The 62,484-nt window shown below is 39.6% G+C and overlaps 1 protein-coding gene across 1 annotated transcript; it reads left to right on the top strand.

Moving 5' to 3' along the window:
• Positions 1 to 15,109: 15,109 nt before the first annotated feature.
• LOC123821125 (glyceraldehyde-3-phosphate dehydrogenase-like) lies at positions 15,110 to 61,832 on the top strand. Its single transcript, XM_045842422.1, is given in 3 exon segments — positions 15,110 to 15,145; positions 61,163 to 61,675; positions 61,677 to 61,832. Coding segments are annotated over 3 exon segments (705 nt in total).
• The last annotated feature ends 652 nt before the right edge of the window (positions 61,833 to 62,484 follow it).

Genomic DNA, 62,484 nt, shown 5'->3' with positions numbered 1-62,484 from the left:
GATTATAAGGATACTAAATAGCATGAAATAAAAACACATAGAAACCATATAAAAGGATCAGTGAGAAATAAAGAATGTAATACCTGAGATAAATAATACACTGGTAGGAATAAATAGTAGGTTACATAAATCAGAGAATTGAAACAATGTTTTGGAGGGCAAGGCAGAAAAAAACAATCAGGTAGAGCAGCAAAAAGAAAAAAGAATTAAAAAAATATGAGGAGCTTAAGAAACATGTTGGACAACGTGAAGCATAACAATATCTGCATCATGGGAATACCAGAAGAAGAAAAGAGGGAGTAAAGGACTGAGAACTTATTTGAAGAAATAGTGTCTGAAAGCTTTCCTAATCTGCTGAAGGAAAAATTGCACAAGTCCTAAATGCTCAGAGAGTCCCAAACAAGTTGAATCCAAAGAGGCCTACACCAAGACACACCACAAATAAAATCACAAGGCTTAAAGACAAGGAAAACTTCCAAAAAGCCACAAGAGAAAAGCAGGTAGATACCTACAAGGAAGCACCAATTAGACTCTCATCTGGTTACTCAAGAAAATCAAGAAAAAAAGAGAAAGGAACTAAATAAATAAGTCAGAAATGAAAGAGGAAAAATAACAATGGGCACCACAGAAATACAAGGATTATAAGAAAACACTATGAGAAACTATATGCCAACAACCTGGATAACCTGGATGAAATGGATACATTCCAAGAAATGTACAATCTTCCAAAACTAAATCAGGAAGAATCAGAAAATCTGAATAGACAGATGACACATACTGAAATTGAAACAGTAATAACAAAACTCCCAACAAACAAAAGTCCTGGACCAGATGGCTTCACAGGTATAGTTTACCAAACATTTTGAGAAGAACTAATATCTCTTGTTCTCAAACTTTTTAATAAAATTCTAGAGGAGGGAAGGCTCCAAACTTATTTTATGAAGCCAGCATTATCCTAATTCCAAAACCAGATAAAGACACTACAAAGAAAGAAAATAGTCTAGTATCCCTGATGAAAATAGTTGCTAAAAACCTCAACAATAAATTAGCAAACCAAATTCATCAGTGCATCAAAACCATACACCATGTCTAAGTGGGATTTATTCTGGGAATTCAAGGTTGGTGTGATGTTGGCAAATCAATAAATGTGATTCACCACATAAACAGAATGAAGGATAATAACCACATGATCATATCAGTAGATGGAGAAAAAGCATTTGATAAAATCCAGCACCCATTTATGATACAGACTAAATTTGTCAGCAAATTGGGATTAGCAGGAACATACCTAACCATAATAAAGGCCATATGTGACAAACCCACTGCCAGCATCATATTCAACTAGCAAAACTACAAGTGTTCCCCTTAACACTGGGAACAAGACAAGGAATCCACTTTCACATCTCTTATTCAATGTAGCACTGGAAGCACTGAATAGCCACAGCATTCAGACAAGAAGAAGAAATAAAAGGCATCCAGATTGGAAAGGAAGAAGTAAACTTGACATTATTTGCAGATGATATGATACCATACATAGAAAACCCCAAAGATTCCACCACAAAACCACTAGAACTGATAAATGAATTCAGCAAAGTAGCAGGATACAAAATTAATATCCAGAAATCAATTGCACTTTTACATGCCAGTAACAAACTAGCAGAAAAGGAAATTAAGAAAACAATCCCATTCACACTTGCTATAAAAAAAATAAACCTAACCAAGGATGTAAAAGACCTGTACTAGAAAAATTATAAGACACTGAAGAAAGAAATTGAAGAAGACAGAAATAAGTGGGAACACATACCATATTCATGGATAGGAAGAATTAACATCAATAAAATGTCAATACTACCCAAAGCTATCTATATATTCAACCCAAATCCTATCATGATTCCAATGACATATTCACAGAACTATAACAAATATTTCAAAAATTTATATGGAACCAAAAAGGCCCCACATAGCAACAGCAATCCTGAGAAAGGAAAACAACAAAGTTGGAGGAAATTCTCTCCCTAATATGAAACTATACTCTAAGACCATAGAAATCAAAACAGTATGGTACAGGCATAACAACGGATGCACAGATCAATGGAACAGAGTAGAGAGTCCAGAAATAAACCCATATCTTTATAGTCAATTAATATACAACAGGGAAAGCAAGCATATACAATGTGCTAAAGATAGTTTATTCAACAAATGGTGTTGGGAAAATTGGACAGATACATGCAAAAAAATGAACTAGACTACCTTCTTACAACACATACAAGAATAAATTCAAAATGGATCAAACACTTAAATGTAATACCTGATATGGACAAGGACTATGGGGTAGAGAGAAGGGCTGTATGTGTGAGACAGGGGGTGGGCAGGACAGGGCAGAGCAAGGGGGGAGAAAATGGGGACAATTGTAATTGAACAACAACAAAAAATTTAGAAAAGTTACACCAGAAACCATAAAAATTGTAAAAGAAAACAGGCAGCAAAATCTCAGGCATTGCTCATAGAACTATTTTATTGAATATTTCTCCCAGGCAAGGGAAACAAAAGAAAAAATAAATGGGACTACGTCAGGCTAAATAAGTTTTTTCACAGTAAAGGAAATTATCAACAAAATAAAGACAGTTCATAGAATGGGAGTACATATTCAGCAGTACATCTGATAAGAGATTAATATCCAATTTTTAAAAGAACTTACAGAACTCAACACCAAAAACAAAAACAAAAACCACACCAAAACAAACAAAGAACAAATAGCCCAATTAAAAAAATGGCAAAGGGCCTGAATGGACACTTCTCCAAAGAGGACATACAGATGGCCAGTGGACATATGAAAAGATGCTCAGCATCAGTAATCATCAGATAAATGCTGATTAAAACCACAATGAGAGATATTTGTGTGAAGATGGTGGTGAGGTAGGTGGGAGCAGAATCCAATTCCCCCTGTGCAGAGGTGGAACACCTAGCCAATCTTCTGAGGAACAGAGTAAATTGCTAACGGAATCCTATCATATATAAAGGTTGGAGACCAAAACTGTAGAGGAAATTGAAAAATAGATGGTAAGGAGAGTGCTTTGGGACAGTAAGGTCCCTGGGACCAGTACAGGGACCAGGGCTGCTTCAGCTCCAGGCCTGGCACCTGCCAGGTCAGCAGCTCCCTCCCCTGCCAAACAGGGAGGATAGAGCAGCACCAGGATGGACCTGGATGCTTGAAGTCACTAAGGAGAATAAAGACAAAGTGGCAGACACACAGGGGCGGTGTTCACCCACTGAGACTGGATTCCGGCTGGGTCATTACTAGAGAAATTGGGGAGCTGGGGGATACCTGGAGAAAGGAGAAGAGTTGGGCCATGACAGACCTGGATCCAGACAGCCTCCAGTCTGATTGGAAAGTTGGGTTGTGTAAAAGGCTGGCACATGTTAGAAGTGGCAGGCTTGCACAAGAGGATTTTGTTTAAAGAAAAAAAAGTCTCTTGGTGGCTGTATAGGGAACTCTCCCTCACAGCTGCCTCAGCCACATCCCCGCAGCCCAAACCTCAGCCTCACCACCTCCACCCCAGAGGCAGAAACTGTGCCTCCACCACCCGGGTTGCCTCAACAGGGTACCCATCACTGCAGCCACGACAGCTGCCCCAGTTGCCTCCACTGTGCTCCCGCATCTGCCGCCATGACCCAGGCCTTGCCTTTGCTCCCACTCCCTCAGCGGCAGAGGCCATGCTATCATGTCTAAAGCCACCCATAGCTGTGCCCTGCCACCATAGTCATGGGGGGTGTCTCCAGCCCCAGCACAGCAGGACTGGCTGGCTAAGAGGAAGGAGGAAGCTCCCCTTACAGATGAAAGCAGCAGGGCTCAGGGAGTTAGCAGTCCCCAGAAAGACTTAACTCAGGGTGGCTGAACTACCCTGAAGAGACTCAGAGTACCTAGCACCTAGAGCAGCAAGGAGTGAGAAGGTGATCTGCGAGTTGACCCTATTTGGTGCACCCAAAGGACAGCACAACAGGTGGACTGAAGGTTCAGAAGAGCACTGGGAGCCTGGCAGCTAACTTAGGAACTGGGCTGGAATCTGGGAAACTGTGAAGAGTGTGGCCCAGACCTGCCCCCCATCCTCACAAAACCATAGGAAGGGAGAAAAGTGAAACCCAACCCCCCTCAGCCTGCTGCAGCCAGGAAGACCAGCAGAACTGGCTTGGCCAGCTGAAAGCCAGCAGGAAGCTTTTCTTTCATTATTTTTTTCTCTTTTCCCCCCAAGTGAGACACTAAGACCTGGAGCTGTGAAAGGACCAGAGTCAGACCCAAAGAGGCATCATAAGGCTAATCTCAACAACTAAAAAAATGAGACATATTTCACTTGGCTGTTCCAGAGAACTTGCATGTTATTGTTTATTTGTATTACTATTTTTCATTATTTTCACTTCTTTTATTTTATTGGTATTTTTTATTTCTTTTCTTTCTGTTTAGTTTTCTTTGTTTTCTTTAATTGCATTGTTTGACTGGTTTTCCTTGTTCTCCCTTTCATAGTATATTTTTAATTTTCCTTCTTTAACTTCACTTGTGTTCTAATAGCACACTATTCTAGGCCGTATACTTCCTCTTCTTGTTATTTAGATCATACACATTATGTCATATTATTGTTGTCCTGGTATTATTGTATACAACTGTTATTCCATACAACTATCAATACCACACAGCACCCTTCTCGGATCTTAGCTCACTACACTGTCTTCCAGAACTATATTACTGTTGTGGTTAATTCTATTCCCTCACACACTACACCTATGTTTTACCCTTTATTCTCATTATATATCATAATCTGACCTCTCACAGCTCACTGTTTTCTGGATCCAACTCACAATCCTTCCCCCCTCTAACAAGAGTCTTATCTTTTTTCTACACTTCCTAAAAAGTGGATAGTTGGGTGAAATATCACAGTTAACACTATATATATATCCAAAGGAATGCCTATCTCTTCTCTACGGGTTGGTACTTTAAGTCCCATAGAATACACTCCTGCTGTCTTAATCCATTTTGCCTTCCCCCTCCAACTGATCATATAAAAGAGAAGGTGGGAGCTGTGAACACCAGTATACAAGCTGGAAGAGAGAACCCACCAACAAAGGAACCATCAACAGATAATAAAGAAAGAAGGCAGAGGAGTGACGAGAAGCCACACTAACCTTAACCCAGGACCAATCTGGAATTACAACTAAATGGTGGAGAAATTACCCAGAACAAACAACTGAACAATAGCAAGAGAGAAGCCTCAAAACCTTGGACAGACAGAAGAACCAGCTTCAATAAAACCTGTGTGCACCTGCACAACAGCATACAAGACACGGTGGGCAGAGTGACCTTCAGTCAACCAGCTGCAGGGAAGTGCCCACCAAAGAAAGATCCAACAACAATCAAAAACCAAAGACATACCAAGAGCCAACATAAATGACAGCTCAAGAGCAGTAGGTTCAGGAGATCAAGGAGAATGTACCACTGAATCTCACAGGTCTTCTACCATAGAAATTAACACCATAAACTCAGGGAGTCAGGAAAGATCAATTTAAGAAGCAGAAGCTAAAAAGAAGAGTCTCACAAACAATGGGAAGACAAAGAAACAAACCCCAAATGAAAGGAAATGAGGAAGTCAAAGAAAGAATGCTAAATGAAATAGAGGCAAGTCAACTATCAGATATTGAGTCCAAAGCAATCATTTATAACTCAATGAGTCACAAAGAATTACCAAAACTACAGGGAAACTACAATGAACTCACTGCAAATTATATCAACTTGAAAAAGGAAATAGAAACTATCAACAAGGGCCAATAGGAAATGAAAAATACAATTTCTGAATTGAAGAACATGGTAGAAGGAATCAAAATCAGGCTGGATGAAGCAGAGGATTGAATCAGCAAGCTGGAGGACAAGGTAGAAAAAAAATGCAGAAAGACCAAGAAAAGGAAAAGAGACTCAGAAAGAATGAAGAGGTGGTAAGGGAACTTCAGGACAACATGAAAGGTAATAATAACTGCATAAGAGGGATACCAGAAGGAGAAGAAGAAGAGCAAGGGGTAGAAAACCTGTTTGTCTAGTAATGGTGGAAAAATTCTATAATTTGATGAGAGAAAAAGTCACATAAATCCAGGAAGCACAGAGGGTCCCAATGAAGAGGATCTCAAAGAGGTCCATTCCTAGATATATAATAATTAAAATGGCAAAATTCTAAGACAAAAAGAGAATCTTAAAGTCAGCAAGAGAGAAACAGGAAGTAACATACAAGGGAACCCCGATAAGGTTAGCAGCTGACTTCTCCATAGAAATGCTCCAAGCCAAAAAGGACTGGCAAGGAATATTCCAAGTAATGAAAAAGAAAATTCTGCAACCAAGACTACTCTATCCAGCAAGGCTCTCAATTAAAATGGAAGGCCATTTCTGGCTGGTATAGCTCAGTGGATTGAGCCTGGGCTGTGAATCAATGGGTCACCGGTTCGATTCGCAGCCAGGGCACATGCCTGTGTTGTGGGCCAGGTCCCCAGTGGAGGCCATCTGAGAGGCAACCACACATTGATGTTCCTCTTCCTCTTTTTCTCCCTCCCTTTCCCTCTCTCTAAAGATAAACACATAAAATCTTTTTAAAAAACTAAAAAATGGGAGGCCAAAGGAGTTTCCCAGACAAAAGAAGCCTCAAAGAATACACCTCCAAATCATCACTGAAAGAGATTCTAAAGAATCTGCTTTAAGAAAAGGAAAAAAAAAAAAAGACTGAGAGAGAGGAACACAGGTACGAGGGAAGTAAAATAGCAATGAATAAGTATCTATCAATAATAACCTTAAACATAAATGGATTAAATACTCCAATCAAAAGACATAGAATAGCTGAATGGATAAGAAATCATGACCCACACATATGCTGCCTACAAGAGACCCACATTAGAACAAATGATCTACACAGACTGAAAGTGAAGGGCTGGAAACAAATTTTCCAAGCAAATGGACAGGAAAAAAAAACCTGGTGGAGCAACACTCATATCAGGCAAAATAAATGTCAAAAAGAAGACCATAAAAAAAGACCCAGAAGGTCACTTCATAATATTCAAGTAGACATAAACATTGTAAATATATATGCACCCAACATAGGAGCACCCAAATACATAAGGAAAATGGAGGACTTTAAGAAAGATATTGACAGCAACACAATTATAGTAGGGGATTTCAATACCCCACTGTCAAAAATGGACAGATCTTCCAAACAAAGTATCAACAAAGATATTGTAGCTTTGAACAATACCCTAGATGAAATGGACTTAACTGATATATACAGAGAGAGCCTTTCATCCCAAAGAAGGGAAATACACATTCTTCTCAAATGCACATAGAACATTTTCAAAGATAGACCACATGATAGGACACAAAACAAGCCTCAACAAATTCAAGAAAATTGAAAGCATATCAAGCATTTTTTCTGATCACAGGGGACTGAAACTAGAAACCAGCCTCAAAGGAAAAACTCAAAAATACCCAAAGACATGGAGATTGAATATCATGCCATTAAAAAATGAATGGGCCAAGAATGAGATTAAGGAGGAAATAAAAAGTTTCTGGAAACAAATGAAAATGAATTCACAACAACCCCAAATTTATGGTACACAGCAAAGGAAGTCCTGAGAGGGAAGTTCATAGCAGTACAGGCCTACCTAAAAAAGATACAAACATTTCAAATAAACGACTTAACCTTACACCTACAAGAACTTGAGTAAGAACAACAAAGACAGCCCAGAGCAAGTAGACAGAAGGAAATAACAAACAGCAGAGCAGAATTAAATGACAGAGAGACTAAAGGCACAATTCTAAGGATCAATAAATTCAGGAGTTGTCTCTTTGAAAAGATAAAGAAAATTGACAAGGCTTTAAGGAGACTCATCAAGAAAAAAAGAGAGAAGACCCACATAAACACAACCAGAAATGCAAGAGTGGAGATTAAAACTAATACCACAGAAATACACAGGATTATGAGAAATTACTACAGAGAACTATATACAAGAAATTTGAAAACCTAGGGGAAATGGACAAGTATCTAGAAAAATATGATCTCCCAAAACTGAACAAAGAAGAAGGAGAAAGCCTGAATAGGAGAAAGCAGAAAGACTGTTGTACAGATAGAGTACTATGCAGCAGAAAGAAAGAAGGAGCTCCTCCCCTCTTTGACAGCATAGATGGAACTGGAGAGCATTATTCTAAGTGAAGTAAGGTAGTTGATGAAAGACAAATACCATATGTCACCTGTAAGTGGAAACTAATCAACAAAGAAAACATGCAAGCAAAATATAACCAGAGACATTGCTATTAAGAACAATCTGACAATAACCAGAGGGGAGGTGGGAAGGGCTAATGTGGGGAAAGAGAGGAATGCTTTTCTGGAACAACTATAAAGGACTCATGGACAAAACCAAGAATCAGGTGAGGGAGGTGTGGATGGCTGGGGTGGGGTGGGAGTGTTAGGGGTAAATGCAGACAACTGTACGTGAACAACAATAAAACAATTAAAAAGGGAAAGTATGGCACTGAAGAAAGAAATTGAAGAAGATACAAATAAGCGAAGGCACATACTATGTTCATGGATAGGAAGGATCAATATCATTAAAATGTCCATACTACCCAAAGCAATCTATAGATTCAATACAATTTCTATCAAGATTCCAATGACATATTTCACAGAACTAGAACAAATATTTTAAAAGTTCATATGAAATCACAAATGGCCCCACATAGCTATAGTAATCCTGAAAAAAGAACAACAAATTTGGAGAAATAACTCTACCTAATATCAAAACACATTACAAGGCCATAGTAATAAAAAACCTGATACTAGCTAAAAACACATACACAGATCAATGGAACAGAATACAGAGCCCAGAAATAAACCTACACCTTTACAGTCAACTAATATTTGACAGAGAAAGCAGGCACATACAATGGACTAAAGATGTTTATTCAATAAATAGGTTTGGAAAAATTGGACCAATACCTTGCAGAAAAATGAAACTGGACTACCTTCTTATACCACAAACAAGAATAAATTCAAAATGGATAAAAAAATAAATGGTAGACCCAAATACATAAAAATCCTAGAAGAAAACATAGGCAGCAAATTTTCACATATCACCTTGTAGAATTTTTTTTATCTGATGTATCTCCCCGGGAAAGGAAAACAATAGAAAAAATAAACAAATGGGACTTCATTAAATGAAAAGTTTTCATACAGCAAAGGAAATAGTCAACAAAATAAAAAGATAACCCACAGAATGGGAGAACATATCTGCTGAACATGTGATGAAGGGTTAATATCCAAAGTTTACAAGTACTTACAAAACTGAATACCAAAAAAAGAAACATCCCAATTAAAAATAGCAAAGGACCTGAATAGATTCTTCTCCAAAGAAGGCATACAGATGGCGAATAGGCATATGAAAAGATGCTCGACATCACTAATTATCAGAGAAATTCAAATAAAAACCACAATGAGATACCATCTCACACCTGCCCCTATGGCTATCATGAATAAATCAAAAAACAATAGATGCTTGCAAGGATGTGCAGAAATGGGAACCCTTTTGCATTGTTGGTGGGAATACAGATGGTGCAGCCACTGTGGAAAGCAGTATGGAGATACCTCAAAAAATTAAAAATGGATCTGCCTTGTGACCCAGCAATTCCACTTCTGGGAATATATCCAAAAGAACTCAAAACATTAATTCAAAAAAAATTTAAGCACCCTTATGTTCATTGCAGCATTATGCACAATCACCAAGATATGAAAGCAGCCCAAGTGTCCATCAATAGATGAGTGGATAAGACAACTATGGGACATTTACATTCAACTCAGACATAAAAAAAGAAAATTTTACCATTTGCAACAGTATGGATGGACCTGGAGAACATTATGCTAAGTGAAATAAGCCAGCCAGAGAAAGACAAATACCATATGATTTCACTCCTATGTGGAATCTAATGAACAAATTGAACTAATAAGCAAAAAAGAGACACTCTCATTGATGGAGAACAGATGACAGCTAGTTGGGGGTGCATTAGAGGGTGGAGGAACTGAGCAAAAAAGAAAAAGGACTCAGACATGGACAATAGGGTGGTGATTGCTATGGGGAGGGACATCTAAGGGGACTAAATGGTAATGGAAAAAATATAATAAAGATTATTTAAATGAAACATTGTCTATGTATTGTTGTTTTCTAATTCACAAGCCCTCTTATACCTTCCTTACTATTTAATCATGGTTTGCTTTAGTTGTTTTTTAATATATTTTAAATAGTTGATTCAAAGTTTTTTTTTTTCGTGTGTGACATCTGGACTCTTTCAAAGGCAGATTTTGATGCTTGCCTTTTTTCTTCTGTATGGGCCACAGTTTCCTATTTCTCTTCATGTGTCATAATTTTTTTTGTTGTTAAAAACTGTATGTGTTAGATAATATTTTTGGCAACCTTGGATACTAATTTCTTCTAATTTCTTTGGGTTTTGTAATTTGATTGTTTATTGTTTAATTTTTGCCTTTACTATACTAGATGGTGAAGTCTATTTCCTCTACAATATGTGGGGTCTCTGATGTCACATCTCTTGTGGATAGCCTTGGGCATGTGTATTCTCAAATTAGTATGACAAGATTTCTAGCAGTGGTCTCTTTGACCATCTCTTTTTCTACTCTGTCAAGTCTTCCTCCTCTTTTGGCACCATACCTCATAATTAGCCACCACTAATTGATGGCTGATTGCTCTGTTGTTTTTGACAGTTTCCTAGGACATAATTTTCTTCACAGTTTAATCCAAGTAAATTTGGGCTTTACATTAATAGTATTTGGGACCTGTTTTTAAAGTTTGTTTTAACCCAAGAAGGCACTTTTTAGCTGTCTCCTTCCTTGGTTTATATTGAATACATTTGATTGGTCTTTGGTTTAGATTGATGCTCTCTAACAGATTAATCTGCCATCCTTCTTTTAACTGCTTTTCACCAAAACCTTCACCGTTTTCTTACAGCAACTTTTTGGTTGTACTTCCCCTTGCTCTTCTAAATAAAATCAAATCCTTTAGGAGATCTTTTCTTGTGGCCTGTATTTTTTTAAGCAGCTTTTCTATGACAGTTCTCCAACCCCTGGCTGCACACTGGTACCAGTTCATGGCCTGTTAGGAACTGGACTGCACAGCAGGAGGTGAGTGGCGGGTAAGAGAGCGAAGCTTCACTCACATTACTACCTGAGCTCTGATTCCTGTCCCCCCCTACCCCTGAAGTTCATGGAAAAACTGTCTTGCATGAAACTGGTCCCTGGTGCTAGAAATGTTGGGGAGTGCTGCTCTATGACACTTCTCTGGAGCATTGAATAGTGACATGTGCTTCTCAGATGACTTTCCTTTTTCTATGAATGGGGCAGTAATTCCTGTTCTTTTGCTATTCTGTCATTGAATTTTCTCTATTTGCATGGAATTTCCACCCTGCCAGTGATCAGGAGTAAGGAAATTCAGAATGTAGTATCCTTTTCACCAAAACCTTCACCGTAGTATCCTTGGTAGTATCCTTGGTCTGCTCTTCCTGGGACAGAGATTGTAGAGGCTAGGTGGAAGAAAGGAACCTCAGACTTCTCAGCCAAGCTTACTGGGTTTAGAAATGGTGGTGGTCTGCTCCTCCTAGGGTGAAACTATAGCCCTAAACTAGAAGCTGTGGAAGAAGGGAGTCCTATTTTTTTTTGGCTACACATACCCAGAGTAAAGTTTCAATGAGCTGGGGAGGGAGGGAGTAGGTCAAGGTTTAAATGCCACAGACTTTCTTACTGAGATTAGTAGATTTTGTTGGATAAATGTGTCTTCATTTGCTGTATGTCTTTAGGATAATTTTTACTCACTTAATTTTGTTTTTAATTTTCTAGAGAATGTCTATGAAGCTTCTCATGCTATTATTCTTGAAATGTGTCTTGCATCATTGCTTCTTAATACCTAAGGAGTGAATTCTTTTCTCCTCCTCTTCCTCCTCCTTCTTCTCCTTCTCCTCCTCCCCTCCCCCCATCCTCCTTCTTAAAGAGGACTCATTAACATTTCATGTAATACTGGTTCAGTGGTGATGAACTCCTTTAGCTTTATCTTGTCTGGAATGTTCTTTATCTGTCCTTTAATCCTAAATGATAGCTTTGCTAGGTAGCATAATCTTGGTTACAGGTCCTTGCTTCTCATAAGTTTGATTATTTCTTGCCACTCCCTTCCAGCCTGCAAAATTTCTGTTGACAATCAGTTGACATGTGGGGAACCAAGCCCCCAGGAAGGGGTCAAGAGTTAGGGTCCTGCATTGTGAGAATGATGCTTGGGCCTGTTCCTTGGCCTCGGGGGAGGTGACCTGACACTACCCCGGCCTTGTGTGTTATCGGATTGTTCCCAAGAGAAGGACGGGGAGGTGCCGGAGCCTTGGGGCGATGCGTCGTGTCCTTGGAGTTAATCTAAACCAGGATGTTCTGTACGTGACCTGAAGGGGTGTGTAAACTTTCTTGAACAAAGACTCTCATCGTCTAGCAAGCATTCTATTTTTAGAACATCTCACTATATAATGACAGGAGTTTTCAATAAACTTGCCTTTTGCCACCAGAGCAACTGGTCGCTCTCTCTTTTCAGTCCGTCACTGCGCGTCTCGAACCCACTGCCTCGCTGGCCGAGGCAAGTGGCGCCCGAACAAGGGACCGGAACCAGAGGTCTTCGGGGGGACCACCAGAGTCCTGAGATTGACGACAGCAGAGCCTGACAGGACCGCTGCTACAGGGGCCCAGTAAGTATACGAAAGAAAAAGAAAAAGCGAAAGTAGCAGGGAGTAGACGAAGAGAGCTAATAAAAATGGGGGTTTCACTTTCTACCGAGAGGGAACTCTTTGAGCAGGTATTATGTTCCCTATTGAGGGGACGGGGAATTTCCATGTCGAAAGGGTCGGGTACACAAGCTATCACAGAAACATTCTTCTGATTTCCAGACCAAGAGATGGCGTCCTGAGCTCCTATGTGCATCCACTGGACCGCTCTCTTTGCCACGGTAATATACTGAAGAGAGGCCACAGCTTTCCACAACATAGTCTGATAGGTTCTATTGTTTTTGGTACAAATTCCGTAGAGAAGATTTTGAGGCCGCAACGAGCCGTTGCGAAAGTCACTCCAGTCACAAACCCCTTGGTCGCAAACTGTTTGATTGAGATGGCAAATCCTCCAGGCCGGTCCCCATTGGCTGGGCGATGGGGTCCGACTTCTGCAAGTTGGAATGTCGGCAGGGGGAGTTCCTATGCCAATCGTGGCGGAGGTATTGTTGCGTTTCAAATACAGCATATCAACACCCCAGTGAGTCCCATTACTAAAGTCACTGTCTCAGTCCTCATACCTCTGAATAAGAGTACAGTTTGCCAGAGAGGTGGAGAAGCAAAGCGGCTGCGTCGTAGATATGCCTGAATAATTGACCATCGCACTCACTGGTATCACGTGTCCGACGGAAGGGGTGCCCAGTACCTGGGTGTTGTTGACATAAACTGGAATGAACTCGTTGTCTTCCCAAGTGACTGGGTGCATGACGAACACAGCGTTCAGGCAGCCAACGAGGAGTCTCAGCATCTGTAGGAAAAACACACACATACCCTCTTCCCCATATTAATACTGGGTCTGGGCCATGGCGTGACCCGTCAATGGGATCTCTCCAATAAACTTGTGGGTATTGACTCATACGTGGGCTCCAATGACGGTCAGCTGCAGAGCGCCCCTCGGTATCTAGAGTGAGGAAATTTAAAACGAAAAGAGAATGGGCTAACAGTAATTTCGGGGACCGAGGATCATACCATCTCTTGGTTACAGGTCCTTGCTTCTCATAAGTTTGATTATTTCTTGCCACTCCCTTCCAGCCTGCAAAATTTCTGTTGACAATCAGTTGACAGTCTTATGGGAGCTCTCTTGTAGGTAACTAACTGCTTTTCCCTTACTGCTTTTAAGGTTTTCTCTTTGTCTTTAACCTTTTGCATTTTAATTATGATGTATCAGTGTACGCCTCTGTTGGGTTCATCTTGTTTGGGAATCTCCGTCCTTCATGGACTTCTATGTCTATTTCCTTCATCAGGTTAGGGACATTTTCTGTTGTTAATATTTTAAATAAGTTTTCTATTTCTTGTGCTCTCTCTTCTTTCACCACCCCCATGATGTTGGTATGCTTGAAGTTGTCTCTGAGGCTCCTTATGCTATCTTCATTCTTTTGGGTTCTTTGTTGTTTTTGCTGTTCTAATTGGGTGTATTCTGCTTTCTTATCCTCCAAATCCCTGATTTGATCCTCTACTTCACCTACTCCATTGTTAATACGTTGTAATGTATTCTTAATTTCTGACTGGTTCTTTTCCATGCTTTCTAGTTCCATTTTTATGTTTCCTACATCTTTATTGAAGTTCTCATTGGTCATTGATCATCCCTGTCACAAGTGTTTTAAACTCTGCATCTGCTTGAGTGTTTGTCTCCATTTTCTTTAGTTCTTTTTCAGGAGTTTTATTTTGTTCTTTCATTTGGGACATATTTCCTTGTCTTTTCATTTTGGTAGCCTTTCTGTGTTGGTTTCTATATATTAGGTATAGCTGCTATATCTCTCAGGTTTGGTAGCAGGGCCTTATGTAGTAGGTGTTCTGTAGGGTCCAGTGGCATAGACTCCCTGGTAACCCAAGCTGGGCACTCCAGGTATGACCCCATGTGAGCTGTGTGCACTCTCCTGTTATAGTTGAGCCTTGGTTGCTGTTGGCACATCAGTAATAAGGATTTCCCCCAGGCTATTTGGCTGTAAGGACCGGCTGCAACCACTGACCACTGTGGAGGAACAGCTGTGCAGGAACCCACCCCTGTACAGTGGTTCCCACAGAGCAGGAGTCACTTCAGTGGGGCTCTGGTGCCCTCTGAATCTGCTCCAAGAGTGTGTCACTTGTGGAGGTGGTTGGATGGTGCTTCAATATAGTCTGAATCTGTCCAATGGGTGTGGTGGCTCTGGGGCCTCCCATGAAGTGCAGGTCAAGGTCAGCCACTGCTTGTGTCCTGTTCAGGACCATCCGACTGAGCTACACAGTGATCTGAAGATGGCTGCTACTTGTGCTAGGCTTGGAGGTGCTCAGGTGAGTCTAATCGGCAGACCAAGCCTGGCTGCTGCTAATGCTGGGCCTAAGGCCACTGAGCAAGAAGTACAGGGCATGCTCATGCCAGATGCTGTTTGTCTGAGAGATTTTAGGAAAGTCTGAAGCATGAGCCAAGACAGGCCAGGCTTGTAAGCCAGGTCCCCAGTAGGGGCACATGAGAGGCAGTCATACATTGATATTTCTCTCCCTCTCTTCCTCCCTTCCCCTCTCTCTAAAAATAAATAAAATTTTTTAAAAAGGAAAGAAAAAACCACTGGAAATAGCTTCAGTGGGCCTGCAAGTGGGGTGGGGTGGGAACTCAGAGAATCATCAGGGTGGGGTGAACATTATGAGCTAAATTGATAGAGATTCAGATAGGGCACCTGCCTGTTGGCTCTGTTGGGGGAGAGCTCAGAAAAGGAACAGTGGCATCTTCTTACACTTTTGTCAGTCAGAAATCTCCCCTCTAGCTCTCATCCTGAAACCATACATTTCAATTACTCCCTGTATACTCCTGGTTCCTTTCAAGCTGCTGCCACAGTGCTGGAGCTCAGAGGGAGTTTTAGTAGGTACACATGTGGGCTCTTTAAGAGAAACTTCCTGAGACTCTAGAAGCTTTGTGTGTCACTGAGTCACAATCCCCACTGGTTTTTACAGCCAGAAGTTGTGGGGACTTCTCTTCCTGGCACTGGAACTCTGGGATGTGAGACCTAGTGTGGAGCTGGGACTCCTTGTTCCTCAAAGGGGACCTCTGCAGCTCACATCAATATCTATTTTTATCTGCCACACTTGGGTGTGGGACCAGCTTGTGCCACATCTTCACCCTTCCTACCAGTCTTGATGTGGCTTCCACTCAGCTAGATTTCAGACACGTAAGAATTTATGGTTGTTCTGTAGTTTAGCTGTAATTTTGATGCGTCAGTTTTTATTTTCAAAAGAAATGCTACAAGGAATAGATAAAATTGGAGATATTTATGGGTTGAAGATAGAGTGAATGAATGGCAGGGCTTGATGTGATGATTGGTTTTTCTCTTGTTTTATCCCCTCATTTTTGTCTATTTTCCATTCCCTTGATGATGGAAACACTTTTTAAGAAGTATATTTTATTGATTATGCTATTACAGTTGTCCCAATTTTCCCCACTTTCACCCCCCTCTACTCTTCACACCTCAGCCCTCCAGCATTTCCCCCGCCCTTAGTTCATGTCCATGGATTGTACATATAAATTCTTTGGCTTCTACATTTCCTATGCTATTCATAACGTCTCCCTGTCTATTTTGTACCTACCAATTATGCTTCTTATTCCCTGTACCTTTCTCCTCCCATTCTTCCCCCCCGCCGACCACACACTGAAAACTCTTCATGTGATCTCCATTCCTCTGGTTCTGTTCCTGTTTTAGTTGTTTTCTTAGTTTTGTTTTTTATTTTTAGGTTCAGTTGTTGATAGTTATGAGTTTGTTGTCATTTTACTGTTCATAGTTTTTTATTTTCTTGATAGAAATGCTTTTCAAAGATCATTTGCCTTTACTATGAATTGCTAACTTTGTGAACTGTCCATTCAGTTTTGCCCACCCCACCTTCACCCATTCAATCCTTCCTCCTTCCCATGTATATCAGTCAGGTTTTTATCAAAGAAACAGAACCAGAAGGATTATGCACATATGAAGAGACTTAAGGTATTTGTTGGGTTATGTGATTGTGGAAGCTGGGTAAGCAAGTCTGATTGGGAAGGGCAGGGTGGAAACTCTCCAGCAAGAGCTGATGCTGCTGTTTACAAGAGAAATATTTTTTTTTTTCCTCAGGAAGAACTCAGTTCCTTTTTTAAAGTCTTTGAACTGATTGGGCCAAGCTCATCCAGATAATCCAGGATAATCCCTGTATCATAAAGTGAACTGATCGTAAATAATAAACACACCTACAAAATATTTTCACAGCAGCAACTATTCAGTGTTTGACTGAATAATTGGGTACTATAGCATAGCAAATTTGACACATAAAATTGACCATCAGGCTGTCAACCAGTGGTCACTGGCACCAATTCAACACTGAAAGAAATCACCAATTTGGGGTGCAGTGAAGGAAATTTCATTCAATGCTAACAGCTCAATTACAGCATGCTGTGAAAATAGACTATAAAAACAGCTCAACAGCCTTACAGGTCAAATAAGAGATGGCAAGTCTGTGAGGCAGCCCTGGGACTAGACAGCTCCACTTGGGTCTGGCAAGACATCTGAGATGTCTTCGTGTTTGAGCTCCAGCTGGGGAGATGCAGTGTTCAGTCTTTGGTGGAAAGGGAAAGCATACTTCTCGAGACAGAGGGAAGCTAACTTATATGGACAAAAGTCCCCACCTTTGGTCTTTGATTGATTCATCCAAATGCAAATAAAGACACCAAATCCTTGCAGTTTAATTGGTCAGAATGGAGCTGCTCTGATTGGAAATCACTGATGAGGATATATCTGTGAACTTCCAACTGGACAGGGGAAGCCTTGGTTTTACTTGTTAAAATATAATTTCAGGAACTTGGTTTATGTTGTTCTAAACCCAGGTAGGTTTACCATCTGGGGCTCAATTTATAAACAATTATAAGGCCTAGCTCAGGAAGCAAGAATACAGTGCAGGCAGGCAGGTCAGTGTAGGAGGCAGGCAGTTCAGTGCAGGCTTTTCCCTGAAGTGCAGTTTGTGTAAGAGGACCCTGTGTAGAAATCGTTACTAGGCTCTTTTTTAAATTTTTAGCCTAGTTAGCTACCAGGAACTATTCTTGGTAAATATCTCCTTTCTTAGGGTCCAAAATGTCATGCTTCAATTGCTGTGTTCTTTCCTGAACACTACCTTTTCTCATACCCATGAAATCTTGACATATTTCTTCCCTTTTATCCTCCTTACCCTATTTCTCTATCTCCTCCTCCAAGAACCTGCACATATGTTGCTTCTTCTATGGAGCCTTCCTTGGATTCCTCAGGCAGAATCAGTTGTACCTCTTCTGAGCTTCCACAACTCTGTCCCATCAGTATTTACTTCTGTCTCTATCTCTCCTAATATATTCTGAAGTATTTGAGAACAGGTATTGTTTTTATTTTATTTTATTTTATTTTATTTTATTTTATTTTATTTTAATCATTGTTCAAGTACAGTTTTCTGTCCTTTACTCCCATCCTAGCCCACCCACCCATCCATCCCCACCTCCCTCCCATTTCTACGCCCCCCCTCTAGTTTTTGTCCATGTGTCCTTTATACTTGTTCCTGTATTGGATCTTATTTGTCTCTTGATGTTTAGCATGATGCCAGGTACAGAGAAGCTGTAAATAGATCCTAGGTAGACTGAGTTACTGAAAAATCTACAATTTGCTAAGAAAGTATGGTTTTTGTGATTGGCAAGGCAGACAGACAGCACGAGCCTAAGCTTAAGAGAGCAGTTCTAACTTCCCCTGCAGTTGGTTGCAAGATCCCCTAGTTCATGGAGTGGAACTTGTGCCAGGCATGTCCGCAGGAAACACTGCAGCCAGTGCACTCATAACTGCAGCATACAAGTGTGACCCTCCAGCAGGACAACATGGTCCTGGTGCCCTGGCTGGCCAAGGAAGTGACTAGGGACAAGTCTGTCTGATTAATCATTTTCCTCTGGTTTTGTAGGACCACACCTTCTTTTGGCCCATTTCAAACATTTAAAGTTGTTTTCAGTTTCTCATGCATAGTTAAACTGAATTAGACACTGTCTACTATTGAGTATTAAAATGAAACATTCATTGGGGATTTAAAGAAAAAAAGAAAAATAAATCAATTGTCCAGAACCCTATTTCCCCACCCTGCCTTAAGACAGATAACCTCATAGTTTTGACTGACTTCCCCTCAGGGTGGATGTTGTCAGCTCCACCCAGCCTATTGCTTGCTTAGTTACCAGTTGCTCTATTCCAGGAAGAATAAGAGGATAAAGACTAATGCTTAAGAAGTTCCTGTATCTTTGTACCTATCCTGCTGAAAGGATAGAGGTGAAAGCCTCTAACAGCTTCTTCAGTCTGTGATCAGAGCTCAGACAGTTTTGGATGAAGGTCTTGTTCCCACCTTCTCCCTCTTTGGGCTTTCAGGCTGGTCTCTCTCCTCTCCCAAGGCTACATAACATAAGAGTAGGGTGAGGCAGCCCACACTACCTTATCTTGGTTTATGCTGTTGAAACCTAGGTAGGTTTACCATCTGGGGCTCAATTTAAGAACTCTATTTTACTTAGGAAGATGAGGGTAATGAACATTTTTCCCTTTGGCACTTCTTGACTAAACACAAACATACTTTTCAATTTATAAAGGACAAGATTCAAGTAGACTTGTTACATGTTAGTAGTGTTTTGTTTTGTTTTTTTCAAGTGGGAGAACAATTCTCATACTCAGGCTGACATTTTTTATCCCAAGATCAGATAATCATGAGAGATTATCTCTACCAGCCCTTATTGAACAAACACAAGAGAAATAATTCACAACAAGGGGTCTGAGCAACATTATTACTCAGAAAAACTTGTCCTAAGCCCTGTCTGTAAGGGTCACTGGTTATTCTCTCTCCCTTCACACCACAATAACTTTTTTCAAGCCACTTACCACTACCTGACATTGTCTTATGTCTGTCCTTGTTTATTGTCTATGTCTGTGTCCTTGTTTATTGTCTGTGTATCCCACTGGAACTGAAGCATTGTGAGATTTTTCTAGTTCTGTTTACTTTCACATGTATGACAACCATAACAAGGATTTGTGGTAACACAGAGCTAGGGAGAAAGGGAACTAATAATTTTTAGGTACTCTGTGCTAATAAAATTTACATATTTTATTTCATTTCTTACAACAGCCCCAGAAGTAAATATCCTTGCTAAATTTTACAAAGAAGAAAACCCAAGTTCAAACATCTTCTTAGTGGAATTGTGTGGAATTGTCTGTTTGTGTGTGTGTGTTAAAATGTCGCAACTATGTGAGGACTACAATCAGTATCAAAGAAAGTGCCCCTAAAAGTAAAAAAAAAAAAACAAAAAAAAAACTTAACTAAGAAAGTGTTCCAGTATGATGAAAACCCAATACCAGAAAATGCTAATTATGCATGTGATGTTAACTAACTCTTATTGGGGTACAATGCTGCCAGGCACTATACTGAATATCTTATTTGGGCAGAAACTATTCATGCCCTCATTTTACAAGTGGGAAAACTGAGATAAAGAAGGACCAAGTAATGTTCCAAGGCCACAGACCTGGTAAGTGGTAGAGTTGGGATTGGAATCTTGGCAGTCTAACTGCAGGGTCCTAGATCTTAACCCAAGGTATGGAGGAAAAGGGAGGTGTGGTTTATAAAATGAATGAAAAATAACACTTTCTTTTCAAGGGTTATATTTAGAATTTAAGCCTTTTTTTCCCCCCATGAGACTAATGATAGTAGTATCAACTAACCTTTGCATAGCACTTTGTATATTACATATTATTTTCTCAAATGTGATTACATTACACTTCCTCAATGACTTTGTGAGGCAGGGCAGGTATGTGTAGGTTGTTATTCTCAGCTGAAAACTGAAGAGGTGTTCAGAAAGGTGAAATAACTTGCTCAGTAAGTCTATTCCATGAGGTAGTTACAATGGCTCATTCATCTTCTTACCTCTGCAGGCTGGGAAGCTGGTAGGATTTGACACCAGATGCCAGCTTCCTGGGTGGGGTGCGGGGAGCAATTTGGAACCAAAGATCCTGCTAGGGAAGGGGAAATAGGGAAGCCTGAGGTGGGAGGAAGTCTATAAAGAGAGGTATACACTTTTCCCCATGTAGCTTTGTGGACAAGCATTTTACATCTGTGGTCTTGAAGGGCCGCTGAAGCAATGGCTCTGTGGTGCTGTGCTCATGGCAAAGTTTAGAGCTGCTCCAGTGTGACTAGGGAACGTGATTTAGGAGAGTAATCTTCTTGGTTTTATCTCAATAGTAGACTCTGAAGTGGTGGTAACTAATGGGCCTGAGGGTGAATTTAGGGTGTCATGGGCCACAAGATTTCCTCACAAAACCAGGTCCCTCTTGGAGGTTTTAGAAATGTCTGAGGCTTTCTGCCTTTGAGAAGGGGCTGACTGCGTTACCAACCACTTGGTGCTCAGCACCGAGATTTGCACTCAGTAGGTGCTTAATAAATGTTGAATCAAAGTATTTGCTTCTTGTTTAAGTCTTGATTTTTGAAATCAGGCAAGCCACTCTGTGCTATGATTATTTTTCACTTTGTCACATCCCATTTAATCTTGCCTAATAAGTTCTGATATTTTACTTATGGGCTTGTGAGCTGACAGCAGTGCCCGCTGTCACTGTAATAGTCTTGTGACTCATTTCATAGATGTTTGATCCACCACCCAGGTATGAGCTTTTTGAACCCAAATTTCTTAATGTGAAGGACACCATTTTTCACTGAAAGGACCCATAACTCCTTGGAGAAGTTGTTAATTTCATGTCTGGGCCGGGAAATCTTCAAGGTAAACCTGAAACAGCTTGTAGGGTCAGAATGAAAGGAAGCTATCTGGCTACTGGGATTGTATTAGAGACCCCTAGCACAACTTCAAGATCAGACAGGGTCATTCATTTGGGCATCAAAAAATAACAAATAAATGATACAAAATAAAAACAACTGGTTGCTAGAGCACCTACTTATTATTCTGAAAACAAGTAAATGAGGAAAAATAATGAAGTGAGGTACACCAGTATTTATAGTGATCTAACATAAAACATAAATGCTTTTGTATACTATACTAATCCAGAACTGTCCCTATGGCCTGCAATGAGCAGCAAGAATTTGAGGTCCTAGGACAGAAAGAACTTTAAAAATCATTTAATTTCACTATGTGCTAAGTCAATGTCTTCTATAAATTCTCCAATAAGGATCTGCCTACAACATACTTGAGCACTTCTGAGAATTTGAAATTCATTGCATAATCAGGCAGCCCATACTATCTTAGATTCACTGTATCTGAAAGCCCAATCTGGTAGGTGCTAAATAGTATCACAGTTTTGTCATAATTTTTATTTTAACAGTTACTAATAAAATTGAGAAATTTCATATGTTTGATAGTAATTTTGATTTCCTTCCTGAAGATATATCTCTTCAACTTTTTGCCCCCTTTTCTATTGTATTTTTAAAATTATTTTTTAAGACTGTTCTAATGGTTATGGGCTGCTCTAATAAAAAAGCATAGACTGTGTGGCTTATAAACAACAGACATTAATCTCTTACAGTCTGGAGGCTAGGGAGTCCAAGATCAAGGTCCTGGCAGATATAGTTTCTGGTGAGAGTCCGTGTTCTGATTTATAGATGGCTACATTTTTGTGTGCCTTTATATGAAGGAAGGAGTAAGAGAGCTCTCCAGTGTTTATTTTATAAGGGCACTTATCCTATTCATAAACCCACTCCCATGACCTAATTATCTCCCAAGACCCTACCTACAAATACCACCACATTGGGGATTAGGTTTCAACACAAGAATTTTGAGGGGACACAGTCTATAGCAAGGATTTTCAGATATATTCTGACTATGAATACTTTCATAGTTGGCAATATGAACTGTAAAAGCTTCTTCTTACTGAGGCTTTACATTTTTACTTTCCATATGGTATTTTGTTTTCTGAGAAGCACAGTTTCCCAATTTTAAGGTAGTCAGATCCATCAATCTCTTTTTCTGTGGTTTTGATGTTCTGGGCTTAATCTGTCCTCTTGTACCCCCCCAAAATAAATTTATTACCTTATAAAAAGTTAGAATTTGATTATTTAAAATTTTTTAGGGTTTTGGCCAAGATGGAGGTGTAGATAGAAATACTTTGCTTCCTTGCACAACTAAAAGAAGGATAACACCAATTTAAAAACAATAAACAACCAGAACTTCCAGAATAGCAAACTTCATGGAACTCCAACAACCAAGGAATTAAAGAAACATTCATCTAGACTGGTGTTCTGAGACAAAGAAATATGGCCCAAATGAAAGAACAGACCAAAACTCCAGAGAAAGAGCTAAGTGAGGAGAATATAGGCAACTTATCTGATGCAAAATTCAAAACACTGATAATCAGGATGATCACAGAATTGATTGAGCTCAGTCACAAAATGAAGGAAGAAATGAAGGCTACACAAACTGAAATAAAGCAAAATACACAGGGAACCAACAATGAAGGGAAGGAAACTAGGGCTCAAACAAATGCTTTGGAAGAAATAAACATCCAACCAGAATAGAATGAAGAAACAAGAATTTAATAAAATGAAGAGAGGCTGAGGAATCTCTGGGACAACCTGAAGTGTTCCAATATCAAAATTATAGGGGTGCCTGAAGGAGAAGAACAAGAACAAGAAATTGAAAACTTATTTGAATAAATAAGGAAGGAAAACTTCCCCAATATGGCAAAGGAAATAGACTTCCAGGAAGTCCAGGAAGCACAGAGAGTCCCAAGATATTGGACCCAAGGAGGAACACACCAAGGCACATCATAATTACATTACCTAAGATTAAACATAAGGATAGAATCTTAAAAGCAGCAAGAGAAAAGGAGACAGTTACCTAGAAAGGAGCTCCCAAAAGACTATCAGCTGATTTCTCAAAAGGGACCTTATAGACAGGAAGGGGCTAGAAAGAATTATTCAAAGTCATGGAAGGCAAGGACCTACATCCAATATTACTCTATCCAGCAAAGCTATCATTTAGAATGGGAGGGCAGATAAAGTCCTTCCCAGATAAGGTCAAGTTAAAGGAGTTAATCATCACCAAGCCCTTATTATATGAAATGTTAAAGGGACTTACATAAGAAAAAGAAGAAGATCAAAACTGTGAACAGTAAAATGACAGCAAACTCACAATTATTAACAACCACACCTAAAACAAAAACAGAAACAAACTAAGCAAACAGCTAGAACAGGAGCAGAATCACAGAAATGGATCTCACATGGAGGATTATCAGTGGGGTGGGAGAGAAGGGAGAATGGGGGAAAAGGTACAGGGAATAAGAAGCATAATTGGTAGGTACAAAATATACAGGAAGATGTTAATAACAAAGAACTTATATGTATGATCCATGACATGAACTAAGAGTGGGGATACTAGAGGGAGGGGAGTGCAGAGTTGAAGAGGATAAAGGGGAACAAAATGGGACAAATGTAATAGCATAATCAATAAAGTATACTGTAAAAACTTTTTTATAAAGAATTGATTTTTGTATATGATGTGAGATATGGATGCAATTCACTTCTATCCATATTGATTCTAATGGTCTCAGAATGATATGTGTAATAGCTTTCCTTTTCCCATTGATATATACATCATGCCCGATCTGTAATAACTAGAGCTACATATTGTCTTCTTGAAAAAAAAAACCCAACTTTGTGACTTTGGGTTAGGCAAATTTTCTTTTTTAGCCATAACACCAAAAGCACAATTTATGAAAGAAAAAATTAGTAAATATTGAACTTAACCAAAATGAAAAACATCTGCTTGTCACAAGAAATCATTGAGAATGAAAAGGCAAGTCCAAGAATGGAAGAAAATATTTGCAATTCATTTATGAAAAGGACTTTTGTATTTAGAATATATAAACTTATTAATAATACAACAAACAACCAAACTTTAAAATTGAGCAAGAACTTGAGCAGATGCTACAGCAAAAATGGTACATAAACATAAAATAAGCACATGAAACAATGCTCAATATCATGATAGGGAAAAGCATTTTAAAACTTCGGTGACATACCATAACAGAATGGTTTAAATGAAAAAGATTGCCTACCAATTTTTAAATGTACTTGTAATCCTGTAATAAAAAGCATTTTTATTTGCTAATTTTACTGAGGTTTTGCATTCATATTAATTAGTGTGCTTTGTGCAGTGTGTCTGTGCGTGTGTGTATATGACATGTTTGTCATTTTTACTTGGCTATTTCTCAGACATCTCAAGCTCTACCTGTTAAAATTAGACTCATGATTTTCACTGCCAAGTCAACTCTATTCTCTCTACCTCAGTACAAGTCACTGACACACAGGTGCACAAGCCAAGATTATGGTAAAATTCTACCTGTCCCACTTCTCCCCACTATATTAAATCAATCATCAATGATGATTCTACTTCTTAAATAGAGCTCTAAATTGTCCATTTCCTTATATCCCTACAGGCACAACTCCATTATTACCACTCTGCTTATATTAAATCCCTTCCAACTGCAACCAGATTGATCTTCTAAACACAAGAATCTCATTATATAACCTTATCATCACCACCACCAATGCTTCCTGTTTCAAATGCTTCAAAATTTTCACCATTCATTCATATAAAGTTCAAAGTAGCTTACTGGACACTAAGTGATTTTTCTTTGCTAGTTTATTGTAATATTTTAAATTATAAAGTTTTGTCAAGAATTATTACATTCAATCCTCCCCCTCCCCATTTTCTTAGGGGAGAATAATGGCAGAAAAATGGGGACAACTGTAATTGAATGACAATAACATTTTTTAATAGCTTAAAAAGAGAAAATTTTTTGCCATGTATTATTAGAATATTTAGTAAGTTTGTTTTATTATATTGAATGTAGACCTCATGAACACATAGAATCCATTTTAATTAGTTTTGTGGATAAACATTTGTAGAAGACAGTTCTGCATGGTGAGGGCCCAGCTCCCACTTAGAGATGCACAGAACCCACACCCACAGATAGATTCTCCTGTGGGGAATCAGGCCTGCAATATACCTAGGCCACTTTTGAGACGTGCTTTTGCTAGAACTTTCTCACCCTAAATTGAGACAGCAAGTGCTTACTATAACTTCCTAATGTACATACTAAACCTTCCAAGGACAAGGGTAAGTGGTTCAACTACTTTTCCCTTTTCATTTGCAAATATCCTTCTTCTGTGATGTGATTAGCAGCCTTGGCTTTTTTGTTTTCTGTAAAAAGTAACCACCTAAAGTGAACCTGTGTATAGTAAATGAGGACCATCATGTAATGTGACCAGAAAAAGAAATAAAGGCCTGTCATGGCAGAGGCCGCAGCTTTTTGCTCCCCTTGAGAGCGAAGTCACCTTCCTTTTTCTCCACAGGACTTGGTAGTTCATGTGAATCTTTCTCCCCCATCCACAATGTCTTGAACCCACGAGCTGGGGTCCCCATCAAATATTATTCTCAACATTTTTTATTTTATTCTCATCTCCTTATCATGGTTTGCTATAAATAGATATACAGTTTATTTAAAAAATTTATTTTCTTTACCAGAAAAAAAGAATTATTACAATTGAATTTTGAATTATAATTGTTATTTAAATGTAAATAAATATCTAAATTACTCTTGCCCATGGCTATTTCCTTCCATCATGATTTCATCATTCATGACTTTAAAAAAAATTTTTTTTTGATCCTCACCCAAAGACATGCTTATTGATTTTAGACAGAAGGGAAGGGAGAGAGGGAGAGAGGTAGAGGAAAAGAAACATGAATGTGAGAGAGAAATATTGATTGGTTACTGCCTCTCATATGCACCACAGCTGGAGACTGACCTGGCAACCTAGGTATGTGTCCTGACTGGGAATTGAACCCATGACATTCTCATTTACAGGACAACACTCCAACCAACTTAGGGTCTTCATTCATGACATTTTAATCTTTATTTGTATTTGCATTCAGTCTGTTATTGTTACAGGGTGCAGCCGAGAGGGGGCCCCAAATAGGGATTTGAAATGGGGTCCAGAACTCAAGGTGTCCAGGAAATATTAGGATGTCCTCACCCCCCCCCCAACCACAGGTGTGGTCTAGGGGAAGAGACAAATGGAGCCGGGCCATAGAGAGCTGTTTTGCATAGCAACAGTTTTGCAGCTAACATCTGGCATGGTCATTTAACATATCTATAACCTTTAACTGGTTACATAGATATGTTAAATAGCTGTGGCCATGCTCTGAGCCAGGGGGATGGAAGTAACTCCCCCACCAAGATGTAACTGCGGGGCAGGTCCCCCGAGTTACAGTGCCTGCATGGCAGCTTGGAAAGATTGGCTCCATGACATGGGGCCACGCCTGCCCAGACTCATGATGGCAGCCCAGTAAAGCTGGAAGGATATGAGGGTGCTGGCAAGTGTGGTCAATTGTGGGAGGAGTCAGAAATGAGGCTGCAGAGGGGGATTGGTGTGGGTATTTAAACCCAGACACAGCAGCCATTGGGGAGAGAACCACTTGGTCTTTAGCAGAGTGGGGACTCCTGTGGTCCTGGGAGAGAGAGCCACACAGCTATGGACATGTGAGAGAGGACTACGCAGCTGCGGCAGTGTGGGGAGAACCACGTGGCTTTGCCAGAGTGGGGACTCCCGCAGCTTTAGAAGGGGGAACCACCACCTGGCTCTAGCAGAGATCCTGGTGACACAGCTGATGGTGCTGGGAACAAAGGGAGGCCTGCCAGCCAAGACAGATTACTGGGAAGAACTGGGGGCTGCCTGAGCCTTGGACTTCTATTTCTTTTCCTGAGATATGGTACCCCAGACTGGACAAAGGGGGAAGGAAGGACTATGTGTGTTTGTGGGTGTTTTAAGGGACTTTGGGATTTTGATGAAGACATTAGGTCACCACTTTAAGTCTGTATAGCATTAAATAAACATTTTCTTTCCTTTTCACAAGTCTCTGGCATTGAGAGACATCTTTCCTATAAGGTGGTGGACATAACAAACCTGGGGGGTTCCTTTCGGTAATAGTATATTGCCTTGGGTCCCTCTTGGTCCCTTTTGTTTCTGTAACAATATGTATGCAAAGATACATTTTGTTGAAGGGTACTTGGATGCCATTTCAGTTTTTGAATGATAGAAATTGTTTTTATGTTGCCTTTATACTTGAACAATGACTTGGCTATCTATTATAAATTATGGGATCAAATCCCTTCTACTTCAAAACTCTATGGACATTGATCTACTATCTTATAGCATCTGAAGTTTTGAGGGAGATATCTACACAAAATGAGTGCTTTTAGTCAAAAGATTTGGGTGTTCTTTTGGTTATTGAAAGTGTTTTTTAATAATAGTTGTTAATTTTGTTCTATTCCATTTCTTGGTTCATTTTTCAGGAATATGGAGTACTCATATATAGGATCTTCATTGTTTCTTCCCTGTGACAATTACTTTTCTTTTTTTATTAAATATTTTATTTTTGTTCTATTACAGTTGTCCCAATTTATTCCCCTTTGCTCTCCTCCACCCAGCCCATCTCCTGCTCCCACAGTTAATCTCCACACTGTTGTCCATGTCCATGGGTCATTCATACATGTTCCTTGACTAGTCCCTTCCCCTTCCTTCCACCCTTTACCTCACCCCCCCCCCCCGCCCTGTTCATTATCAGTCTGTTCCTTGATTCCATGCCTCTGGTTCTCTTTTGCACATTTGTTTCTTTTGTTTATTAGGTCCCTCATATAGATAAAATCATGTGGTATTTGTCTTTCACTGCCTGGCTTCTTTCACTTAGCAAAATGTTCTCCAGTTCCATCCATGATGTTGAATGGTAGGAGCTCCTCACTTCTTTTTGCTGCATAGTATTCCATTGTGTAAATATACCACAGTTCTTAAAAATTATTTTATTGTTTTTCAAGTACAGCTGTCTACATTAACCCCCCACTAGTACCCCCACCCCAGCCTCTTCACCTTCCTCACCTACTTGCACCCCCTCTTGGTTTTATCCATGTGTCCTTTATAGTTGTTCCTGAAAACCCTTCCCCCCATTATACCCTCCCTCATCCCCTCTGGCTATTGTTAGATTGTTCTTAATTTCAATGTTTCTGGTTATTTTTTGTTTGCTTTTTCTCTTTGTTGATTGTGTTCTAGTTAAGGGTGAGATCATATGGTATTTGTCTTTCACCCCCTGGCTTACCTCACTTAGCATAATACTCTCCAGGTCCATCCATATTTTTTGCAAAGGGTAGGAGCTCCTTCTTTCTTTCTGCTGCATAGTATTCCATCATGTAAATGTACCATAGTTTTTTGATCCACTCATTTACAGATGGGCACTTAGGGTGCTTCCAGCACTTGGTTATTGTAAATTGTGCTGCTATCAACATTAGGGTGCATAGGTTCTTTTGAATTGGTGTTTCAGGATTCCTAGAGTTTAATCCCAGCAGTGGAATCACCAGGTCAAAAGGAAGTTCCATTTTTAGTTTTTTTGAGGAAGTTTTATACTGTTTTCCACAGTGGCTACACCAATTTGCATTCCCACCAACATCATACTAGGGTTCCCTTTTCTCTGCAATTTTGCTAGCACTTGTTTGTTGACTTATTAATTATGGCTGCCCCATTCATAAATAAATCAACTTCCCCTTCCCCAGTAAGTACTGCAGTCTCTGGATACAGAGCATGGCAGAGGGTACAGAGACATGTCTGCATGCTGAGGTGCAGGCACTCCAGAGGCTCTTCCCAAGGAGGATATTTTAAATTCCTCAAAATAACTCCCACTGCAAAAGAATGTGAGATGACTAATGACTAGATGAATGGGTTTGAGAGGCTGGAGTGGGGAGAAAGTAAGAGTGCAGAATAGAAACAAGTCATACCCAGAGAAAAAAATAAAATTTAGAGAAATGCAAGATGGCTATTAAAAGTAAAGAAAAGCTGTTTGCTTTAAACTGGATCTTACAGATTTCAATCAAATGTAGTCATTCAATTGTTTTCTAAAGAATTACACTTGGAATCATGCAGACTTTTTAAACAATTGCTTTAGAGGGTAGACAAGATGGCAGAAGAGTGAATGGAAGTCACACTAAACTCCTCTCAGGACCAATCTGGAATTACAACTAAATTGTGGAGAAATCACCTGGAACAAACAACTGAACAATAGTGAGAGAGAAGCCTTATAACTTTGGATAGACATAAGATCCAGTTTAGGCACAACCTGCCTGGTAAGGAGTGTGGTAGAGACATGAGAGGGCTGGCTGGGTGCCCACAGGTGACAGCACAGGAAGGATAATTAAGCAGCAGGTTGGATCTCCCTAAGAAGAATGGGGTCTAAACCCTAAGCTGGGATCCCCATCCTGGAATACCAGAATCCAAAATTACATAGATCATAATGGTGTTGGGAGCTGCCCTGCCTGGTTTCAGGAGCTGTAACCGCCCCCCCCCCCCCAACCCCATGGCTAAGGCTGAGTGAGGGACCTTCAGACCAGAAACCACTAAGGAGACAAAGCTTATCTTTTTGGTAGGAGTGCCGCTTCTGCTCCTTTTTCAATAACTGGCCCCCAATGCTTGATCAGTTAGCCAATGGCAGGTAAGATTCCCCAAGGGGAGAATGACCTAAGACATGATCATGTGGAGGCCCCAGGGAAGGACTTGGGGGGCTGTGACGGACCCTCACCCCTTGGCTTTGACAAAGCCTGAGTCCTCATTCCGCCTGTGAGAAGTCTCCTAATTTCTTGGATGCCTTGCCTCCTCTGCCTGACTTAAGCCAGAAACAATGACAAACAGCGGTGCAGCCCTGAACTAGAAATGGTGGGGTTCCCGGGGTCCTGTGAAACTTGGCTTTGCTAAGAATGCTCTTAATTAAATGATAAAGGCCCAAGCAGGAAATGAGTTTTTTTCCCAAAGTTTTGTAGCCCATTAGCTAACAGATGCTGACTCAGAATAGTCCCTCAGAGTTCTTTGTATGTTATCTATTGTTTGATCCTTACTGCCTGACAATGATTAATGAACTTTACCTATATTCCTGTGCAATTTAAAAGCCAATAAAAACCCTGTGAAGGGAAGGATTGGGGTGCTCTCCTTTGAGAGAGTGGACAGGCTGCTCTGAGGCACCCTCCCCTTGAGAGGGTAGCCATGCTGTCCCTTTTCCTTCACAGGACTTGGTAGTCCAAGTGAATTTATCTCATGTCTCATCCATAAAGCCATAGGCACTGTGGGCCGGTGTCTGCGACACAATGGGAAGCAAAAAGTGGCAGGGTTGCTCTCTGCCAGAGATGGAGAGCTAGAGATGCAAAGAGCCATTTAAAGGGTCAATGCACAAATTTTCATTTGCTGTCACTTACCCGAGGTTCCAGCAAAGGCAGGAGCAGGTGGGCTGGAGAAGCCTGAGGAGACACTGGGGATAGCAGCTCTGGGAAGAGAGAGGAGGGAGTAGCCGCAGGGAACCCAGTGCTGAGTAGTTCCCCAAAGGGGGCAACCATCTTGTTTAGGCAGACAACTCCCCTCTGAGTGGCAGCAACCTGAAGGGAAACATCAGCCCCATCCCCAAGAGAGACTCTCTCCCAGCTCTGTGGTGCTTAAGCCTGACTGCTGAGTGTAGAGTGACCAGATAAATAGCTGAAGGAGACAGCAACAGACATAGATCCCTGGCAAATGGGTGGGGGGAAGAGTGGACTAGAGATGCTTTAGGAGAGACTAAGGATGGAGGCTTGGGGGAGAGAACTGAGGGATTGGCTGCCAGGATCCTGGTGCTGAGTCATCACCCATCCTGCAGCAGCCATCCTGCTCATGCAGACCACTCTACTCCTCTCCAAGTAGCAGCAGCCTGAGGGGAAACAATGCACCCAACACCAGGAGGAATTCTGTCCCACCCTATGGGGCTTAAGCCTGACTGCTGAGTGCAAAGTAACTAATTAACAACTGAAGGAGACAACTATAGAAAGCAGATATCTGGCAGTCTCTGAGCAGGCTGCATAAGGTCAGACAGGGTCAACATTTGACACCACCAAAGGTGGATCCAGAAAGAAAAAAACAGTGGGAAATACTAAAAGATACTGAGTTGAAATCCACTGTGGTCTTCTCCATGATCAGTGATATTTTCTTTTCTGCATAGCCTTTTAACATTCATTTCTTGTCCAGCAAGTTTGTGCATATTAAGTCACTAGAATTTATACTATAGTTTCTTTCTCTCTTTTCTTATAAGAGTCTTAATCTCTTTACACCCTTATTAATACTGATTCATTTGGTGTTGATATTGCGACTGTGGGGGGAGATATATTTGTGGATGGGGGCTTGTTCCTGTGCTTTGTGGTTTTGTTCTGGCAGCACCTGAACAATAGCATACAAGATCCATCACAAGATGTGGTGGACAGAACAACCCTGAATCCACTAGGCAGAGGGAACAACCCACCACAGAATGACAAAATAATAATCAAAACCCAAATACATACATACAGAGCCACCATAAATGACATCCCAAGATCAGCAAGTTTAGGAGATCAAGGAGACTGCACTACTGAATATCACAGGTCTCCTACCTTAGAAGTTCACAGCACAAACTCAAGAAGTAAGAACAAATCAATTTAAAAAGCAGAGGCTAAAAAGAAGAGTCTCACAAACAATGGGAAGACAAAGAAACAAATCCCAAATGAAAGGAAAGAAGAAGCCACAGAAAGAATGCTAAATGAAATAGAGGCAAGTCAATTATCAGATATTGAGTTCAAAGCAGTGATCATAAGGAAGCTCAATGAGCTCACTAAGAATTACCAAAACTAAAGGGGAACTATGGGGAACTTAGTGTAAATTATATCAACATGAAAAAGGAAATAGAAACTATCAACAAGGGCCAAGAGGAAATGAAGAATACAATTTCTGAATAGAATAAAACAGTGGAAGGAATCAAAAGCAGGCTAGATGAAGCAGAGGATCAAATCAGCAAGCTGGTGAACAAGTTAGGAAAAAACTCCCAGAAAGAGCAATAAAAGGAAAAGAGACTCAGAAAGAATGTTAACTGCAGGACAATATGAAACATAATAATGTCCATCTAATAGAGATACCAGAAGGAGAAGAGGAAGAAGGGATAGAAAACCTGTTTGAAACAGTAATGATGGAAAACTTCTTAATTTCATGAGAGAAAAACTCACACATATCAAGGAAGCACAAGAGGTCCCAATGAAGAGGTGTGTGGGGGGCTCCACCCTCAGGGTGCCCCCCCCCAGCAGTCACAGATGAGAATAAACCTACCAAGACATAATCTTCTTGGGGAGGAAATGTGGCTGATCCCTCAAAGGAGAAGGGCCAGGAGTCTGTTCCTCGATGGGCTTTTATTGGGTGTAATTTGCATAGGAATACAGGGCATATATGTAAAGCTCATCAATCATTGTCACACAGTAATCATCAAACAATAGATAACATTAAAAGAACTATGAGGGCTTATTCTGAGTCAGTGTCAGATAGCTAAGGGGCTATAAAACTTTGGGGAAATAAACTCATTCTGTGCTTGGACCCTTATCGTTTAAATTGAGGGTATTAGCAAAGCAGGTTTCACAGTATTTTATGCATTCTTTCTTAGGCCTGATCCCCCACACTGGAACCCACCCTTTCCAGCAGAGGGCCCCACCAACCTCCAGCATTGTTTCAGGCTTAAGTCAGGCAGGGGAAGTAAGGCAGCCAAGAGATTAGGAGACTTCTTGCAGACAAAATGAGGACTCAGGCTATGTCAAAGCAGAGGAGAAAGGGTTCATCCCCTTTTTCTATAGCCCCCCATGTCCTTCCCTGAGGTCTCCTTTATGACCATGCCTGTCTTAGGTGGTCCTTCCCTTGAGGAATCTTACCTGTCATTGGCTAACCAGACTTCCACCTGGGGTCACATAGGGTGAAGTAAAAGGGGGCAGAGGTGGCACCTCTACAAGGAAGAAAAGTTTGTCTCCTTAATAACTTATGGTCCCAAGGTCCTTCTACTGAGCCTTAGCCATGAGGGATTACAGTTTATGAAACCAGGCAGGGCGGGTCCCAACAAAGAGGAACCCAAAGAGGCCCACTCCAAGACACATCATAATTAAAATGGCAAAATTCCAAGACAAAGAGAGAATCTTAAAGGCGGCAAGGGAGAAAGAGGAAGTAACATAAAAGGGAGCCCTGATAAAGCTAGCAGCTGACTTCTCTATGGAAAAAGGACAAGCCAGAAGGGAATGGCAAGTAATATTCCAAGTAATGAAAAAGAAAGGCCTGCAACCAAGATTACTCAATTAGGCTCTACCCAGCGAGGCTCTCAATTAAAATGGAAGGGGAAATAAAAAGTTTCCCAGACAAAAATAGCTCAAAGAATACACCTGCACCAAAGCATCACTGCTAGATATGCTGAAGGGACTGGTTTAAGAAAAGAAAGAAAAAGACTGAGAGAGAGAGGAACACAAGTACGAAGGAAGTAAAATGGCAATGAATAAGTACCAATCAATAATAATCTTAAACATAAATGGTTTGAATGCTCCAATGAAAAAACATAGAGTAGCTGAATGGATAAGAAATCATGACCCATTCATATGCTGCCTACAAGAGACCCACCTCAGAAGAAAAGACCTGCACAGACTGAAAGTGAAGTGTTGGAAAAAAATATTCCAAGCAAATGGACAAGAAAAAAAAAAGCCAGGGTAGCAAGACTCATATCAGACAAAATAGACTTCAAAACAAGGGACATAAAAGGAGACCTACAAGGACACAAGGACACTTCATAATATTCAAGGGAAGAATCCATCAAGAAGACATAAACATAAACATATATGCAAGCATCATAGGAGAAACCAATATAAGGGATATCTTGGAGGACTTCAATCAAGACATTGACAACAACACAATTATAGTAGTGGATTCCAATACCCCACTGTCAACAATGAATAGATCTTCCAAACAAAATATCAACAAAGAGATTGCCACATTGAACAATGTCCTAGATCAAATGTACTTAACTGATATATATAGAGAGAGAGCCTTTCATCCCAAAGAAGCAAAATACACATTCTTCTCAAATGCACATGAAACATTTTCAAAGATAGACCACATGATAGGACACAAAACAAGCCTCAACAAATTCAAGAAAATTGAAAGCATATCAAGCATTTTTTTCTGACCACAAGGTACTGAACTAGAAACCAACTTCAAGGAAAAAACTAAAAAAACAAAAAACAAAAAAACAAAAAAAAACCCCAACCCCTCAATCTCTTGGAGATTGAATAGCATGCTACTAGAAAATGAATGGGTCAAGAATGAGATCAAGGAAGAAATCAAAAAGTTTCTGGAAACAAAGGAAAATGAACTCACAACAATGCAAAACTTATGGGACACAATGAAGGCAATCTTGAGAGGGAAGTTCATAGTGACACAGGCCTACCTAAAAAATATAGAAACTTTTCAAATAAACAGCCTAACCCTACACCTACAATAATTCGAGTAAGAACAACAAAGACAGCCCAGAGCAAGTAGAAAGAAGGGAATAACCAAGATCAGAGGAGAATTAAAGGACATAGAGAATAAAAGCACATTTCTAAAGATCAACAAACCTAGGGGCTGGTTCTTTGAAAAGATAAAGAAAATTTACAAGCCTTTAAGGAGATTCATCAAGAAAAAGAGAGGACCCATATAGACACAATCAGAAATGAAAGAGGAGAGATTACAACTGATACCACAGAAATTCAAAGGATTGTAGGAAATTACTATAAAGAACTGTATGCCAAGAAATTTGAAAACCTAGGTGAAATGGACAAATTTCTAGAAAAGTATAATCTTCCAAAACTGAAAAAGAAGAAGCAGAAAGCCTGAACAGACCAATAACAGATGATGAAATTGAATCATTAATCAAAAAACTCCTGACACACAAAAGCCCTGGACTGGATGGTTTCATAGGAGAACTTTACAAAGCACTTAAGGAAGAGCTAATCCCTATCTTTCTCAAACTATTCCAAAAAATCAAAGAAGACAGAGACTCCCAAACTCTTTTTATGAAGCCAGCATTACCCTAATCCCCAAACCAGATGAAGATACAACAAAGAAAGAAAATCGCAGACCAATATCACTGATGAACATAGACACTAAAATATTGGCAAACCTCACCCAGGAATACATTAAAAAGATCATACAGCATGATCAAGTGGGATTCATCCCAGGGATGCAACAATGGTACAATATTTGCAAATCAATAAACATAATATATCGCATAAACAAAATGAAAGACAAAAATCACATGATCATATCAATAGATGTGGAAAAAGGATTTTATAAGATGCAGAACACATTTATGGCAAAAACACTCAGCAAAGTGGGAATAGAGGGAGCATTGCTCAACACAGTAAAGGCAATATATGAGAAACCTACAGCCAACATCATACTCAATGGGCAAAATCTAAAGTTTTCCCATGAAGATCAGGAACAAGACAAGGATGTCTGCTTTCACCACTTCTATTCAACATGGTATTGGAAGTTCTAGCTACAGCAATGAGTCAAAAAAAAAAAAAGCATCCAAATTGGAAAGGAGGAAGCAAAAATGTCATTGTTTGCAGATGACATGATAGTCATCTGCAATGGAATATCATATAGACTTCACCAAAAAACCATTCGACCTAATATGTGAATTTGGCAAAACAGTGGTATACAAAGTCAATATTCAGAAACCAAACGTATTTTAGTACACAACCATGAAATACCAAAAACAGAAATCAGGGAAAAATATCATTTTCTTTACCAACAAGAAAAATAAAGTACCTAGGAATAAACCTAACCAAGGAGGTAAAAGACCTGTACTCAGAAAACTATACAACACTAAAGAAAGAAATTAAGGAAGACACGCTCGACTTCCGGCAAGATGGAGGAATAGGTGGACGCACCGTACCTCCTCGCACAACCAAGATTAGAACAACAATAAAATACAGTCAGCATAACACCCAGAACCGACAGGGGATTCATCTGAATGGAAGTCGGACAGCCAAGAAGTTGAAGTAGACCCGTACATCCAGACTGGTAGGAGACAACGAGCCGAGCGGGCGCGGGGCTGGCGCGGGTCGGCAGCGCACGGAGGTCGGGGGAAATTTGGCGCGGAATCGGCGCGACAGCCATCGGGGCGCAGGAACGCAGCGGTGGACCCTGAGTACGCAAGCTGCGGCTGCCAGACCCAGTGGGGCAGCGATTGTGGACCAGGGCAGAGCTCGCAGCCCAGGAGCCCCGGGAAAGGTCTGGGCCCAAGAGAATTGAACTGCCGCCATTGATTCCCTCCCGCCCCCGCCCCCGCCCCCGCCCCCACATATAACGTCACAATCTAGCGACTGGGGCGCCCAGCCCCGGTGAACACCTAAGGCTCCGCCCCCCACCTTAACAAGAGCGACCAGTGGGGGGGGAAGGAGAGACAGGGAAAGACATAAGACATGTGTGCAACAGAGCAGATCAGTCCCCCAGGACTCATCCTTTTGAGCGACCAAGAAATAGCCAATCTATCAGATGCACAGTTCAAAACGCTGGTGATTAGAAAGCTCACAGAATTGGTTGATTTTGGGCGCAATTTAGATGAAAGGATGCAGGTTACCATAAAAGAGATGCAGGAAGATACGCGGAGGAGAGCCAATAGAGAAAGGAAGGAATCTGAGTCTCAAAACAATACAGTGGACCAGAAGGAAGATAGAATCAACCAAGCAGGAAAGCATGATGAAATAAGAATTAAAAAAATCGAGGAGAGCCTTGGGAACATCCAGGACACCTTTAAACGTTCCAACATTCGAATTATAGGGGTACCAGAAGGGGAGGAGCAACAAGTGAAAAAGTTATTTGAACAAATAATAAAGGAGAGCTTCCCCAATCTGGCAAAGGAAACAGTCTTCCAAGAAATCCAAGAAGCTCAGAGAGCCCCAAAGAAGTTGGACCCAAGAAGAAACACACCAAGGCACATCATAATTACATTAGCCAAGGTAAAAACGAAGGAGAGAATCCTAGAAGCAGCAAGAGATAAGGGGACAGTCACCTACAAAGGAGTTCCCATCAGACTGTCAGCTGATTTCTCCAAAGAGACCTTACAGGCAAGAAGGGGCTGGAAAGAAATATTCCAAGTCATGAAAGACAAGGACCTACATCCCAGATTGCTCTATCCAGCAAAGCTGTCATTTAGAATGGAAGGGAAGATAAAGTGCTTTTCAGATAAGGTCAAATTAAAGGAGTTCATCATCACCAAGCCTTTATTTTATGAAATGCTAAAGGGACTTATCTAAGAAAAGAAGATAAAGAAAAAGACATGTATAGTAAAAGGACAGCAAACTCACAATTATTAACAATTACACCTAAAGCAAAACCAAAAGAAACTAAGTAAACAACTAGAACAGGAACAGAACCACAGAAATGGAGGGCACATGGAGGGCTAGCAACAGGGGGGGTGGGAGGAGGGGGAGGGGGGGAAAGGTATAGAGAATAAGTAGCATAGAATGTAGGTTGAAAATAGATAGGGGGAGGGCAAGAATAGTACGGGAAAGGTAGAAGCTAAAGAACTCATAAGAATTGCACATGGAAGTGAACTAAAGGGGGGGGGGACGTGGGTGGGAGAGGGGGTACAGGGTGGAGGGGAGGGAAGGGGGAAAAGGGACAAATGTAATAGCATAATCAATAAATTAAAAAAAATAATTAAAGAAAAAAGAAAAAAGAGGCAACCACACACAAAAAAAAAAAAGAAATTAAGGAAGACACAAACAAATGGAAGTATGTACCATGTTCATGGATTGGAGTTATTAACAGCATCAAAATGTCCATACTACCCAATGTAATTTATAGACTCAGTACAATCCCTATTAAAGTACTAATGACATATTTCAGAGATATAGAACAAACATTTCAAAATGGAACCATAAAAGACCCCAAATAGCTATGGCAATTTTTGAGAAAGAACAAAGTGAGAGGGATAACAATACGTGATGTCAAACTGTATTACAAGGCCACTGTAATCAAAACAGCCTGGTACTGGCATAAAAACAGGCATATGGACCAGTGGAACAGAACAGAGAGCCAAGAAATAAACCCGAGTCTCTATGGTCAATATTTGACAAAGGGAGAAGAAGCATAAAATTGAGTAAAAATAGCCTCTCCAACAAATGGCGTTGGGAGATCTGGACAGCTACATACAAAAGAAAAAAGAAAAAAAAGAAACTCAATCACTAACTTACACCACACACAAAAATAAATTCAAGGTGGGTAAAAGACTTAAATATAAGTCATGATACCATAAAAGTCCTATAGGAAAACATAGGCAGAAAAATCTCAGATATTCCATGCAGCAATATTTTCACTGATATGTCCCCCAGAACAAGGGAGATAAAGGAAAGAATAAATAAATGGGATCTCATCAAAATAAAAAGCTTCTGAACGGCAAATGAAAATAGCATTAAAATGTAAAGAGAACCAACTGTATGTGAAAGCATATTTGCCAGTGATACCTGGCAAGTGATCAGACAAGGGTTTGATCTCCAAAATATATAAAGAACTAACATGACTCCACTCCAGGAAGACAAACAACCCAGTTTAAAAATGGGCAAAAGACCTGAACAGACACTTCTCCAAGGAGGGCACACAGAGGGGCCAGAGACATATGAAAAGATGCTCAGCCATCAGAGAGGTGCAAATTCAAACCACAAGGAGATATCACTTCACACCTGCCAGAATGGCCATCATACACAAATCAACAAACAACAAGTGTTAGAGAGGATGTCAAGCGAAGGGAACCCTAGTGCACTGTTGGTGGGAATACAGACTGGTGTAGCCACTGTGGAGAACAGTATGGAATATGCTCAGAAAACTAAAAATGGAACTGTCGTTTGACCCACCAATTCCACTGCTAGGATTATAGCCTAAGAATCCTGAAACAACAATTCAAAAGAACCTATGCACCCCAATGTTCACAGTAGCACAATTTACAATAGCCAAGTGTTGGAAGCAACCTAAATACCCATCAGTAAATGTGTGAGTCAAAAAACTGTCATACATTTACCCAGTGGAATACTATGCAGCAGAAAGAAAGTCGGAGCTTCTACCCTTTGCAACAGCATGGATAAAACTGGAGAGCATTATGCTAAGTGAAGTAAGCCAGGTGGTGAAAGACAAACACCATATGATCTCACCTATAAGTATAAACTAATCAACAAAACAAACAAGTGAGCAAAATTGAACTAGAGACATGGAATAAGGAACAAACTGTCAGTGATCAGAATGGAGGGAGTAGGGGCATGACGGGATTGAAGGGAAAGTGTCAAGTCAAGGTACATGTATAAAGGACCCATGGACAAGAATATGGTGGGGAGAATTGAATGTGGCAGAGGGGCGGTGAGCAGGGTAGGGGAAAGCAAGGGGGAAAAATGGGAATAACTAAGTGAACAATTAAAAAATTAAGTTATTTTTATTATAGTTTTCCATTACCACTTAGTCCCTTTATACTTTCTCCCCACAGCAAACATTGCCCTGGTGTCCATGTCCATGAGTCATTTTTCTTTTTTGCTCTATCCCTCTAATACCTAAATTCCCCTCCCCCACTAAGTGTAAACTGTTCTCCATCTATGAGTCTCTCTTGTGGATCTCAACTAAAATAAATCAAAATAAAAAGCTTTTGCACAGCAAAACAAATAATCAACAAAATTAAAAGACAACATACTAAGTGGAAGAACATAATTTCCAATGACACTGGGTTGGCCAATGTTTGTTCAGTTTTTAAGTAAAAAAAAATACATGTTTTTCATTTTCACTAATAACTTTATCAAACAATGTATTCACCATTTTGTTACACTATCTTCTGCCATCTTTTAGGCTACTTCATAATTCCATCTTCCCAAAACTTTTTATCTTTTTCAGCAAAGAACTGTTCCAGGTGCCTTTTGCAGTCTTCCAGGGAACTGAAAATTTTTCCATTAAGAGAATGTTATAAGACTGAAATAAATGGAAATCCAAAGGTTCAATGTCTGGTGAATATGGCAGATGAATCAGAATTTCCTGACCAAGATGTAACAGTTTTTGCCTGGTCATTAAAGAAATGTGCAGTCTTGCATTACCTGATGGAAGATTATGCATTTTCTGACTGATGCCAAATGCTTATCATGGAGTGCAGCTTTCAGTTGGTATAATTGGGAACAGTACTTCATGGAGTTAATCATTCGGTTTTCTGGAAGGAGTTCATAAGAAAGGACTCCCTACTAATCCCACTATATACTCAACATTACCTTCTTTGGATGAAGCCCAGCCTTTAGTGTGTTCAGTGCTGGTCCATTTTATATGCCCCATGATCTCTTCCATTCCACATTATTGTAAAGTATCCACTTTTTGTCACCTGTCACAATTTGCTTTAAAAATGGAACAGTTTCATTACATTTAAGTAGAGAATCACATGCAGAAATATGGTCAACAAGGTTGTTTTTTACTTAACTTATGTAGAACCCAAACATCAAAGTGATTAACATAATTATGCTGGTGAAAATCATTGAAATGATTTTCAATGCTTGATTTGGATATTTTGAGTATGTAGGCTATCTCCCACATGGTATAACATTGATTATTCTCAAATAACGTCTCAATTTGATCACTATCAACTTCAACTATTTACCCAACCATGGAGCATTGTCCAGAAAGAAATCTCCAGCATGAAACTTTGCAACCACTTTTGACATGTTTGATCAGTCACAGCAACTTCTCTGTACATTGCACAGATCTTAATGTTGCATGTGTTTCACTTGTATTTTTATCTTTCTTGAAATATAAAGCATAATATGCCAAAAATGTTGCTTATTTTCTTCCATCTTCAATATTAAAATGCCTACACAAAAATTAGCTAATTTCATTTTTTTTAATGCATGCTGACATGATGGCTGTCAGAATGCAATCTAACAAAAATTTTTTGAATGAAGTTACAGACAACTAAGTACTACTAGAGCCACCTTACAGAAAAAAAAATGAACAAATATCTTGGCCAACCCGATACACCAAATAAGGGGTTGATATCCAAAATATATAAAGAATTCATACTACTCATCACCAAAAAGAAAAAAAAAACAAAAAAAGTTAAGACATGGGCAAAGGACCTCAATAGGCACTTCTCCAGACAGGACATAATGGTGGCCAATAGACACATAACAAGACATTCACTGTCACTAATTATCAGAGACATGCAAATTAAATCCATGATGAGGACATCTGGCCAAGATGTTGGGAACCTCCCTGCCTGGTTCCAGGAGCTATAACCCCCCATGGCTAAGGCTGAGTGAGGGACCTTCAGACCATAAGCCACTAAGGAGACAAAGCTTATCTCCCTGGCAGGAGTGCTGCTTCTGATCCTTTTACTTCACCCTGCCTGGTCCCCAATGCTTGATCAGTTAGCCAATAATGGGTAAGATTCCCCAAGGGGAGAACAACTTAAGACAGGCATGATCATGGGGAGGCCCCAGGTAAGGACTTGGGGGGCTATGGAGAAAGGGGGTGATGGACCCTCGCCTCTCAGCTTTGACAAAGCCTGAGTCCTCATACTGTCTTCTAGAAGTCTCCGAATCTCTTAGATGCTTTACTTCCACTGCCTGACTTAAGCCTGAAACAATGACAGAGGGGGTTGTGCAGCCCTGTGCTGGAAAGGACGGGTTCCCTGGGGTGATCAGGCCTAAGAAAGAATACATAAAATCTTGTGAAACCTGCTTTGCTAAGAATGTTCTCAATTAAATGATAAGGGTCTGAGCAGGAGGTGAGTTTGTTTCCCAAAGTTTTGTAGCCCTTTAGCTAACAGATCCTGACTCAGAATAACCCCTCATAGTTCTTTGTATGCTTTCTATAGTTTGATCCTTACTGCCTGACAATGATTAATGAGATTTACCTTTATTCCTGTGCAAAATGAACCCAATAAAAGCCCACTGAGAAAAAGGCCCACCTTTCCTCCCCAAGCAGATCATGTCTTGGTAGACTTATCCTCATCTGTGGTGGCTGGAGGGGTTCTGTGGGTGGAGCCCCCTCCCCCACATTGGACCCAAGGAAGTACACACCAAGGCACATCATAATTGCATTATCCAAGATTAAATATAAGGAGAGAATTTTAAAATCAGCAAGAGTAAAGGAGATAGTTACCTACAAAGGAGTTCCATAAGACTATCAGCTGATTTCTCAAAAGAAACCTTACAGGCAAGAAGAAAATGGAAAGAAGTATTCAGATTCATGATAGGCAAGACCTACATCCAAGATTACTCTATCCAGCAAAACTATCAGTTAAAATGGAAGGGCAGATAAAGCATTTCCCAGATAAGGTCAAGTTAAAGAAGTTCATCATCACCAAACCTTTACTATATGAAATGTTAAAGGGACACTTACATAAAAAAAAGAAGAAAATAAAAAACATAAACAGCAAAATGACAACAAACTCCTTGTGAACTGTTGGTAGGAATGCAGATTGGTACAGGCACTATGGAAAACAGTATGGAGTTTCATCAAATAACTAAAAATGGGACTGTTTTGTCTCCTAGTGATCCTACTTCTTAGTATTTATGTGAAGAAACCTAAAACACTAATTCTAAAGTATATATGCTCCCCTATTTTATTCCATCATTATTTATAATAGTCAACAAATGGAAACAATACAACTGTCCATCAATAGACAAGTGGGTAAAAAACTGGTTGCACACATATATATTAAAATATTACTGAACCATAAAATAGAATGAAATCCTACCATTTGTGGTAGCATAGATGGATATGGAGGATATTATTCTTATAAGAATAATTAAGTTATGGAAAGACAAATACTGTATGATTTCACTTATATGTGGAATCTGAACAACAAAATAAAAAAAAAACCAAAATTGAAACAGACTAATGGACAGAGAAAGCAGATTACTGGTTGCCAGAGGGGAGGGGTTTGAGAGGACTTTGTGAAAGAGGTGAAGGGATTAAGAATTACAAATTTTTAGTTACAAAACAGTTATGGAAATGTAAAGTACAGCACATGGAATACAGTCAATAACATTATGATAACTGTTTATGGTGCCAGTTGGATACTGAAAATGTCATGGGGAACGTTTTGTAAAGTTTATGATTGTCTAACTGCTATGTTGTACACCTGAAACCAATATAAAATAACATTGAAAGTAAAATAAAATAGTAAAAAAGTGTACAATTAAAAATAGAAAAAATGTTAAAAGTTTCTTTAGACAGAAATAAAATAATTTAACTCAGAGACTTGAATATGAATAAGGGAAGGAAGAGCACTGAAGAAGGAATACTGGCTTGGAAGATGGCAGCTTTGTTGGAGGGAGCGTAATCCCCTTCCTCTATGTAGGGGAGAGAAACTTGTGGATCTGTGGAGGAACAGAGCAAGGAGCCTAGGATATCACAACATTTATGAAAACAGGACATCAAAAATTATAGCGGACATTGAAAAACCAGACGGTAAGGAGACTGCTTTGGGATAATAAGGGCCCAGGGATCAGAGCAGGGACCAGGGAGGTTGCAGCCCCCAGGCCCTGTGCTCCCAGGTCTGCCTTGGGGCACCGGAAGAGCAGAGTCACTGCTCCCTCCCCGGACAAGGATTGAGCAAAGGCAGCCTGGCTGTGCACCCGCAATCCCAACCCAGTGAGAGTATGGTTCTGTGGAAAACCCAGACCCCACAGCCCTGAACAAGGAAAGGGCACGAGTGTTCTTGGGTTTCTGGAGCCTGTGGTGGTGACCTCTGGGGATTGCATGCCCCTTCGGGATTCCCGACTCCCACGCTGTGAACCTGGAAAGGATGTGGTGATTCCCAGGTTCCTGGAACCCACAGTGGGGAAATTGGGGAAAGGGTGCAAGCCCCCACGATCCCTGGAGCTTGCACTGTGAACCTGGAAAAGATGTGGGTGCTTCCTGAGAACATAGAGCCCGCCATGGTGAAATTTGGGGAAAGGGGACGACCCCTTGTGATCCCCGGAGCTAGCACCATGAACCCAGAAAAGATGCAGGCACTCTGAGAGGCCCCAGAGCCCTGGAGGCCATGGCAGTGAGCTCTGGAGAGCGTGCTTGGGAGCTTGCAGTGACGCTAACACTATACACTATACACTACCCTATACTATACCCTAACACTATATACTATACACTAGTGTATAGTGTATACACTATACACTATACACTAACACTATATGACGCTAAAGGATCTCCCATACCCACACCCAGGGTTCTGCAGGAAGGCATCAGATCAACTCTGGGGAGAGCTGGCTGCTAGCCCTGAGGACAATACTTGAGAGACTGACTGAGTTCTGACTGGGAAGAGTGAAAAGCATTCCAAATGTCCCTCAGGCATTTTTCTGCTGAAGCCTGCAAGATCAGAAAAACTAGTTTGGCCAGTTAGAAACCAACAAGAGGTTTTTTGTTTGTTGGTTGGTTGGTTTGTTGTTGTTTGTTTGTTTGTTTTTGGCTGCTGTTATTTGATTTTATCTTGTTTTTTAAGTGACTTTTTATTTTTTTAATTCTTATTTCTATATCTATCAATTCTTTATGTTTCTCTTCCTTTCAGCCTAGTATTATTCCTTCCACTCCAAATTTATCTCTCCTGCATTCCATCTTCTGCTTCCCCCCCTTATTTTTTGAGCCTGCAAGTCACTGCAAATTTGTATTATCTTTTTCTCACTTTTCTGATATTTTTTATTTTAATAGTATTTTGGCATTCTTTTCTTTCTGTATAATCTTTCCTTGGCTGGTTATACTGTCATTAGATAGGTTTCCCCTGTTATCTCAATCACAGTGTGTTGATAATTTACTGTCCTTCATGTATGTTCCATTAATACACCACTCAAGGTTCTATACTCCTTATTCTTGTTATCTGGATCTCATAGATTCTGCCACATGAATGTTGCTTTAATATTACTGTAAACAAGACCTAGTTCATATAATTGTAAATACTACTCGACACCCCTACCTGATCTCAGCCCACTTCGTAATTTCCTGAACTCTTACTGTTGGGGTTGTCTCTATTCTTTTACACACTACTCCTATTTACTAATCTTTATTCTCACCCTACATCAGAATCTGACCTCCCACAGACTCACAGCTTTCTAGATCCAACTAAGAATCCTTTACCCCACAATAAGAGTCTTATCTTCTTTCCATCCTTTCTAAAATGTGGCTACTGGGGTGGAAGGTCATGGTTAACACTATATGACGCTAAAGGATCTCCCATTTCGTCTCTAATGGCTGCTACTGTAAATATCATAGAATACTGTCTTGCTGTCTTAAACTATTTTGCCTTACTCCTCCAGCTGATCACAAAAAAGAGTAGGGGGAAGCTGTGAACACCAGGATACACGAAGGAGACTGTACCACTGAATCTCACAGGTATTCTACTACAGAAGTTTACACCATAATCACAGGGAACAAGAACAGAACAATTTAAGAAACAAAGGCTAACAAGAGTCTCACCAACAATGAGAAGACAAAGAAACAATCCCCAAATGAAGAGAAAGGAGGAAGCCTCAGAACAAATGCTAAATAAAATAGAGGCAACTCAACTATCAGATATTGAGTTCAAAACAATGATTATCAGGAAGCTCAATGAGCTCACAATGAGATATCAGAAACTACAAGGAAGCTACAATGATCTCACTGTAAACTATATCAACATGAAAAAGGTAATAGAAACTATCAACAAGGGCCAAGAGGAAATGAAGAACACAATTTCTGAACTGAAGAACAAGGAAGAAGCAATGAAAGGCAGGATCGATGTAGCAGAAGACTGGATCAGTGAGTTGGAGGACAAAGGAGGACAAAGTAGAAAAAAAACATCCAGAAAGAGCAAGAAAAGAAAAGGAGGCTCAGAAAGAATGAAGAGGGATTCAGAGAAATGCAGGACAATATGAAATATAATATCCATATAATAGGGGTACCAGAAGGCAAAGAAGAAGAGCAAGGGATAGAAAACCTATTTGAAAAAGTAATGATGGAAAACTTCCCTAATTTGATGAGAGAAAAAGTCACACAAATCCAGGAAACACAGAGAGTTTCAATCAATAGGAACCCAAAGAGGTCCACCTCAGAACACATCATAATTAAAATGGCAAAATTTCAAGACAAAGAGAGAATATTAAAGGCAGCAAGGGAGAAACAGGAAGTAACATACAAGGGAGCCCCAATAAGGCTAACAGCTGACTTCTCAATTGAAACACTCCAAGCCAGGAGAGAATGGCAAGAAATATTCCAAGCAATGAGAACCAGAGGTCTGCAACCAAGGGTACTTTACCCAGCAAGGCTCTCAATCAAGATAGAAGGCCAAATAAGAAGCTTCCCAGACAAAAGAAGTCTAAAAGAATACACCTCCACCAAACCAGCTCTGCAAGAGATGCTAAAGGAACTGCTTTAAGGAGAGGAAGGAAAAGAGAGACAGAGAGAGAGGAACACATGTACATAAATGGCAATGAATAAGTACCTATCAATAATAACCTTAAACATAAATGGATTAAATGCTCCAATCAAAAGACAGAAGAGCTGAACAGATGAGAAAACATGACCCACACATATGCTGCCTACAAGAGACTCACCTCAGGATAAAAGACCTGCACAGGCTGAAAATGAAGGGTTGGAAACAAATTTTCCAAGAAAATGGACAGGAAAAAAAAGCCAGCATAGCAAGTCTCATATCAGACAAAATAGACTTCCAAAAAAGGGCCATAAAGAGAGACCCAGAAGGTCATTTCATAATACTCAATGGGAGAATACACCAAGAAGACATAAATATTATAAATATATATGCACCCAACATAGGAGCACCCAAATACATAAAGAATATCTTAGAGGACTTCAAGGAAGATATTGACAGCAACACAATTATAGTGGGGGATTTTAACACCCCACTGTCAAAAACAGAACTGATCTTCCAAACAAAATATCAACAAAAATATTGAGGCATTGAACAATATCCTAGATGAAATGGACTTAATTGATATATATAGAGCCCTCCATCCCAAAAAAGCTAAATACACATCTTTTTTCAAATGTACACAGAACATTTTCAAAGATAGACCACATGATAGGACACAAAATAAGCCTCAACAATTTCAAGAAAATTGAAATCATACCAAGCATTTTCTCGGATCACAAGGGACTGAAAGCTAGAAACCAACCCCAAGAAAAAAACCCAAAACACTCAAAATCATGGAGGTTCAATAGCATGCTATTAAACAATGAATGGGTCAAGAATGAAATCAGGGAAGAAATCAAAAGGTTTCTGGAAACAAATGAAAATGAATTCACAAAAACCCAGAACTTATGGGACACAGTGAAGGCAGTCCTGAGAGGGAAGTTCATAGCAATACAGGCATACCTAAAAAAGACAGAAATATTTCAAACAAACAACCTAACTCTACATCTACAAGAACTCGAGGAACAACAACAAAGACAGCCCAGAGCAAGTAGAAGGAAGAAAATAACCAAGATCAGAGAAGAATTGCATGACATAGAGACTAAAAGCACAATTCTAAGGATCAATGAATCCAAGAGCTGGTTCTTTGAAAAGATAAACAAAATCAACAAGCCTTTAGGCAGACTCATCAAGAAAAAAAGAGAGAAGACCCAAATAAACACAATCACAAATGAAAGAGGAGAGATTACACCAGATACCACAGGAATACAAAGGGTTATACGAAATTACTATGAAGAACTGTATGCCAAGAAATTTGAAAACCTAGGTGAAATGAACAAATTTCTAGAAAAATGGAATCTTCCAAAACTCAATGAAAAAGAAGCAGAAAGCCTGAACAGACCAATAACAGCAAAAGAAATTGAAGCAGTAATAAAAAAACTCCCAACACACAAAAGCCCTGGACCAGATGGTTTCACAGGAGAATTCTACAAAGCATTTAAGGAAGAGCTAACCCCTATCCTTCACAGACTATTCCATAAAATCCCAAAAGATGGAAGACTACCAAACTCTTTTTATGAGGCCAACATCATCCTAATTCCAAAACCAGATAAAGACACAACAAAGAAAGAAAACTTCAGGCCAATATCACTGATGAACATTGACACTAAAGTCCTCAACAAAATACTGGTGAACCACATCCAACAATACATTGAAAAGATCATACACCATGACCAAGTGGGATTCATTTGAGGGATGCAAGGATGGTACAATATTTGCAAATCAGTAAATGTAATACATCACATAAACAAAAGAAAGACAAAAATCACAGGATCATATCAATCAATAGATGCAGAAAAAGCATTTGATAAGGTACCGCACCCCTTTATGATAAAAACACTCTGCAAAGTGGGAATAGAGGGAGCATTCCTCAACATAATAAAGGCCATATATGAGAGACCTACAGCCAACATCATACTCAATGGGAAAAAATTAAAATCTCTTCCACTAAGATCAGGAACAAGACAAGGCTGTCCACTTTCACCACTTCTATTCAGTATAGTACTGGAAGTTTTAGCCACAGTGATCAGACAAGGAAAAGAAATAATAGGCATCCAAATCAGAAAGGAGGAAACAAAACTGTCACTGTTTGCAGATGACATGATAGTGTACCTAGAAAATCCTATAGACTCCACCAAAAAACTGCTTGACTTAATAAAGGTATTTGGCAAAACAGCGGGATACAAAGTCAATATCCAGAAATCAAAGGCATTTTTGTATACCAACAATGAAACAGCAGAAGCAGAAATCAAGAAAAAAGTCCCATTTGAAATAGCAAAAAGAAAAATAAAATACCTAGGAATAAACCTAACCAAAGAGGTAAAAGACCTGTATTCAGAAAACTACATAGCACTGAGGAAAGAAATCAAGGAACACAAACAAATGGAAACATATACCATGTTCATGGATTGGAAGAATTAATATCATCAAAATGCCCATACTACCCAAAGCAATGTACACATTTAGTGCAATACCTATTAAAGTACTAATGGCTTATTTCACAGACATAGAACAAAAACTTCAAAAATTTATATGGAATCATAAACAACCCTGAATAGCTGCTGCAATTTTGAGAAAGAAGAGTAAAGTAGGAGGGATCACAATACCTGACACTAAACTATACTACAAGGCCACTGTAATCAAAACAGCCTGGTACTGGCATAAAAACAGGCGCATGGAACAATGGAACAGAACAGAGAGCCCAGAAATAAGCCCAAGTCTCTACAGTCAATTAATATTTGACAAAGGGGGCAGCAACAAAAAAATGGAGTAAAAATAGCCTCTTCAACAAATGGTGTTGGGAGAGCTGGACAGCTACGTGCAAAAAAATGAAACTCGAGCACCAACTTACACCTTATACAAAAATAAATTCAAGGTGGATAAAAGACTTAAATATAAACTGTGACACCATTAAAGTCCTAGAGGAGAACGTAGGTAGGAAAATCTCAGATATTTCACACAGAAACTTTTTTACTGGTATGTCCCCTAGAGCAAGGGACATAAAGGAAAGAATAAACAAATGGGACCTCATCAAAATAAAAAGCTTCTGCACAGCTAAAAAAAGTGATGATTTTACTTCTCTGTTCCCAGTTTCAATGCCATTTATATTTTTCTTTTACCTGATTGCTCTGGCTAGGACTTTCAGTACTTTGTTGAACATCATTGGTAACTGTGGTGGACATCCTTATCTTGTTCTGATTTAAAGGAAAGGCTTTCAGTTTTTCAGCATTGAGTATGGTATTAGAAGAGAGTTTTTCATATATGGCATTTATTATATTCAGGTATTTTCCTTCTATACCCATTTTATTGAGCATTTCAATTATAAATGGATATTGTGTCTAGTGAAATGCTTTTTCTGAATCTATTAATATGATTATATAATTTTATTCTTTACTTTTTAATATATCACATTGATTGATGTACATATATTGAACTATTATTGTGTCCCTGGAATAACCCCACTTGATCATGATGTATTATCTTTTTAATGTACTGTTGCATTTGATTTGTTAGTTTTTGTTCAGGATTTTTGAATCTTGAATCATCAGAGGTATTGGTCTGCACTTTTATTTATTCATTTATTTTTTGTTATTCTTGCTTGGTTTTGGTATCAGGGTACTATTGGCCTCATGAAATGAGTTAGGAATAATTGCCTCCTCTAGTTTTTGAAAGAGTTTGAGAAGGGCAGGCATTAAATCTTCTTTGTTTGGTAGAATTCACTAGTGAAACTGTCTATTCCTATACTTTTACTTTGGGGGAAGTTTTTGATACATGTTTTATTTTTCTTACAGTTAATGAGTCTATTTAGACTTTGTAGTTCTTTGTGATTCAGTTTAGGAAGGTTATACATTTCTAAGAACTTGTTTCTTCTACATTATCAAATTTGGTGGCCTATAACCTTTCATAATATTATTGTATGATCCTTTGTATTTCTGTGGTATGTTATAATTTTTCTTATTTCATTTCTGATTTTATTTGAGTCTTTTCTCTTTTTTTCTAGACAGTTTCCTTTTTGCTTTTCAAAGAACCAGCTTTTGTTGCATTAAGTTTTTGTATTGCCTTTTTGTTCTGTATTCATTTCAATTCTGCTCTAATTTTTTATTATTTCCCTTTTTTCTGCTAATTTTGGACTGTGTTTGGTCTTCTTTTTCTAGTTCTTTAAGATGTAATATTAGGTTGTTTATTTGTGACTTTTCTCGTTTCTTGAGATAGGCCTGTACTGATATAAACTTCTTTCTTACTACAGCTACTGCAGCATCCCAAAAGTTTTGATATATATTATTGTTATTTTAATTTTTTCCTACGAATCTTTAAAAAAATTTAATCTTCTCCCAAAGACATTTTTTTCATTGCTTTTTTAAAGAGAGAGGAAGGAAGAAAGGAAAGGGGAGAGAGAAACATCGATCCTAGAGAGAAAGGTTCAATTGGTTGCCTCCTGTATAAGTCTGGACCAGGGATCTTAAATGCCTGGACCAGGGACAGAATCCACAACCCAGATATGTGCCCTGACCAAGAATCAAACCCATAACCTTTCACTTACAATGCTCCAACCAGCTGAGCCACATTGGCCAGGGCTCTCTATGAATCTTTTGATTTCTTCTTTTATTTCTTCTTTGATCCAGTCATTCTTCAGTATCACATTATTACTCCAGCTATCTGTGGTTTTGCCCACTTTCTTTTTGAAGTTAACCTCAAATTTCAAAGCATTGTGGGCAGAGAACATGCTTAATCTTAAATTTGTTGAGGACAGTTTTATGTTACAACATATGGTCCATTCTTGAGAATGTTTCATATGCACTAGAGAAGAATGCATATGCTGCTGTTCTGGGGTGAAAGGCTCTGTAAATGTTGATTATGTCTGTTTGGTCTATTGTGTCATTTAAGGTTGAGATTTTCTTATTTATTTTGTGTTTGGACTATGTAGCTATAGCAGTCAATGAGGTACTTAGGTCCCCTAATAGAACTGTGTTTTTTTCAGTTTCTCCCTTTAGTTTTGTGTTTGCTTTATATATTTTTGTGTTTTCCAACTGGGTATGTATATATTGATCAGTGCTGTGTCTTCTTGATGTTGTATCCCTTATCGTTATTAAATATCCATCTTTGTCTCTTGTTACATTTTTTATCTTGAAATCTATTTTGTCAAATATAAGTAAAGCTATGCCCACTTTTGTCTGGATGCCATTTGCTTGGAGAATTCATTTCCACCCTTTCACTTTGAATCTGTATTTGTCTTTGTAGCTGAGATGTGTCTCCTGAAGGCAGCATATGGTTCAGTTTTGTTTTTTGACTCAATCTGCTACTCTGTGCCTTTTTATTAGTGAGTTCAGTCCATTTATATTTAGGGTGATTATCAATGTATGAGGTTTTCCTATGGCCATTTTATCTTTTGTATTCCTGTAGCTCTGTGTCTCCATTGTTTCTTTTTGCTTGTTTCTGTCTCTTGTTTTAGTTTAGTGGTGTTGTATAATTTTTCCTTTATTTCCTTTTTTTTAAGTTATGTGTTTCAGTTCTAATTTTTGTGCGTGTGCGTGTGTGTGGTTAGGTTTATACAAATGAAAGTTTCATGTATACAGCAGCTCTTTTTCACCTGACTTCATCTCATCTTTATTACCCTTTGAAATTCAGACCTTTACCTCATTCCCTTTTGTTCTTTCTTTTTTGTCATAAATGATTCCAATATATGGTGTACGTTTATTTCCCAATTGCATTATTGCCTTCTTCTTCTCTCTTTTAAATGTTATTACTTCCTTTAAACTTTGTTATATTTAAGTAGATAATACCATATCCTCAAAAAGGGTTGTAATTTCTTGCTTCTGTCTGTTTGTTAGTTATCTTACTCATAGTTTTGTATTCTTCTGTCTTTTTGTTTCAGGTAGAATAACACTCTTGAGTATTTTCTTCAGTGAAAGTCTTCTGGTGGTAAATTTCTTCAGCTTTTGTATGTCCTAAAAAGTTTTTATTTTTCCTTAATAGCTAAAAGATAACTTTGCTGTATATATAATTCTTGGCTGGTAATTTCCCTCTTTTAATAGTTTGAATATTTAATTCTACTCTCTCCTACCTTGTAGAGTTTCTGCTTACAAATCTGATAATAAGCTAATGGAATTTCCTTTATAGATTATTATCTTTTTCTTGGATTCCTTGAGAATTTTTTCTATGTCATTAATTTTTGAATTTTAATATAATGTTCATTGGAGAAGGCCTATTTCAGATTGAGGTAATTAGATGTTCTGTTTGCTTCTTAGATTTGAGGATCCAGTTCTTTCTATAGGTTTGGTAAGTTCTCATCAGTATTTCTTTGAATAGGCTCTCTGTCTACTTCCCTTTCTCTTTTATGTCTAGAATGCCCATTATTCTTATATTACTTTTTCTGATGGAGTCAAATAGTTCTTGTAGAGTTCTTTGATTTTTAATTACTCTCAAGTTTCTCTCTCCTTCCATGTGCATCATCTCTAGCTTTCTATCATTAATATCACCAATTCTTTCCTCTACCTGGTCAGCTCTTTTTCCTAAGCTTATTAGTTCATTCTTCATCTCTTTTGTTAAGTTCTTCATTTTCACAATTTGTATTTGGTTATTTTTAAAGCTTCAGTCTTTTTGATAAAGTACTTTTTTGGTAAAATCAATGGTAAAGTTAATTAAACTGCTTATTAGTAATTTATCATATCTGTTTTTTTCAAAACTGCCATCTCGATCTCTCTGTCATTTATATCACTTATTTCCATGTCTTTAAGGTTTTTTTTCTGAAATTTTTTTGGTAATTTTTCTTTCTGAGTTGCCTCATTACCTTGGCTATTCATTTTTGAAGTATCTGATGGGTTATTTCTCTGCCTAGGCATCAATGTGAATGCAATCTGCCTTTTTTTTTTTTGAATGGTACTTTTCTATGTAGTAAGTTGTCTTTCTTTTATTTTTCAGTAGGTGCCACTAAAGCACAAGTTTTTTTAGTTTCTCTTGCACTGCTCTGGCTTCTCAGATCTCTGCTGGGTAGGAGAAAATGCCCTGATTTCTCTGGGCAGGTAGGCATCTTCTTTCTGACCAGGTTGCCTTGGTCTACAAGTGGAACCCTAGTGGGGTTATATGGTGGGCAGTGGTGTCAGAGCCTGTGAAATTCCAGCACTAAAAACTAGCCACTGCCAGCAGCACTGCACTGCAGGAGGTGCCTGTGGTGCCACCACTAGGCTCAGCTGAAATTGGTGGGCATGGGGTGAGTTGGGAGAGGCTGGCTAGTGCATTTGTGAGTTTGTTCTTCTCCCAGTAATGAATGGTAACTACCAGACCTCAGCTGCCTCATCTCTATAACTCCATCCCTGCCGCTAAAAGTAAAATGCATCTGTCACTCTGGAAAAAAATGCTTCTGCCTCTCCAGTTCTTAGGGCTGCCAATAATATGCTTTATAGCCTGGCACTCTCTGCTATGGCCTCTTCCTCTTCCAGGGTCTGCTGCTACTTCTGGAAGAGTGAGGGAGGCAGCCATGCTTGGTGGCTTTGTTTTTCTACCAGGCAATGGCAGCCATCAGACAACCAAGGATGCACCTCTGTGCTCCATCTTTGCTCCTTGAAAGGGTCAGGCCAGTTTCCCAACCTGCCAGACTGCTCATAACTCAGTCAGGCCAGTTTTCTAACCCACTGGACTGCTCATGACTCAGTTATCCCAACTTAATTGATAGTCCACAGCTTAATTGAAACTCCCACAGTGCACAATGGACATCTGGCACCAGCCACAATGACTGGTGGTCAGAACGTCTTGTACCTGGGAACAGCCCAGTCCTTTACCTAACCCATTGTCCCAACTCACATCCTGAAACACACTGAGAAAAACAAGAGATTAACTCCTCCCCTATCAAACTCTGCACTTTTTCTTTTAAAAACCCTATTCCTGCCTCCCCACCCAACTCCTGGGGCTTCAGTTGGTCTAGACTTAGCCTGCTGTAAGTGCAGCATCAAATTAAGGCACTTGGATCAGATCATCTGGTTCCTCCCACCTCTATTTCTCCTGCATTTCTAACATCCTTATTATAGCATTCAGCCCCAGCACAAAGCAACCACTGAGGCAGGAATGCTCACTGTATCTCTGCTCCTCTGGGCTGCAGGGAGTGCAGGTATTGCTCCCCTCTCCAGAGACCTGCAGTCAGCTCCTGGCTATTTCCATGGCATCCATCTCTGCTGTTTTCCCTTCCCTCCCCATGCTTGCCTACCTTCAGTGATTTCAATGTGTGGCTCTATCAGCTGTGATTATGTGCTGAACAGGGAATCCTTGTGGAATTATAGCTGTTCAATTTGTCATAACTTTGACAGGAAAGACCAGAGGAACCTCTCATGCCACCATTCTTCTGAAATAAGTTTAGTTTTATTACTTTTGGAAGATATAATTTATTTATTGAAAGTCCTTAGAAGACTTGATTTAGTAAATATAAAGATTTAATTATATTTTTGTAAGAATGGATACAAGCATAATACAAAGACATATACACTCAAATGAATTATTGTTTCTTTCAAAGTAGTCATGTCAGAAAGTTATGGGTTCATTGAAATGTTACAATTACTTAAAATATAGTTAGGTTGGCCCTGGCTGGTGTGGCTCAGCGGATTGAGCAAGGGCTGTGAACCAAAGCATCGCAGGTTCAATTCCCAGTCAGGGCACATGCCTGGGTTGCAGGCCATGGCCCCTAGCAACCGCACATTGATGTTTCTCTCGCTCTCTCTTTCTCCCTCCCTTCCCTCTCTAAAAATAAATAAATAAAATCTTAAAAAAACTTTATAAAAATATAGTTAGATTGCTAATTTGGGAATTATCTCCAGAGCTAATTTATAAATTTCAAGAATATAATTATTTATTAGTTTCTTGTGTAACTAGTCCCCACTTTTATCCTCCCTCCCTCCCTGTCCTCATTCTTTCTCCCTTCCTTCTTTAATTGTTGAAAATAGTATTATTCCTTCCCCTTGCAAAACACACACATTAAACATAGGAATTCATCACAGCTACTGGGTAGATGGTAGCTAGAGCTGTGAACTTCCAATAGCAGCCCCCTAAAAATTTACCCATGACCTTGATATTCCTGAGGCTGCCTTGGCTCACATCCTTCCCAGCTAGTTCAACTCTTTACCCATATTTTTTTAATGTTTTTTTCATTAGCTAAAGTTGGTCTTAGCAGCTTGCAGCCATCAGATTGTAATGAAACAACTAACTTAATAGCCAAATTTGTCTTAATTTGATAGATGAGAATACTTAGGGCCAGAGAGGAAAAATGATTTGCCTAAGCACACATGGCTATTCTGCAGCAGAAATGGATTTGGAAATCAGAACTAATCATTCCAACTCACAGATCTTTCTCTTATATCACACTATCTCTTAGATTCAAAATCTCTCCCTAGATGCAGCCAACCACTGAACATAAAGATATTCCTGTACATAGACTCTGTGATATAATTTAGCCTTTTGGAAGTGGGGAAAAGAAAAACAGCTAGAAAGGAATTAGAGGAGTAAGTACCAGATGAGATGGCAAGTTTATGAAATGCAATGCTTCTGAGGACTACTCATCTACTGAAGTTATATTTTTAAAATATATTTCATTGATTATGTTATTACAGTTGTCCTAATTTCCCCCTGCCCGCCCCCCCAACCCAGGCAAAGGTGATAAAGTACCAATAGTTACTCTGGAATCCCATCTCCTGTTTTGCAGGTGGTTCTCAATCCCTATCTTTCTAAAGAACATAACTGGCCTTTAATTTATATTAATTATAAATATAATGCATGCACATGATATAAAGTTCAAACTATGGGAAGCAAACTGCTTTTACAAATGTAACACTCTAGCATTAGTCTCTACAACTGCTTCTTCTATCCCTACCTGTGACCCTTACTCTTAATGGTCCATCCCACACTGTTCTACACAGATGTTCAAGGAGAATTCTTGGAAAGAGTGCTTCTGAAAAGAGGGGTGGATGAAAGCTTGATGGGAATGGACTGAGGGGAGGTAGTATAGATAAATCTTTCAAGGCATGGCTATAGAGGGAGTAGAGAAAATAGCTACAATTGTTTTAGCAAAAATTCTAGATGATTTCCTTTCCTTTCTTATACATTCAGAAAAAAGACTTATTTATCCTCCTGTGCCTTGTAAGTTATTTAAGATCTAAGTTACAGTGGAAATAAAAACAACATTCAGGTAATTTAACTAAATGTGCTCAATTTCAAAAAATTCTGCTTGTGTCTTCAAAGACATTTTACTGAATCCCATCTGACTGTAAAGAACGTCCTCAAAATATTTTCCTTGCGTATCTTTTATATTTTTCTAATTTTATTTTATTGACTATGCTATTACAGTTGCCCTGATTTTTCCCCCTTTCTCCCCCTCCACCCAGCCCTCCCACTCCCTCAGGCAATCCCCCCACCATTGTTCATGTCCATGGGTAATGCTTATAAATTCTTTGGCTACTCCATTTCCTATTCTGTAATTTACATCCCCATGACTACTCAGTAACTACCTATTTGTAATTATTTTTTAAAATATATTTCATTGATTATGCTATTACAGTTGTTCCAATTTCACCCTTTCCCCCCCAACTCTGCACACCCCCTCCCACTCCTATTCCCCACCCCCTTAGTTTATGTCTGTGGGTCATACATATAAGTTCTTTGGCTTCTATATTTCCTATACTATTCTTAACCTTCCCCTATCTATTTTGTACCTGCCAATTATGCTTCTAATTCCCTGTACCTTTTCCCCCAATTCCTCCATCCCTCTCCCTGCTGATAACCCACCATGTAATCTTCATTTCTGTGATTCTGTTCCTGTTCTGTTTGCTTAGTTTTTATTTTTTAAGTCCAGTTGTTGTTTGTTATTTTACTACTAACATTTTTTATCTTCTTTTCTTAGATAAGTCCCTTTAACATTTCATGTAGTAAGGTCTTGGTGATGATGAACTCCTTCAACTTGATCTTATCTGGGAAGCACTTTATCTGCCCTTTCATTCTACATGATAGCTTTGCTGGATGGAGTAATCTTGGGTGTAGGTCCTTGCCTTTCATGACTTGGAATACATCTTTCCAGTTTCTTCTTGCCTGTAAGGTTTCTTTTGAGAAATCAGCTGATAGTCTTATGGGAACTCCTTTGTAGGTACTGTCTCTTTTTCTCTTGCTGCTTTTAAGATTCATTATCTTTTTTTTTTAAGATTTTATTTTTAGAGAGGGAAGGGAGAGAGAAAGAGAGAGAGAGAGAGAAACACCAATGTGCAATTGCTGGGGGTCATGGCCTGCAACCCAGGCATGTACCCTGACTGGGAATCGAACCTGCGATGCTTTGGTTCGTAGTCCGCGCTCAATCTACTGAGCTACGCCAGCCAGGGCTAAGATTCTTTCATTACCTTTAATCTTGAGTAATGTAATTATGATGTACCTTGGTGTGTTCCTCTTTGGGTACAACTTCTTTGGGGCTCTCTGGGCTTCTTGGACTTCCTGGAAGTCTATTTCCTTTGACAGATTAGGGAAGTTTTCCTTCATTATTTGTTTAAGTAAGTTTTCCATTTCTTGCTCTTCCTTTTCTCCTTCTGGCACCCATATAATATGGATGTTGGAACGTTTAAAGTTATCCTGGAGGTTCCTAAGCCCCTCCACATTTTTTTTTTGAATTCTTGTTTCTTCATTCTGTTCTGGTTTAATGTTTAATTCTTCCTTTGGCTTCAAACCATTGATTTGAGTCCCAGTTTCCTTCCCTTCAGTGTTGGTTCCCTGCACATTTTCCTTTATTTCACTTGGAATACCCTTCACTTTTTCTTCTATTTTGTGACCACACTCAAACACTTTTGTGAGCATCCTGATTATGAATGTTTTGAACCCTGCATCTGATAGGTTGGCTATCTCTTTGTCACTTAGTTGTATTTTGTATTATTTCTGGAGTTTTGATCTGTTCTTTCATTTGGGCCTTTTTTTTTTTTTTTGTCTCAGCATACCTGTCCCATAGTAAGGGACATAGCTTTAGGTATTTGCCAGGGTAGGGCAACCCAAGTAACTGCATTGTGGCATTGTATGTGGGGGAGGGGTCCAAGAGGGAACAATGCTGCTTGCTCAGCTCTCTACCAACTTTCAGTCACTTCCTTCACTACCCACAAGCAAACTGGGTTCTTCTGGTGCTGATTCCCATGTGGGTGGGTTTGTGTATATTCTAGGATGCTGTGAGTCTCTCCAATGAACTCTCCTGTGAGGCTGGGGGGTTTTCCTGCTGCTGCAACCCCCACAGATATTTTCAGTCTGAGGTTTTGAGGCTTTATTTTCTTGCACTGGAACCCTGGGTTGCGTGGTCTGTCTTGTTCCCCAGTTGTTCCTCCAGGCTTATCCACATGCTAATATGGGACCACCTGATCCATTTGCCATTGCCTCACCCACAGGGATCCTCCAGCCACTGCCTTGCCATGTGTCCTCTCCACCCCAGCTGCCTGTCTGCACCCCTCCTACTGGTCTGGATGAATGTTTCTTCTTTAACTCCTTGGTTGTCGGACTTCTATACAATTTGCTTTTCTGGCGGTTCTGGTTGTTTTTTTTTTTTTTTTTGCTTTTAAATTTGTTGTTGTCCTTCTTTTGGTTGTGCAAGGAGGCACAGTATATCTACCTACACCTCCACCTTGGCCAGAAGTCCCTAGACTTCTTTTCCAAGGATGATGCACGTTGAATGTAGACAGAGGACATGCATATTTCCATTATATTTCTTTTGCTACCATCTAGTGGCAGTTCTAAGTAATGCAAAGAAGTGTAAGAAGCCTAGTGTCCAGAACAAGAAGACTTGGGTGACCAAGTATTTTTTATTCTCTTTGTCCATGCAGTACCCTCATTGAGCTGGACTGTTTCCAATTGAGGCTAGAGATTCAGTCTGCTGATATGCACTGATGATAACACTTAACCTTCTCAATGGCACATACTAAAAACATGTTTCTGGATCCTGTACAAAGCAAGAAAGTGGACCCCTGAAAATGACAAGTGTAGTCCAACTACAGTTCAAGCAAAAGCCATGAGGACGTCACGAAAAATAATCCCATCATTGAACAAGCAACATGATATGTTTATATTACAGACAAATGTCTTACAGTGAGAAAAAAGTATTTCCTGTAAAAAATGTGCTGCCCTGTGTATATATTAGTTCATATTTTTGGTGTTGTGTCTTTGGGACCAACACCTAGAAACATAATTTCTAGGTCAAAGGTAATTACATATATACATCTGCTAGATATTGCCAAATTACCTTCTGTAGGGGTTCTGACATTTTGAATTCCCATCAACAATGTGCAAATTTGGCTGATTCTCCACAGCCATGATAACTAAATAGGGTTAACACTCTTGAATGATACTAATCTGATAAGTATGACACCATAGATTCTTATAGCTTGTTTGTCATTATTATTGTTTGAGTCAAGGTCTATCCAGGAAATACTAAATAGCAGACCAATTATTTTAATAGAGTTAACAAAATACAGATAAAATGTTAAACACATATTGGTGGACCAGGGGATAACAGAGAGACATAAGTCTAATCATCTAAATTAAAACTCTTCACATTTGTAATATATAGAGAGACTTTGATATTCTAACTGAATCCTGACTTCTATGGCTGCCCACAAATCATCATAATGCCCCCTCTAACTGACCTGTTCAAATTCTGATATTTAGTCTTTTAATCACACTGAATAGAGAGGCTTCTCATATCCTAGGTAACCCATTTAGATTGCCTTAAAGATAAAGATATAGCCAGGTGTGGGGGGTCTTGCTGGAATCTGAGAAAGATATTGATTTCACAAGCTTTGTTTAAATCAGCCTGTCTCAACTTCCTAATTTTTAAAAAATTTGTGCCTGACACAGTCAAGACTGAGAATGGGAAGCTTGTCATCAATGGAAAGTCCATCTCTATCTTCTAGGAGTGAGATCCCACCAACATCAAATGGGGTGATGCTGGTGTTAAATATGTTGTGGAGTCCACTGGTGATTTCACTGCCATGGAGAAGGCTGGGGCTCACTTGAAGGGAGGAGCCAAGAGGGTCATCATCTCTGCCCCTTCTGTAGATGCCCCCATATTTGTGATGAGTGTGAACCATGACAAGTATGACAACTCCATGAAAATTGTCAGCAATGCCTCCTGTACCACTAAGTGCTGGCAATGCCCCCCCCCACTCCCCGCCCTGGCCAAGGTCATCCATGACAATTTTGGCATCATGGAGGGACTCATGACCGAGGTCCATGCCATCATTGCCACCCAGAAGACCATGGATCACCCCTCTGGGAAGCTGTGGCAGGATGGCCGAGGGGCAGCGCAGAACACTAGCTCTGCTTCTACTGGCACTGCCAAGGCTGTGGGCAAGGTCATCCCTGAGCTGAATGGGAAGCTCACTGGCATGGCTTTTGGTGTCCCCACCCCCAGTGTGTGGGTTTTGGATCTGATCTGCCTCCTGAAGAAAGCTGCCAAATACGATGATATCAAGAAGGCAGTAAGTAAGGCAGGCATCAGAGGGCCTCCTCAAGGGCATCCTGGGCTATACTGAGGAACAGGTTGTCTCCTGTGATTTTAACAGTGACACCTACTCCTCTACCTTTGATGCTGGGGCTGGCATTGACTTCAATGACCAGTTTGTGAAACTCATTTCCTGATATGACAATGAATTTGACTATAGCAACAGGGTGGTGGACCTTATGGTCTACTTGGCCTCCAAGGAGGAAGAACCCCCTGGACCACCAGCCCCAAGGACAGGAAGAGGGGCCCTCAGCTGCTGGGTAGTTCTTGCCCCAAATCGATCCCCCAACACACTGAGAATCTCCTGATTGCCAGTTTCCATCCTAGACAGCCTGAAGAGGGGAGGGGCTTAGGGAGCCCTACCTTGTCATGCACCATCAATAAAGTTCACTATATCCCACAAAAAATAAAAATTACAAATTAAAAGTTGTGCCTGAGAGCTCTCCTGACAAATTAGGAGGCAGAGCAGTACACTTTACAAGCCACTACAATCTTGGCCCAGTCTCAGAGAAAAAATGGAAAACTACCCTGTCTTGGGCTTCTGGCCTCCAGAACTGTGAGAAAAATTAATGTTTTCTGTTTAAGTCTGTGGTATCCTGTTTGACAGCCCAACCAGACTAGTATAATATCTAATGTATGTAAAGCACCTGTCACAAAATGGTGCAAATATTTTCTTCATTATCTTCTGCACTTCCAACACAAATATTAGATTTTCTGTTACACTTTTCCATGCAGATACTATGACAAAGCATCTCAAGATCAGCATTTTCTAAAACAAATTATTCATCT

This window comes from Phyllostomus hastatus, unplaced genomic scaffold (genome assembly GCF_019186645.2).
Source record: "Phyllostomus hastatus isolate PE091 unplaced genomic scaffold, TTU_PhHast_1.1 phas_contig_38, whole genome shotgun sequence".
Taxonomy (NCBI): Eukaryota; Metazoa; Chordata; class Mammalia; order Chiroptera; family Phyllostomidae; genus Phyllostomus; species Phyllostomus hastatus.
The sequence above is the reverse complement of the archived record's forward strand: the minus strand, read 5'-3'. Positions and strand labels throughout refer to the sequence as shown.